Here is a 68,443-nt window from a genome sequence, read left to right as displayed (position 1 = left end):
ATTCTGTGTCTCCCTCTCTCTCTGCCCCTCCCCTGTTCATGCTCTGTCTCTCTCTGTCTCAAAAACAAATAAACGTTAAAAAAAAAAATTTCTACTTTTACAATAAGAAAGTATTCATGTACTTAATATTTCTAAATAAATAACAATAATAAATCATAGGGTGGAGCCAGGAAGCCCGAGGTAGGAAAGGCAGTGTTTCAGGTGAGCCCATGACATATTTTTCCTGCAACAAAGTTTCATCGGCTCTGGCCGCTGAGTCCGGATGGACATCTTGATGGGCCAGTCTCCCAAAGTGTCACAGTATATAATTTCCAAAGCTAAAGGCATGGCCCTCCTTAACATAGAGTGTTGTCAGCGATTACCGAATGCCTTACGGAGGGTACCAGTAAGGTGGGAAGAACTAACTCAAAGAGAACATCAAAAAAGTTAAATTAAGTTCAGTGAAACTAAAAAGCCGAGCACGAGGCTACTAAGCTACAAGCACAGCTGCCAACGACCTACAGGTACTGAAGCCACTGCCTGCAGAGCCGACTTTTCTATCTGGCAGAAATTCTCGATACCTTATCAATCTGCTTGAGCTGGGACTGGCAGTCATCCCTTTGCCCTATTTCCAAATTTTGAAGAATTATTTCTTAACAGAGGAGTGTGTTACTTAACCTCTTCTCAGAATCTTCTCTGCTGATCCCGACCCAGAGTTATTAGTCTGAGCTGGGGGGGAAGCGGACTGACCACACTCGGTGGCAGCATTCTGAGCTCTGAGGACACAACCCTGGGGCCAGGTGCCATCGGCGCCCTCCTCTAGAGGCCTGAGCTGGGCCTCAGGGAGCAGGAATGAGTCGGCTCTCTCCTTCAGGTCAGGGAGTCCTGCGGCAGGGCCCTTCCACCCACGTCTTCAAGGTGAGATCTGAGGGCTGAGGGCTGAGCCGAGATGTGAGGAAAGCTGGAGTTCACCAGGACTGGGGAGGACGAACGCGAGCCAGGAGCGGCCAGGAGGAGCTGAGCGGGGGAGGGGCAGCCTAAAGGGCTCCTGAAGGGCCTGGCATAACCACAGGCAAGCCCGAGTGTATTCAGGAAGGCCAAGGGTGGGACAATACCAAAGACTGGTTTAGCAAGAGCTTCCTAAAGGCAGATGATGTGGGGAGGAGGTCCGGGATACCCCAGAGAATCCAGAGAGGCTCAGTCCTGGGGAGGCGCCCTGGGTGCTGTGGGTGCTGGGCAGGGGGAAACAGAGGAGGCAGCCTCAGCAGGAGTCCAGGCCCTTGCGAGGGAGTAGGGAGGAAGGATGGGAAGGGAACATCAGGCTGAGCGAGCGAGGCCAGAGGCACTGTCCCACCGTCTTCTTCCTGGGGGACCCCTAGAATGAGACTTCTTTTGGCTCCTCTGTCTTCCTCTCTCTCTCTCCCCCCCTCCCCCACTTGAACGCGTGCGCGCTCGCTCTCAAAAATAGTAAACATTAAAAAAAAGAAAAGAAAGAAAGAAAATAATGAGACCTGGCCACAGGGTCCTTTCCACCATCCTTTGAGCCCTGAGCCCCAACCCAGGTCCCGTTTCTGCGCCTTTTTTGGATCCGGGGCCACCATACCCGCCCAGGCACTATCAAAGCACCAAGCTGAGCCACATCGATGGGAAAAGCGGTTCCCAAAAGTCGAGGCGGAGACAGACCCCCGCCCCCAGAGTTCCCTCCTTCCCGCGAGGCTCCTCTTTCCCAGCCCTCCTGGGGGCCACCCCACTCCCCCGAACTGCCCACCCCCAAATGACACTCGCGGATGAGGGGACCTCGCGGATCCGACTCAGCCCGCCCCCAGCCTGTTGGGCGGTGGGGCTCAGTCCATGGTGACTCCCAGGAGCCCCGGGCGTCTGATTACTAGGACGGTCACGTGAGGTGCGGCGCGTACCGAGTCATCCTGTTAAGATCTGGCGTGGCTCCGGGGTCGGAGCTGGGCCAACCTACGGGCCGTCTCTCTGGGCCCAGAGGTCCCAACTCAGGGTGGGGTAGCAGGAGGAGCTCCCAGGCCCGCTTCTCCTCATCCCAGGGTCTCTGTCCTGGCCTTCCAGATTGGGACACACGGGGAGTGCCAGGCAGGGAAGGGGAATGAATCTAGGGCAGAAAGAGGCTCTAGAAGGAGCAACCCTGGGGTCATTAGACCATGCCTCTCATAGCTGGGGTTCCTATGGGTAGGGGTCGTCAGGAATGAGGGAGAAGAGTGTCCCAGGTTTGGAGAGAGAATGGGGGCAGCATCCTGGCAGGAGCACCCGAGGAAAGACCCACGGTCTTGTGCCCCAGAGGTGGATACGGGGGAATGCGTGTCCTTGGAAAGGTTGTCTATATTTCTGTCCTTCCACCCTCTCCAAAACAGCTTTCAAGCTCTGCTACGCCTTAACTGGGCTGGCATCTCCCCTTTCCCATACACGCACTGGGCCGGCGGCATTCCTGGCACCCAGCTCCATCCACCGCCTACCATCGAGCCCTCTCATCCCAGCCCGTGCCCTCCCCGGCCCCTTCCTACATTTCTGCTCTGCGCGCAGCCCCACCCGGGCGCTCTCACTCCTCCGTGCCGCGCCTTCTGTTCCCCTGCAACCCAGACTCGGTCTTCCGGACCCCGCCCCCCACTCCCGTACCCAGCTCCAGAGCAGCCCCTTTTGGAAAGCCTTCTCTGGGAGGGTCAACCAGTTCCATCGCGGCCCCACTTCCCTCCCGGCCTCCCAAGCCCGGAACCAAAGCGTGTGCGAACACAGGGCCTGGCGCTCGCGGGGGGAAAGGGCTTTGAGGCTGGGAGCCGCACGGGGCGGGGACCTGGGCGGGCAGGTCACTGAGCCACTGTGGGAATCCGGTGACAAGTGACGCTGTTGTGTGGGGTGGGGGTGAGGGACAGCGTCGGAAGGAAGGAGGGGTGTGGTGCCCGAGGCTCCGCTCCGCCCCACGCCGGGGCCGGGGTGGGGTCCGGAACTGCGAAGCCGGCAGGTGCTTGCTCGGTTCTCCCCGTTCCGCCTCTCCGCCCCGCCCCCCCCCCAGCCCCCCCCCCCCCCCTCAGCCGCAGGGGCGCGGGCGGAGGCAGCGGGCTGAGCTCACTCGGCGGTGACGCGCGAGCTCCAACTGCGGCCTCGCGTCGCCTCCCGGGAGCCAGAGCCTGCGGGGGACGCTCGCAGCTGCGTCAGCTCCGGCCACCTTCGCGACGCCTCTACCCGGGCGGGAGCAGCGCGAGGCGGAGGCGGAGGCCCGGCCTTCCGGCTGTGCAGGGGGGCGGGAGGCAGCCTCCAGTGCGGGAGCGCGTGGACTGAGCCCCTCGGCTCCGCCGCAGAGGGGCCTAGGGTTCAAAGCGGTTAAGCAGGCAGACTGTCAGCCGTTCCAGATCATTCTCAGCCTCACACCGCCCTGCAAAGGAAGGCTCTCCTAGGCCCTCACCATGCTTTAAGACGGGACCCCATGAAAGTGGGCATCCAGCAGCTCCTTGGTTCCGCCCACTAGTAGGGAGCTCACTACCTATTACTACCACCAAAGTTTTTTGTTTTTAAGTTCATTTATTTTGAGAAAGTGGGGGATGGGTAGAGAGAGAAAGAATCCCCAACAGGCTCCGCACTGATAGCTTGGGGCCAGAGGCCGGGCTCCAAACCACCAACCTTGAGATCATAACCTGAGCTGAAACCAAGACGGACTGAGCCCCAGGCTCACCCAGGCGCCCCTGAAAATTCTTCCCACCCCACCCCCTCCCCCGCCCACTCCCGAAAATTCTTGAAGTTAACACTCCTTTATGCTTGGCTCATTCATTCATTAAACAGATGTTTACGAGCACCTACTATGCGGCAGAGACTGGGCAGTGGTTTAGATAATGACAGTTTTGCCATGACAAAACCAAGTCTCAAGTCTCTTGGTTGATGTTCTAGGATCCTTTGGAACGTATGGATCACTTTTCTCTGGAAGCCCTCCTACCTATGCCCACTGGGTTAAGCCCTTAAACTGGAGAGGGCGGAACCTCTTCTGGTTTGAACTTGACCAAAGAATTTGGAGATGCCTAGTGAAAGCTCAGCTCTGGGCTTTGAAAATCTCCCCAGCTACCAGCTCTGTTGGAGGCCAGTGGGGAGGGAGGCCGGCTCCCTTGGGGCTGGGCTGGTCAAGGTGAAATCTGGTCCCTGCCCCATGGCACAGGCCCTGAAGCAAGCATCACCGGCAGAACACATGCGGTGCCAGAAGCCAGGGCTTCAGAAGCTGCCTGCCCTCTAAGCCCGAGGGTCAAAAGGTCTGGGGTCCCCGCCCGCAAAGGAAGACGTGGGCATATGTCTCAACACAGGTGGCAGTTGGAATCTGCGAGGAGGAACAGCTGAATATTTCACAGTCTTAAGCCAAGAGCAGATGGCCTGTTACTGGGAGACTTCCTGCGTGGATTGGGGGTGGGGGAGGGGGGAAGAGGGGGAAGGAACTTGCATTCCCTTGCCTGGGGAGCAGCCCACCTCCCAGAGGAAAATACCTGTGGCCCCGACTTCATCTGTCCACCCTTGTTCTTCCTTCCGTCTAGAATTCCTTTCTGCTCAAAGCCGGTTCATTCTCATCCTCCAAATCGCTGCTCAAATGTCACCTTCCTTGTCCACCCTATCTAAAATTGGTCCTCTCCTCTGGCTCCCTTTATCCCTCCACCTTACTCTCTTTAGAACATTTATACACTGCTGTTCTCCGGAGTCATCGCCTGACTCCAACACTAGCTCCTAGGAAAGCTTGGCCTAGGCTTCCTCTTGCCTCATTTCCACTAGCTGTGCCTTTCATTGAGAGTGTTTGTTGAATGAATGAAGTTCTGTCCCAGGAGTAAAGAATTGGAAGCCGGAAGTAAAGACCACTAGGTCCTACTGTACAACTAATTTTTTTTTAATCTCTTTATATCTACCTTTTACACAAAGGATTGAAGTCATCTTTTGGGGGGGGGGGATTGGAATCAGCTTTTAAACATAAAGTGAGAGTGAACTAGCTAGCTAGATTTTTTTTTTTTTAATGTTTATTTATTTTTGAGAGAGAGAGAGAGAGAAAGACAGAGACAGAGCATGAGCGGGAGAGGGACAGAGAGAGAAAGGAAGGCACAGAATCTGAAGTAGGCTGTAGGCTCTGAGCTGCCAGCACAGAGTCTGACACGGGCTCAAACTCACGCACCATGAGATCATAACCTGAGCCGAAACAAAGAGTCAGACGCTTAACCGACTGAGCCACCCAGGTGCCCCAATATACTTTTATTTTTAATTGGATATTTTCAACACCATGTATAACATATTCTTGTAAAAAGAAAGAAAGAAAGGAAGGAAGGAAGGAAAGAAGGAAGGAAGGAAGGAAGGAAGGAAGGAAGGAAGGAAGGAAGGAAGGAAAGAAACCCAAACTGGATTCCAGCCCTTAGATTTAATCACCTGTTTACAGGAAATGCGGAGGGGACAGAAGAATAAGTTACACCACACCACAGGGATATGATCAGCAAAATCCAGAGTGTGGAAAATTCCAAGGGCAAACCCAGATTCTTCAGCAAATAACTTACAGGGGGAAAAAGGTGGGGAGCCAAACCTACAGAATTTAAGAGAATCTTAAGAGACATATAACCAAAGCAAATGTGTAGACTCTATAAATCTCGACTGAACAATCCAACTGCAAAAAATTGAGACAAACTGTGTATTTGAAGATTAGTATTAAAGAAGTATTGTTAATTTTTTAGTGTGAAAATGCTAATGTGGCTATTTAAAAAAAATTTTTTAATGTTTATTTTTGAGACAGAGACAGAGAGAGACCGAGCATGAGCGGGGGGGGGGGAGGGGTAGAGAGAGAGGGAGACACAGAATCCAAAGCGGGCTCCAGGCTCCGAGCTGTCAGCACAGAGCCCGATGCGGGGCTCGAACTCACGGACCGCGAGATCACGACCTGAGCCGAAGTCGAACGCTTAACCAACTGAGCCACCTAGGCGACTCTAAACATTTTTTTTTTACAGATGGATTTACATGACGTCTGTGCTTTGCTTTAGAATAATTCAGGGCGTGGAGGTATTTGGGGTGTTGAGAAACAAAAGTGGCCAGGGGTTAATAATTGTTGAAGGGTAACATGGGGATTCACTAAACTATTCTTATTCCTTTCTTTTTTTTCTGTTTGAAATGTTCCCTAATTGGGGCACCTGGCTAGCAGTTGGTAGAGCATGTGACCTGGATTTTGGGGTCATAAGTTCAAGCCCCGTGTTGGGCACAGAGTTCGCTTAAAAAATAAAAAAATAAAAATAATAAAATAAAATAAAAATAATAAAATAAAAAATAAAATCTTGAAATTTTCCATAATATATAGACATAAGGTTAGCCAACTTTCCCCAATTAGTCAACATTTCCCAAGTAAGAACATGACAACAAAATAGGTACCATCTGCTATCACCATCATTTCATAAGAAAAATGACTTTATAACATCGGAAATGCGGGAAGGGCTCAATCACCGAAAAAAGGCCAGTCTTAAAGACAAAATGTATTTTGCTGGAAAAAAATCATGTGGGCGGATGCTGGTCTGTGGGCCCCAGCTTCAAACAATCCTTCCCACACCTCAAAGGGTGAGATCAAAGCTAATGGACAGGCCATTTGAGGCTGCATTTATTTGCTCTGTGACTCGGGCAGGCTATCCCTGGTCTCGTCTAAGCCAATTTTTCTCTCGGAGACTCAGAGTGTTTCACCTGGAGAGGCCCTCAAAGATCCGGTACAATCTCTTATTTTCATGGACGGGAAAACTAAGGCCAAGAGGGGAAAAGTGACTTTCTGGAGACAACGCAATGGGACTTAACGGCAGGACCTAGAGTAGAACCAGGCTTGTGATCCCTAGTGCGGGATTCATTCCACCCAGTGTTCTACCTACTCTGAGTCGACCCATATTGTTTAATCTTCATGTCAGTTGGTACTTGGAAAGATACCTGCGTGGACTTGCCGCCAGACCCCCAGGCTTTACATCTCGACCTTGGGCAAATTTACCTACCTTTCCAGGGCCTCGGTTTCCTGATCTGTAAAATGGGTAGGTGTTGTAATAGTGATATTCACCTTCTAAGGCTGCTGTGAACATTGAGCGAATGCATGTGCAGGGCCTGCCACATAGAAAGTGCTTGGCATAGGGAATTTGCCTGTGTTTTTACCTCCTATGAGGATGATGAGTTCCACAGATTCATTGTGGGAAGCAGGCAGCCCTTTAACTTAGGACCGTGGAATGTCCGAGCTAGAAAGGGCTTCTCAAGATCATCTACAGAAGAATCCTTTACAGAAAGAGAAAATGAGTCCCTGGGGGGCTATGTGAACTGCTGATGGTTCCAGAGGGCAGCTGTTGACAGAAGAAATAGACTCCTGAGGGGCCCCTGGGTCCCGAAGGCTCCAGGCTTGGCTAAACAAGTCTGTGAGGCCTCCAACCCGACCTCATAGAGTTATCCCACACTAAGCTAATGTCAATGCCGGTCAGTTAAAGACACACGGTGGCCGCACAAGTCGTGAATCCTGGATGAATACCCCGTTTCACTAAAAGAAACCAAGGCCCCCAGGGGTGGGCTAGTAACCAAGGCCATAAGGAGAGGTTCAGCAATTCCTTGACTATTCTGGAAGGTGAGGGAGTTGCCCTTACTTTAAGTCCGTGTAAAATGGCTGCTATCCCCTCTGTCTTTGCAAAAGTACTTCAGCTATAAAGAAGTCAGCCGCTAACTCCAAGGAGGGCAGAAAGGAAAGCAGTTGCTATGGCAACATCTTTGGCAGCCTAGTTGCCCCTTCCTCGGGTTCAAAATAACAGCTTCCAGCAGATTCCGGGTGTAGGGGAGTGGGAAAGAGGTCTAACTCCAGCCCAGCAACAGCTCTCGGCCAATCTCCTGCCAGATTCGGTGGCAAGAGGAAGGTGGCAGCCAATGAAGAGGCCTGGAACTTGTGTCATCGTCCTGGAGCCAGGTTGGAATAACCAGAAGCAAGCGCACTTGACCGTTTCCATGGTGACCTCCCTTAGCAACCTGACTGCAACTCCGATTTTATGAGCACTGGAAAATTCCACCCCGCTGAGGCCTGATTTTGTTACCTCCTCTGCCTCCTTCCTGCTCCACTGCAGGGGTGAAGTCACTGCCAATGGTTAACCCCTTCCCGAGACGTGCCTGGCTCCAGTCGTGCCGGGAAGCTGCCGCTGGTAGTGACAGCCACCATTTATAGAGCACAGCATTTGAGCCACGCACTGAACCAAGCTGCTGACGACCTCACAACCCTGAGAAGGGGGTACTGCGCCGATCATTCCTATTTCACTGAGGCAAAAACTTGATTCAGAGAGGTTAAGTAACTTGCCGGTGTCACAGAGCTCAGGCAGAAAGTGGAGGAACAAACGAGGCTCAGACCGAGTGTGTGGGACTCTTGGGGCCGCTCTCTTCATGACTCCTCCATAGAACGCTTGCAGTAGTCCCAGATGGGTGGGGGACAGGAGGGAAATATCCACGGTCTTCAGGGGACCATCACCAAACCAAGGAGGGTGACATTTAGGCTGGGTGGAGGGACAGGGAGGAAACACCTGCTGGTTCCAGCACACCTAAGCTGCCAGGCCAGAGCAGAGGGCTGATGGGTGAGACCAGACAGGCCCCAGGGGTGGTTTTGGCCAGAGCCCGAGGCCCAGTCGTCTCAGCCTCTAGCGCCGGCCATGCTGGCATTCTGGCTGTGGGGGGAGGAAGTCCAGCCTACAAACATTCCTTTCCCTCCACTCCGGCCGAGGCAGTGCTGGCTTGGGCTGGGGGCAGATCTGGGGAACCAGGTCTGGAACAGTGTGGGGTGGGCTGAGCCTCTCAGAGTCCCCAGTGCCAGCCCAAGCCAGAGGCCACACAGGATCAACGGCATGGACGAGCTGCTCTCAGCTGAGGCAGGGCTATAGGACTCTGTTTTCAAGGATGCTAAACGACAAGGACAAACAATAAATATGCCATAGCTGAAGGTAATAACAGATGAGTCACTGGAGGAAGGGTGTGACCACAGGACTGCTGCTGAGGTCACTGGACCACGATGGCTGCAGGACAGACTGATCATTCAGCAGGGAAGTCTTCCTGTAAAAGGAAAGGCACACTGCCTGGCTTCTAAAGTTGGCGGGGGGGGGGGGGGGGGGGGCTCTGACTGGCAGGGAGGATGGGCATATCCTCAGGGCAGAGGTGGTGGATGTCCGTGAACTAGGGAGCTGGCAGTAAACAGGGCCAGAAGTGGGGACACAGGAGGGACACCGCTGATTGAGCTTTATGGCCCAGCTTGAGGGTGGGGCAGTGGGTGATTAACACTGGAAGAATGAGGGAGAGTGACCCTTTGTAACCCCTTTGCGGTGTCTGCCTACACCTTGGGCCTCGGCTGGTCTTTGCCTAAGCAGAACAGTGATGGAAATTTCCACCTAGGTTCTTTTCCCAAAGCTGTTCTCAGCTCCACCTTCTTCCCAGGCTCTGCTGAGTTCTTTTGCTTGTGTAGGCTGTGGCTGAAGACGCCTGGGGCAGCCCTGGGGACTTGGGGACAGCCAAAAAACTTGTCAGAACTTCAGGCGCAGGGCACCATGGTGCTATGGAATGCCAGATCTGTACCCACACTGATGGTCCCGGAGACCCCAGGATTCCTGGTCCTGGGAGGGCAAAGGGGAGGAGTGACAGCTTCCGCCAGCAATCACCACAGTATTCTTGAGCCAGGTCAACTTCACATGGGTGTCTTTCCCCCAGAGGACAGGGCAGCAGGGCTGGAACAAGCCCAGAGGCACCTGAATATTGGGGGTGTACCACTTCTGCTCCCCAGAAATTATCTGGATGTTCTATTTTCTTACGGGGGTAGTATTTTGTATACTTATTTCTAGGAGCTTCTAAATGGAAGAGTGACTTCTAAGGAAAGAGTGGGGCTGGGAAGACACTAGAAGCTCTCTCTCCTCTTCTGCCTTCCCCCCACTTCCCCCTGCTGGGCTCCCCGCTCCACCCCAGCTCTAGTTAGGTTCTTCCTGAACAGCCACAGCTGGAAACGCAGGGGTCCAGACAGGACGGAGCCAAATGATGTATCTATGGCGTCCTCACTCTCTGTCTGCAGCTGGGGGAGGGACTGTCTCTCAGGGAGGCTGGCACAGACCTGCCTCTCCCATGTCCGCGCATGAGTGAGCCTGAGGCTTCTTTGCCCCCTCTCCCCCGTTCAGGCCCCAGCAGTGACACCCCATCCTCCCTGCCAACCAGCTACAGACCTGGAGTCCCTTTGACTGTCAGAGGAACAAGGGGAACATGTTAATGTTAATACACATCGGTATCCAGGAGAACATAGGCTGCGTTGTGACAGAGAGGAACTACGAGGTGGTGATGTGAGATGACTTTGGATATGCTGGTCAGAGAGGCCCTTTTTGAGGGGTGATGTCTAGGCGGGGTGATAAGAATGAGTGTCACCTGAAGAGCTATGTCATCGAGAGGAAAGAGCAGAGATGTGTCATTGAGAGTAAAGAGCATGAGTCTGGAAAGGGCCGGGGGTGCTGAGGAACCAGAGAGGAGGAAAACACTGGGGAGCTCAGAGCCTCAGGCAGACTTCTCTGTCTTCATTCTCTTGTCCCATGGCCGCCACCCACCCCAATCCAGGCCTCTATGACCTCTGGCTTGGGCTGCGACAATGGACTCCAGTGTCCTGCCATCTGCCACCTCTCCCAGCTCAGCCACCTTCCAAAGAGCCGCCATATAATACTTCCTATGGTCACAGGGTTGCTTCAAGTCCAGAAAGGCCCAAACAGCAGAATCCAAATTCCCCCTCCAGGTAACTGAAACCCCCCAGCCCTCGCTCCAGTCTTCCCTTCGTGCCTCTCCTGCTTTCTAGTGAGTTCCCATCGCCTAATGAGCTTTACGGTCCATTCCACCTCAATCCCTGTTACATGGCTCTCCTGTTACATTAGCCCTGGAGAAGGACCTGTAATGCCGCGGGCTTCTGTTTTTACCCGCCCTGTGTTGAGAAATGTACCTCAGGCGAAGTTCCCAGAACTGGGTGACCTCTGCCCCCTTGTTCCACAAAAGTTATCTGCATGGGATGTGGGCCACAGCTGTGTCGAGGACGAATGGCACACCCAGTGTGTGTGTGTGTGTGTGTGTGTGAGTGTGTGTGTGTGCGTATGTATAGAAGATGTGAAATGTTTAATAAGCATCAGGCGGGGTATGCGATGCTAACACAAACATCCGCCAGGGTCCCCAAGTGGGTGACTGAACAGCTCAGGGATACAAGAATGTGGAGACTCACGCTCCTTTGGGCTATTTCCAAAGGTCCACTCAGCAGGCCCCGAGGCTGAGTAAGCAGAGGTCCCGGCACAGGTGAGGCCTGACCCCCACACAGGGGGATGACAATGAGGCCTGAGCCTTCAGCCGGTCCCTTCGCTCTACAGCCTGAGTGTTCAGCCGGAGCTCGGTGGAGAGAGACCTAAGGTGGCCTTCGGGTTTCTTCCCCTGTACTTTCCCCTGTTTTTGACCCCTGTGGGTCAGTGTGTCGGGAAGTTTCTTCCCCTGCACCCCTGCATCAGTCTGTCCGGAAGTTCTCCGGAGACTTACGTAGCTCTGCTCCCTGCCATCGCGCTGCACCCTGATGAGCAGTGACATCTACGTCAAATCCGGATGCCTTTAGTTCCTCCCACGGCACGTCAAGTTGGGTCTAATCGCTTCCTTCTTCCTTCCTACCACCTTTCAAGACTTAAGCAGCACAGCAAACCACTGAAAACCTCACATTATGACGGACCTTATTTCCCACGAGTGACCCCGGACGGGACATTCCAGAACGAGGACCGCTTGGCCCTTCAGAGCCCCTCCCGTGCTCAGTTGTCAGTCAGTCAGTCACACTGCACAGCTGAGCACGTACCACACATGCCCCTGAGCTATTCGGCTTGGGGTTTTAACTTCCAACGGGATGCTTTTCCCGATTTATTCATTTAGTCATTTAGTCATTTATTCATTTAGTCATTACTCAGTAGAGCGTACAGAGCTTCTGTTGTGTGCCGGCCACTAGTGGTACCAAGAGAGCCATCTTAGGCCTCAGTTTCCTCATCCGTCTGGGGGACTGCAGCATCTCCCTCACGGGGAGCTGGGGTGACAGCTGAAAGGGGATTATGCAGGGCAAGGGGGTGGCAGCGCAGCCCTCGCCACCAGTTACAGAAAATAAAGCCGTGTGCCGAATTTACTGTCCTGCAGACACATCAGGGACAACGGAGGGGCCAGGAAGGCAGAGCAAGCAGACTGTTCTCTGCTGGGGAGAGGAGGTCAGTAGTAAGTCTCCAGGAAAGACTAACTGGGACAAGAAGAGAGGCCAGAGGGAGGAGGACAGCGTGGGGGAAAGGTCTAGAAACCCCGGGTGAAGGCTGTGAAGGCCACCCCCCCCTCCCCTGCCCTGCAGAGCTCTTAAGTTGGGGAGATGAAGCTAAAGCCGCTCCCCTAGAGAGCACTTTCTGCCCTGTTGTCACTCTGTCCTCCAACAGGCTTCCACCGCCAGACCTTCCAGAAAGATCCACAAACAGGCTGCAGGGCCCAGCGCCAAGGACATTATGTGGTGAATAAAACTAAAGAAGGGAACTAGCAGCAGGGAGCTCATAGGCTGGGGGTGGGGGAACTGTTCTTACAAGATGCCTTCCCCCTTGTCTCCACCCCCCCCACCCACCCCCACCTCTGAGGAGGATTCTATCTCACACTACATCTTAGACGAGGGTACATTTAGAAGATGGATGCTTCTCTCAGGAGGACAGGAGGAGAATGTTTCCTTTACCCTTCTGCCTAGTGATGTTCGGTGCCTGAGAGGGAGAGGCCCCGGGCTGCCTTTTCTAAACGCATTCGGGGAAGGCCAGTGACACTGCGGCCTGTAGTTTCTGTAACTTGTTTTTGCTGGAATTGCCCTCAGCTCTCTGCAAGGTAACAGTCTGCTTGGGTTTCAGGGGCTGATTTCAGAGTTTCTCCAGGGTACATTTTTAGCTGTCCAAAATCCCCTGGAAAACAACGCTCTCTCTTTGGTGTGATGGAGCCCTGAGCTGCGTGGCCTCTGTGGGATTTTCTTGCTGCGAGGGAGCCCCACGTTTGAACCCGTATTGTTCCAGAGATCAGCTCTGGGAAGGTGGGCGGCAGGAGGGGGCTGGGAACTGCAAATTCCTAGTCCTCAGACAACGAACAAGTTGTCTCTGCGGGACTCCCCTTGCCTTTCTGATCTGCATTTCCAGAACAGTCTTTGGTAATGCAGTATTAGATAAAAATCACAGGATTCGATAAAATCAAACCAAAGAGGTGGCCGCTGGAGTCTCCCCCAGACTGAACTCCGGACCCCAGACCCAGAAATGAAGGGCACCCATAGTTTCTCTCTTGAGTAAGCTCGACTGGCCTTGCTAAAAAGGGGAGGAGGTGGAGTGGATTCTGGCATTCTCTGGAGGTTTCTGGCCTGACGCGAGTCTGGAGCATTAGGTAGGGCCTTGCTGACAAAAGGCCTGGAGGCCTGACCTTAAATTTTTGCTCCCACAGTCCTTTCCATTGCCCCGCCTCCCTGAAGCCACAGCCAGGAGGCCTGATACTTTTCCTGCTCTCTTCCCATCGCTTCGCTGACTGCATTTTATAGAATTAGCATCATCACTTCTTTCATCTAATCTCCTCATTTTACACAGAAGGAAATTGCCAGTGAGAAGTTATTTGGGTTAGTGCCCAAGGTCACGCGGGTGTGTTTGTCAGTGAGGTGACTGCCCCAAACAGACCAAGGGCCACCTATTTTTAGCCAAGGCTTTTTTGAGGGTGGTGGTGGGGAGGGCAAGAAACAACTGGCTAAAATGGATTTACCCTCTTACATTTGACATTTTTTTAAACGTTCATTTATTTTTGAGAGACACAGAGCAAGAGTGGGAGAGGGACAGAGAGAGAGGGAGGCACAGAACTTGAAGCGGGCTCCAGGCTCCGTGTTGTCAGCATAGAGCCCGACACAGGGGGCTCGAGCCCACAAACTGCAAGATCACGACCTGAGCCGGAGTCGGACACTCAACTGAATGAGCCACCCAGGCGCCCTTACCTTCTTATATTTGAGTCGTTAGGCTCAAATGAAGACTAAATTATAGATTCAGGTGATACTGAATATGGAAACACCAGAGGGGAGACCAGTTGCCATCAGACATTCTGAAATTAAAAGGAACGGGGATGCAGGCCAGAGAGGAGATGCCTTGAAAAAAATGTAGTTTTACGTTAAAGGGATCCTCAAGGGGCTGAGAAAAGGGCACATAATCAAACGTATTAATATCTTCACCAAAGAATGTGGTGCTTTGGGGCCATCTTGTTGAAACGAACCTTCCGGGAAAGAAGGGACTCACTATATAAAGAGGAGGAAGGAATCAGAATACTTTGGAGAGGGCAAAAGCTCCCTTTGTCAAACAAAAGCTAGGAGAGATGAAGTCAATAAATGCTTGGGCCTGCACAGTAAAAACGGGGGTGAGAGTCCACAATCTCCTCCAAAATAGCACTCACCCACCAACTGGTACAAAAAAATTCTCTCTGGCCTTGGCAAGTCTCCTCTCTTGGCACAACAGATTCCTGAATGCTGACCTTCATTCCCCAAACCCATGGAGAATTGACCAAGCGATACACAGCCATTTTAACAGTATGGAAGGAAAATGCTATAGTCTATAGGGGAATGGAAATGACTTCTTTTGCAATTCTGACAGTTACTTAAAGCACTTTAAGTCTCTTCTTCATCTCACGAGCTCCAGGGTGGGAGAGAAAGAGCACGGATGACAGATGAGGCCCTCAGCTCTCCCCCAGCCCTGGAGAAAACAGCAGGGGAAGCTGACAGAGGCACAGGGAGAGGGCCCGGAGGGGTGGGTGGGGCGGAGGTAGGAGAGAGGAGGAGGGGAGGCAGCCTGAGGTCAAATTCTGGGATGCAAGAATAGGTTCTGGTACTAATTAGCTGTGTCCGATTTTAGCCAGATCACAAACTCCCCAAGCTCCCAACTCCCCATTTGTAAATCGAGGTGACCCAACTCCTTTTTCCTCCTTCCAGCGCTAAAAATCCCACCAAAAATTTTCCAATCCAGAAAAAACATCAAGTCTGTGTCTGAAGGGAATCCTGTGCATCTCAGTAAAATTCCACTCTTAAAGGGAAAGTGGGGAAGAACGATCATACAAGAACAGTTTTGCCAGGGTCAGTCGGGTGTGTGTGGAGGGGGGAGGGGGGAGGGTCGGTTCCTTTGCACCCTCGCCCTCCCCCTGCCCCCATCCCCCGCTCCCCCGACGCCTGCACAACCCGTCATTTACAGGAGCCAAAGGGGTTTTTAAAAACAGAGAGAAACAAGTTTGCACAATTGCCATGTCATTCCTAAGTTGCCACCCTAACCGAGACCTTGTCATTGAACTCCACCTTCCCCTCTCTGAATTTATGCCATCTTGCAGATTCTACAAGAAAGCCCCTGGAGGTGAGAGAGGATGGGTGTCCCACCCTGTCCCCGAGCTCCTCACTCTCGCTACATCATTTTCTTTTCCAAAAACCCAGCCAGCTGCCAGGTCTCGGAGACCCTCTTCCGCCTCCTGCATCCTAGACTAGTAAGACCCGGCGCCACGCAAACACCCGAAGTGTGTTACAATAAAGAAACAGCATTTGCTAATGACAGGGGGATCCTGTGCGGATTTTCAACTAACGGATGACTTTGATACAATATGGAGGAACGACAAAGGCCAGGAAAGGGGAAGGAAAGGCAGACGTGGGTTGCAAAGGGAGGGAGAGCAGCAGCCACAAAAAGGGAAGAGCGGCTCGAGCGTGGCCAACAGCCGAGGGTCGGCCGGGAAGCCCCCTGTCCAAACCCAGCTTCCCCCCTACCCGGCCCCCTCCACCATTCTCTGGCACCAGAACATGGCCTGGGGGCGGGGCGGGGCGCGCACGCGCACTGGCGCGCTGCGTCAACCACCACCGCTCAGGGAGGCGGCCGGGACCGGCTGGAGCCGGTTAGAGCCAGCGGTGCCCGCCCGCGAGCCGAAGCCTCACAAAGCGAGGCGGCGGCTCACGGCCCGCGTATCCCTGCGCCGGGCGGGTGTGGGGGGTGCGGTCCGGCACCCCTCCCCCAGCCTTTGTCCCCTTTCTGGGGCCGCGGGCAGCCCGGGCTTCGGGACGAGCCAGTGCCCGCTGTCCTCCCCGTGGCCCCGATGGCCTGAGGGTCCTGGGCGCGGAGCGGAGCCTGGCCGGCCGGAGCCGGAGCGGACGTGACCCCCTCACCGGCCGCCTCGCCCCGTGCTTCTCTGCGCAGCCGCCTTAGCCGCGTGGAAACCCCCTCCCCACCCCCACCCCCGCAGCGCCATTGTTTCCACATCCTCCGGCCTCGCCCCGGAGTCACATCCCCTTTGCATCCCCGGGAACCGAGGTGTTTGTTTTTTTTTTCCAGAATCCTTGCAACGCGGTGCTTAGTTAGCTTTCCCTTTAGTTGGGAAACTCCGGGGGGGGGGGGGGGGGTGCTTTGAAAGCAAAACGCGGACTGTGCAGAAAGGAAAGGCTTTGGGTCGGGGGAGAGCCTTTTGTATCCTTTGCACGTCCGGTTTAGAAAATCGGGAGAATGGAGCCAAGCCAGGGACCCTACAGACTCTAAAAAACGCACGGTAAAGCAAACCCATAAGCAAAGCTTCGCGAATATTCCAGAAGACGTTCCCGGACTGGGTGCCCAAGGTCGTTATGTCTTTGGAGGCGAAACTCGTGAGACTCGGTTTTGCCAGCGGATTGGGGTAATTGATAACTTGAGCGAGAAGACTGGAAGCCCCGAAAGGGCTCACGTTTGGACGGAACAAAGTGTAGGCATGATCCAAAAAAAAAAAAAAAAACCAACCAAAAATGGTTGGGGGACGTCTAGCAAGCTTTTACACAAAGACAGGAAGGGTAAGCCTGTGAAGGAAGGAACGCCAGCCCACTGGGATGCGTTAGATCTCGGCAGCCCCCCGGGGCCAGCTCGCCAGCTCTTGTTGCAAAAGACAGCCGCACGGAGAGGCCAGTAGAGGCCCTTTCTGGAAGCGATTTCTACATTTAGTACCATTCTTAAGCAGATAACCCCAGGCCGCTCGGGCTTCTCCAGTAACAGGGCAATCAGAACGCGTGCAGTATAAGCTCAGAACCAACCCGCAGGACCCCAGGGGGTCTGGGGGACAAAGGGACACCTTGCCGCTCCTAAAATGGCTGCGGTGTTTCCCAGGCTGCTGCTGGGTTACGTAATGGAGATGAAGGCCGTCAGTAAACCCAATGTAACCTTTCTGCAAACAGCATTAAATAGTACCTACTGTACTCCGGAGGAAACATGACAGACATTTTAAAAGTTGCGAAAAAAACTCCCAAGTAATGGGTGTGGGGTTTATCTCGGGGGGGGGGGGGGTGCCGTTTGCTCTACTTATGTGTGATTCTGTTTTTGCCTACATTTTCAACTCAAATGTGCTGGCTAGTAAGTTTTAAACTACGCGTGGGTACCTAGTTTGCAATCAAGTTGCGTGAACTGTCGCGAAAAATCTGGAAAGTCTTGTAAAACTCGATTCTATTTTTAACCCTGCCCTGGAACTATTTTTGTTTCCCTCACAAAGGCGGCGGAGGGTTATGGGCAGCGCGGTGTGAGCCGTCATTCGTCTATAAATACGCCTGTCCGGGGCTCTGCGGCAGGCTTTCAGGCAGCGAGCGCAGAGGCGACTGGGGAGGCAGCAGGCACTGCCTGAGGAGATTGCAGATAAGTTTTTCTCTTAAAAGGAGATAGACAGGAATTGATCCAATTCTTTAGGAAACGTAAATAGTGTTAATGCTTATTGAGATATTGCTTAGCATGAAACTCTTAGAGGAATTTAATCTTAAAAAAGATCTGTAAGGGAAAATATGAAGACTTCTAGGTTGAGAAAGAGGCAAGATCTTTCTAGAACAAGACGGAGGTTAAGAGATGAAGCTTCTCCATGCAGTGAAAAAACTTAGGCTTTAAAAATTGAGGCCAGAACTGCCAAGCCCGGGATTCAAGAAATCCTTAAATTGAAGGGCAGCCGTGTAGGTTGACGTTAAAATGTAAGCGACCTAAACAGGGCCTAAATGCTATTTTAAAAAGACGAGTTGTAGACGATTAAAAAAATTTTTTAAGTTTATTCTAAAAAGATTAAGTTGAAGGTGCCTTAAGAGATAGGCCTTCAAATTCATGGCGCAGGGAGGATTGCAGCATTTGAAACCTAGTTCTTAAAATGACAAATACTAATTGGAAGTAGTAGGATAAAAATTGGGAGAGCTTAGGAAATTGAAGTGGAGAACTCAGAAGACAGAAGTACAGGAAGGTGAAGACTTAAAGACAGAAGTACAGGAAGGTGAAGAAAAGACTTAGAGAAGATAGGAAAACTGGAAGAAAAATTACGGCTTTTAGAAGACAGAAAATTAAAAACCCAAAGGGAGGAAGCAGAAGAAAAAGTGCTTTAGACAAACTAGAAAACCAAGGCAACTAAGGTCTCAGATTACAAGTTCAGGAGAAAACCAGAAGTTGGAAACAAGGTGGAAGATACCTTCAGGGAAAGTATTTCAGGTAGAATACGAAAAGCTAGGACAACTATTGAGCGCGAGCTTAGAAGATAGACGTCAGAAAGAAGATAGAAAAGGTTAAAGCTAAAAACAAAAAATTGGATTAAGTACAAGAACAGGAAAACTAAGGAGGAAATTAATGTTTATTAGAATTTCTTATAAACGCCCATGCAGAAGCTAGATTTGAGAAGATGAGGGTGTTAAAACAACTATAGACCGGCGCCAACTTAGAAGAATTATGCAGAAGCTAGAAGGGGAATCAGTTTAAAATTACAGCGTTTCATGGCCTTGGTACTAAAAAGACTTGAAATTATTTAAGAACCAAGGTAGCATATTTTTGGAGAGCTAAAAATTTCAAAGTCTTTAAATACAGTAGCTTAGTGTCTTTTGGAAAATTTAAAGAACTTTCATAACTGAAGTAATTCAAGATCAAGAATAACTTCCAACTTAACATTTCTGCATTGGACTTTGGGCTAAGATGATCTTAAATCCTGAGGACTAGCGTAATTGGCAGCTGACCCAGGTGCTACGCAGAAGTGGATTCAGTGAACCTAGGAAGACAGGAGCGGCAGACAGGATTCCAGGAACCAGTGTTTGGTGAAGCTAGGACTGAGGAGCCAGCCGCAGTTCGTGGTGAAGATAGGAAGGAAGGAAGGAAGGAAGGAGAAGTCCAGGAGCCAGTGCGGTTTGGTGAAGGAAGCTAGGAAGAAAGAAGGAGCCCTAACGATTTGGAGGTGAAGCTAGGAGAGAGGATTCCGGGAAGGAGGAGGAGCCAGTGCGATGTGGTGATGAAGCTAGCGAGCGGCTTGGCGGCTGTGGCTCGGTGACCACGAGGAGGCGGCGAGCAGGCGGTGTGGAGGATAGATAGAGGATCCTAGAGCAGCGAGCATCCCAGTGTGCAAGGCCGCAGGGAGAGCGAGCAAGCGAGCGAGTGGTGTGGTAAAAATCCGTGAGGTCGGCTAATGTGTTTTTTGTAACTGGAGTGTGGTAACCTTTATTTGTTTTTCCAATGGTAACGGGGGAGTTGTGTATTTAAGCGCCAAGGGATTTTTACGGGGTGTAGGCCGATTCCGGGTGTTGTAGGTTTCTCTTTTTCAGGCTTGTTTTCTCATGCATCTTGTCTGAAGCTTTTGAGGGCAGACTTCCAAGGCCCGGAGGAATGGTAGATGGCAAGTTTTTTTTGTTTATAACCAATTTGATTTGAACCAAATGAATTTGATAGAACAACTTTGAGACAAGATTTTGGCAAGTTTTGTAAGAAGTTTTTATTTTTAGCTTGGGGTAATGAAGCATTTCAGTTTTGTGAATAGATGACCTGTTTTTCTTCCCTCACCCTGTATTAAAGTTATGTAAATGTGGAGTTGGGTGTGTAACTCTGGGGGGGGAAGTTTTCTTGTGGGGATGGGTGGGGGGCAAAATATGTTTTGAGTTCTTTTCCCCTTAGGTCTGTCTAGACTCCCAAAGGCAAATGACTCAAGGTAACAGAAAAAAAGAAAATCCAGTATCAGGATAATCAGAACACCACAGGTTTACAGTTTCTAGAAACTAGAGCACGAGCAGCTCTCACTTTTGAGTTCTGTGGCGGAGCTGTCCATTGGAGAAATGGCTGGTAGTTACTCTTTTTTTCCACCCCTTTGTCAGCTTTTTAATACATAACCCTTTAAATTTGTCATATTTACTTATTTTGGGGTGGTCTTAACAGGGAAGAGGGTGGGGGAGAAAATTTTCTTTCTAAGATTTTCCACAGATGCTATAGTACTATTGACAAACTGGGTTAGAGAAGGATTGTACTGCTATGCTGTTGGCACGAACACCTTCAGGGATTGGAGCTGCTTTTTTCCTTGGAAGAGTATTCCCAGTTGAAGCTGGAGTGGTACAGCACAGTGCAGCTTTGGTTCATATTCAGTCCTCTCAGGAGCACTTCAGAAGAGCTTGACTAGGCCAAATGTTGAAGTTAAGTTTTCAAGTAATGTGACCTTTAAAATCACTTTTATTAAAGGGGAGGGCAAATTTTGGCAATTGGTAGTTGGCAGTGGCCTGTTAATGGTTGGGATTTGGGAGGGTTGGGGTTAGGTAATTGTTTAGTTTATGATTTCAGATAATTCATGCCAGAGAACTTAAATACTTAGGATGGAAAAACTAAAGAAATCTCAACTTCCAAGTTGGCAAGTAACTCCCGATCCTCTAGTTTTTGTTTTCCCCCAAGGTTTGAATTGGGCAGCTGGGGAAGTTCATGAAGATCCATTGGATTCACAGTGTAGGGCTTGGGGAAGGAGAGTACAGGACTGGGGGTTGGTCTAGCCCACCGGCTGACTTAGAAACTTTGGGAACTTTGAAAAATGACTTAAAGTTGTTTGGATATGGTAGTGTGTGGTTCTCTTTTGGAATTTTTTTCAGGTGATTTAATATAACTTAATACTACTGTAGGAGCTTCAGAGCAAAGGAAGTGGCTTAATGATCCTGAAGGGATTTCTTCTGATGGTAGCTTTTATATTCTCAAGTAAGATTCTATTTTCAGTTGTGTATAAGCAAGTTTTTTTCTTAGCGTAGGAAAAGTATTTTTCTTTTGTATGACTGCAAACAAGATGCTAAGGTATGCTTCAAAATTGCTGTAAACTGTGTATTTTAATCATAACTGATACAGAGGGTGGGTCTTTGTGGATGAGGGAGGGGAAACCTTTTTTTTTCTGTAGACTTTTTTCAGATAACTTCTTCTGAGTCATAACCAGCCTGGCAATATGATGGCCTAGATGGAGAGGGAACAGCTCCTTGGTGAATGATAAGTAAAGGCAGAAAAGATTCTATTTCATACCTCCATTGGGGAAAAAGCATAACCTTGAGATCCTTACTACTGATGAACGCATGGTCTGCATATGCAAAAAAAAAAAAAAAAAAAAAAAAAAAAATTAACCAAATGAAACTACCAATTTAAAGTTAATGGAATCTACCATTTAAAAGTTCTGGCCTATCAAGCTATACCCACACACAAAAATGAATTGATGAGAAATAATATAATGAATTGATGAGAAATGCAACGAAGATCAAGTGTCCATCTCAAAATGCTGCTTTTACAAAAGCAGAATAAAGAAATGAAATGAAAATAATACTACATTAATCGTGGAATAAAAGAAGCTGAAATAATTCAGAGTGGGATCAAGTGGATTGAGAGGAGGAGGCTGTGCTGTTTGCCAATCTTTCGTTTGCCTCAGACAGGTTTCTCTTCATTATCAGAAGAGTTGCTTCATTTCATCTGGGAGCAGAAAACAGCAGGCAGCTGTTAACAGATAAGTTTAACTTGCACCTGCAGTATTGCATGTTAGGGATAAGTGCTTATTTTAAATAAGAGCTGTGGATGTCTTGAGTATGGAACATGGCCGTTTTTCCTGATCCCTTCCCTAGGGGATTCCAGGACTGTGAGGAATTTTCCCATCTAGCCTTTGTAAAGTTAGACAGGACTTGTACCTGTGGGCTTCCATGATGGGATCGCACACCTCAGGCAAGTAATTCCTAAAAGCCTTGAGGGTGGTGCCTTGATATAATAAGGCGGCGTTTTATAAAACTAAGAAAACTTGTTTAGCATTGAATCGCTTAAATCCTACAAAAGGATAGCATAATGTGTTAACAAGAATCAGATGCTGTTAATCTCGCTGAAATTTAATTGTGTTGTGATGTACGTTGTGCAGAAAACATAAAATCGTTGAAAATAAAACCATTTTAATATAGAGAATGTATGCTTTTAGAAAGCTGTCTCCTCATTTAAATAAAGTATTGTTTGTTTGTAGTTAGTGTTGGGCAATCTTGGGGGGATTCTTCTCTAATCTTTCAGAAACTTTGTCTGCGAAACACACTTTAATGGACAAGATCAGGAATTGAGCGGAAGAACGAATTTAACTTTAAGGCAGGAAAAACATTTTATCCTTCGTAAAGTGATGAGCATTTAATAATTCCAGGCACATGGCAATAGAGGCCCTCTAAATAAGGAATAAATACCTCTTAGACAGGTGGGAGAGTATGATCAGAATAACAGGTAACTACACCAACACTGTTTCTAGAAAGTCAGGGGTCTATAAATTGACAGTGGTAGAGTAATAAAATACCGTCCACATTCCAGAGTTTGCATGTTAACTTTTAAATGCTTATAATCATCTCATCTGGTGTTAGCCAACGTTTATACAACTGGCCTTTCATATAGGTATGGGGGGGGGGCATGTGGGTTTTTAAAGAATTTTCCTTTGCAGAGGCTTCATTTCATCCTTCATGAAGCTGTTCAGGATTTTGACTTGCATATAAGCGCTTGGCTCTGCCTTCTGTTCTCCTAGTGAGTGTGTGAGACCTTGCAGTGTATCCGCATAATACTCAAGTAAATTTTTTTTCCCCTGTTTTGGAGGGAAGGGAGGAGGGGGTGGGGCTTACTTGTTTTAGCTTTTTTTTTACAGACCACACAGAGAATGCAGTTGTCTTGACCTCAGGTCTGTCTGTTCTGTTGGCAAGTAATGCAGTACTGTTCTGATCTGCTGCTATTAGAATGCATTGTGAAACGACTGGAGTATGATTAAAAGTTGTGTTCCCCCCCAATGCTTGGAGTAGTGATTGTTGAAGGAAAATCCAGCTGAGTGATAAAGGCTGAGTGTTGAGGAAATTTCTGCAGCTTTAAGCATTCGTGTTTGTGATTGAAGTCAAGTACCTTTTGCTGTGCTTCTTTAGGTAAAATGCTTTTTGTTCACTTCTGGTAGGGGGCGGTGGGGAGGGCACTGAAGCCTTTAGTCTTTTCCAGATGCAACCTTAAAATCAGTGACAAGAAATAAATTCCAAACAAGCAACAGTCTTCAAGAAATGTAACTGGCAAGTGGAAATGTTTATCAGTTCAGTGGTCTTAGTGCGTTGTCTTTGTGTGGGTTTCTCTCTCCCCTCCCTTGGTCTTAATTCTTATACGCAGGAACATTCAAAACAGCAGACGTATGCGAAGGGCCAGAGAAGCCAGACCAGTAAGGAAAAAAAAAAATAGCTTATTTACTTTAAATAAACATTCCATTTAAAATGTGGGGATTGGGAACCACTAGTTCTTTCAGATGGTATTCTTCAGACATGTAGAAGGAGCTTCCAGTTGAATTCACCAGTGGACAAAATGAGGACAACAGGTGAACAAGCTTTTTTCTATATTTACGTACCAAGTCGGATCCATGATTAAATAATTTAGCGTTAAATAGTTTCAGCTTTATGCTGGAATGAATAGCATGTGAGCAAGCTGTTTGTTGGCCTGGGGGTGGAGGGGTGAGGTGGGCGCTAAGCCTTTTTTTAAGATTTTTCAGGTATCCTTCCCTAAAGGCACCGAAGGCTTAAAGTAGGACAACCATGGAGCCTTCCTGTGGCAAGAGAGACAACAAAGCGCTCTTATACTAAGGTCAATAAAAACGGTGTCGGCCTCATAACCCCATCTTCTGTTAGAAACGAGGACTCGCCTCCACGCCCTTGGCAGACATGCACTGAGGCTCTTTTTGGAGAACGGAGCATCTAAAGGAATGCTTTGAGTACCTTGTATACTCTTGGGCCTGTCTGACCTTTGATTGTGCTGCTTTTACAGCAGCTCTTTAGAAAGCCCAAACGTCCAGTGACGGTTGAAGGGGAGGGAAAGGGGAAAGCGGGCAACCACTTTTCCCTAGCTTTTCCAGAAGCCTGTTAAAAAGCAAGGTCTCCCCACAAGTGACTTCTCTGCCACATCGCCACTCCCTGCCTTTGGCCTAGCGCAGACCCTTCACCCCTCACCTCGATGCCGCCAGTAGCTTGGATCCTTCAGGCCATGATCCATAATCGGTTTCAAGGTAACAGTGGTGCTGAGCTGTTCCTTCCGGTGGGTTGCACTACTAGAAGAGGCCCTTAATTTGCCTGCAAATAGTTAACGTTATTAAAACCACAACTAAAAGCTCAAAGATACTTTAAATCTGTAACCCCATTATCCAGTGATTAAAACACTTAAACCAGTGAATGGAGAATAATGTTTTAAGACTGTCATGTCGGGTGGGAGAATCTACCTTGTAAACTGAAGAAACATCGGCATTTTAGTCTCGAGGACTGCTGGGTGGGATTGCAAAAATTCTCTGCTAAGACTTTTTCAGGTGAACATAACAGACTTGGCCAAGCTAGCATCTTAGCTGAAGCAGATTCTCCAGTGTTCTTCAGTAGGGTTGTAAAGGTTTTTCTTTTCCTGAGAAAACAACTTTTGTTTTCTCAGGTTTTGCTTTTTGGCCTTTTCCTAGCTTAAAAAAAAAAAAAGCAAAAGATGCTGGTGGTTGGCACTCCTGGTTTCCAGGACAGGGTTCAAATCCCTGCGGCGTCTTTGCTTGACTCTGACCTCTGTCTTCAGAACTCTTTCCGTTTTCCTTCTCTCTGGTTCTAGGCTTTTGGGGTTGGGGAAGGTGGGAGAGGACTTTGTTAAATTCGTCAGAAACAGAAATCAGTTGGTGTTTATGTGGGATCCTGATGATAACTAACTTGTCTCTAATTTTCAGGTAGTCCCTGTGCATCTAGTACATGAAGAAACCTCACTATTGAAAGCTGAAAATTTCTTACTAATAAAAATAAAAAGGAAAACTTTTCATATGTGTGATTCTTCCGTCTATGAACCAAACTTCTGTGCGTGAGCAGCTGAGAGAAGATGGGGCGTTTTGTGGGGGTTTGTCCACCTTGTTGCTGGCTCGTGTGAAAGATCAGCATCATCTTCGAGTAGGGGAGTGACTTGGGGGAAGTGGTAGAGAGTCCACCACCTAAAGGACCCAGTAATGTCCCCACAGAAGAAGCAGCAGCTTCGTCCTGCAGCAGTTGGGGAGCTGGGCCAGCTGGGGAGCTGGGCCGGGGTGTAGAGAAACAGCTGGGAGTGAGGAAGGAGAGATCTCCATTGCTTCAGTGAAATAACACTTGCAGGCCTAGGGGCGCTTTGTGCGTTTACCAAGAAGTAGCTCTGTGGCCATCTGTTACTCCTGAGAACACCCTTAATCGGTTGTTGGTGCCCCAGACCAGTTGGGTCACGGAGTCCCCTTGTCTTGTGGAACGGCCTGGATAGGTGGTCTTCAGGTCTTCCCTTTTCAGTTAAAATGAAAATACTGAAATCCCACCCTCCCCAGCCCCCCAATGAAATACCCTCATGGTGTTAACCTGGCTGCTAAGTCCCTTCCGCTCCCAACTGACCTATCCCCTGAAGGGGTGGGAGAGGCTCCTTCCACCCAGCCAAGCCTAGGGGAGTGGGGGACCCTGGTCTACAGAAGACGCTACACCCAGCAGAGGCCTCCCATCCTGGTTCACCTGATGGCCACAGATCGGTCCAGTGGAGGGGCCTCAGTGAACCGAATTTTTTTTTCTACGTTACAACTCTGGAAGATGTTACTCATGTGTTAAAAGTGGAAAAGCGGGCTTTGGGTCGCTTTGCCAACCAATGTGGCAGGGCTGGGATTTGACCCCTGGTCAGTCTCCAGGCTGACTCTGTTGCTGGCATTTCAGTGCGTATGTCACTGTCCGCAGCAGACCAACCTCCAAGCCACCCAGCCCGTGCACCTGGGCACGGGGACTTCCTCTTCCCTTGAAGCCATCTAGTAAGAGGCAGATGGCAGGGAGAAGCCGAACCATGGTTCCCTGGGCTTGATTGCCTATTCTGAATGGACGCCATCTTAGGGTCTTTTGGAGAAAGGTCTTCGTTTTTTCCAGAGTTGGAAGCCTCCCCGGAAAGACTTCATTGCAAAGTAGTAAGAGAGAGAGAGGCCTGTATTCACTAGGGGCTACACGGTTCCTGGTGCCGAGCACGCTTCGGGTCGGCCAGGACTGGAAAGGTAAAGGCCAGACACAGAGTCAGGGACAGGAAGGTACAAAAGTAGGCCTGAAGCCACTACTACCCTCTGAGTACGAAAGGGCAATGGAGAGCAGGCCGACATGAAGTTCCCCCAAAGATTACGTCCAACTTAAGAGGCTAGGTCTTGATATTATAGACAAACCCTAGGCATTTACACAACCCTCCAGCTGGACAACGTGCTCGCCTACCACGTTTTTTTTGTTTTGCATTTCATCACCCTGATCCTCCCGGGTGTCTCTAAAACAAACCTGGATTCAAGCGGTAGCTCCACATTTCCTGGCCTCACCAAGCTTCCCCTCGGGCCTCCCAGGCCCAGCCCAGTTGCTACGGATCCAGGCCGCAGATTTCCGACTTCAGTATAGGGACGACGGCTAGGAGAGTGAGGGGACTTGGGGGGATGGGACAGGGCGTGGGGGAGAGCTGTGCGAGCGTCTCTCCGGGTTGTTGATTCGGAAACCCACAAAGTCCAGGAGATGTGGGTCAAGTCCTGGCTCCTGGCTCTGGCAGGTTGGCAAACATGGGGTGTCACTTGCCCTCTCCGGGCCTTTGTTTTCCCACCAGTTAAATGGGGTTAAATAAAATGGGTTAATGCCCTGCCTGCAGCTGTCGTAAGGACTACACACATTTGATGGAACTGGAAATGAGTGGGCTTTTGCTTCCCTCTAGTGGGTGAACGCGGCATTGCATGCACTGTCCTTGGAATGCTTCATAACCCGAATGAATGTTCAATGAACATTTTCATCGCTAAGTAGTATTCCACTGCGTGGCTATTTGAGTTATTACCACTTTGTTGAAGTTAGGAATAAAGCTTCTATAAACATTTGCGTACAAGTACTTGTGGATATATGCTTTCCTTTTTCTTGGTATGTTGCATAGGTGGATGCACGGTTTTCATGAAATTTCCAAACTGTTTTCCAAAGTGGTTGTACCATTTTGCATTCCCACCAACAGTGTGTGAGAGGTCTTATTATTCTTCATCCTCATAATCATTTGGTACGGTCTCATCTTTAAATTTTAGCCATTTTAGTGAATATATAGTGGTTCCTCATTGCTTTTTTTGTTTGTTTTAGTTCCATTATAGTTCACATACAGTGTTATATTCATTTCAGGTGAACAATATAGTGATTCCACAATTCTATACATTACTCAGTGCTTGTCATGGTAAGCACGCTCTTTTAACCCCTTTCACGTATTTCATCCGTCCCCTACCCCCCTCCCTCTGATAACCATCAGTCTGTTCTCTGTAGTTAAGAATCTGGTTTGTCTCTTTTCTTTGTTTTGTTTCTTAAGTTTCACATACGAATGGAATTTGACTGGCTTATTTCACTTAGCAGTATACTCTTTAGGTCTATCCATGTTGCTGCAAATGGCAGGATTTCATTTTTTCTTTTTTCTTTTTTAAGTTGATTTGAGAGAGAAAAGACAGGGTGTGGGAGGGGCAGAGACAGAGAGGGAGAGAGAGAATCTCAGGCTTTGCACTGTCAGCAAGGAACCTGATGAGGGGCTCAAACTCACCAACCGTGACATCATGACCTGAGCCCAAACCAAGAGTCAGACGCTTAACCTATGGAGCCATCCACATGTCCCAGGATTTCATTTTTTCAATTGTTGTTTTAAATTGGGTTCTCTATGGGGCGCCTGGGTGGCTCAGTCGGTTAAGCGTCCGACTTCAGATCAGGTCATAATCTCACGGTCCGTGAGTTCGAGTCCCGCGTCGGGCTCTGTGCTGACAGCTCAGAGCCTGGAGCCTGCTTCAGATTCTGTGTCTCCCTCTCTGCCCCTCCTCTGCTCACCCTCTGTCTCTGTCTGTCTCTCAAAAATAAATAAAAGTGTGACAAAAAATAAATTGGGTTTTATAATCGCTAATGATGTTAAGCATCTTTTCATTGTGCTTACTCACCATTTATACACATTTTTTTGTTAAGTGTTTATTCATTTTTTTTTTTTTGCCAGTGTAGTTATTGGGATGTTTATCTTTTTATTGTTGAGTTGTAAGACCTTTTACAAGTATGAGATATGAGTCCTTTGTCCATGTATATTTTGAATATCTTTCACCCAGTATGTGCCTGGCCTTTTCATTTTTTTGTAACTGTCTTTGAAGAGTAGAAGTTTTAAACCTGGCTGTTTTTTTAAAATGTTTATTTATTTATTTATTTATTTTGAGAGAGAGAGAGATAGAGGGTTACCAGTGGATGGACAGAGAGAGGGGGACAGAGAATCCCAAGCAGGCTCCACACTGTTAGCACAGACCCCGATGTAGGGCTCGAGCTCGGGTACAGTGAGATCGTGACTGAGCCGAAATCAAAAGTCAGACACTCGACCGAGTGAGCCACCCAGGCACCCCACTACTTTTTTTTTTTTTTTTTAACGTTTATTTATTTTTGAGAGAAAGAGCACGAGCCAGAGCCAGGGAGGGGCAGAGAGAGAGGGGGACAGAGGATCTGCGGTGGGTTCTGTACGCTGACAACAGCGAGACCTGTGACCCGAGCTGAAGTCAAACACTCAACTGCCTGAGCCGCCCAGGCGCCCCGGAAGTTTTAGATCTTGAATGAACCATTGACGTACGGAATAACATAAAGGAATTTAAAAATAACTGTTGAGAGAGAGAAGCCAGTTTTTGAAAAGTACACGCAGTCTGGCTCCATTTCTAAAAAATTCTCAAAAGATAAAAACTAACCTGAAATAACAGCAGATTAGGAGTCACAAAGGGGTGGGCGCCTGGGTGGCCCAGTCGGTCCCGTGTCTGACTTTAGCTCTGGTCATGATCTTACAGTTCATGAGTCTGAGCCCTGCCTCAAGCCCCGCGTAGGGCTCTGCCCTGACAGCTCAGAGCCTGGAGTCTGTTTTGGATTCTCTGTCTCTCTCTCTCTCTCTCTCTGTCCCTCCCCTGCTTGCGCTCAATCTCCCCCCCATCTCAAAAATAAACAAACATTAAAAAAAGAAGGAGTTACAAAGGGACACAAAGAAAGTTTGAAGATGGTGAACGTGCTTGTTGCCTTGACCGTAGCGTTGGTTTCGTAGACGCGCACTGATGTCAAAATTCATCAAATTGTACGCCTCAAACGGTTTGAATATTGTCCATCAATAAAGCTGCACTTCTTGGGGGGGGGGGGGGGCAGGGCCGGCAGCGGAGAAGAGGAAGAAGCTGGAGCGGCCGCTTGGAAGCCGATGGTTAAGGTCCTAGAACACCAGAGAGGCCAGGGCGCTGGCCCGGGGAGCAGATGGTGAAACCTGATTCTGGCCACAACGTCAGTGAGGAAAGACCCGAGGTCTGGGGACCGGGGGCGTTGAGGCAGCGAGATACTTAGGCTGGGACCGAGGGAGAGAATGGCTGTGAGGAAGGCCTTTGGTTTCCGGTTTCGGGGGGGTGGGGTGGGTGCAGGGGACAAGGTGCCTTCCGCGAGACAGCCGGAGGGGGGCAGGCAGGAGCGCTTGAGAGGTTCCCGGGCAGGTGACGACAGTGAGGTGAGCGTTGGATTCGCATCCGAAAGGCCCGTGGGATGGCCGAGCGGACGCGTTCGGGGTGATCAGGGAGGATGCACTTGGGGTGCTCAGAAATAGGCCGTGGTGAGATCCGCCGGCTCCCAGGGACCACCCGGATGGGGGCCCGGAGGGAAAGGAAGAGGTTCGGCGGCCGACTCGGGAGGTGCGCGGGCGGGGAAGGCCTCCCAGGGGCATGATCGGACCTCACCACCTTCTGTCCCTCCGCCAGAAGCTTCGACGTGTGACGCCTCCCCCTCGGAGAGTCTCAAACCCCCATTTCAGCTCTGGGCTGGACACGCCCACGTGGGTGCCCCCCTCCCTGCACGAGGGCCTCCTTGCCTGCTCCCGTGTCTCCCTCTGGCGTCTCCAGCCACGTCCCCGCAGGCCCAACCTGTCCCCTCCCTCTCTCTCTGCCCCTCCCCGGCTCATGCTGTCTCTCTCTCTCTCTCAGAATTAGATAAACATTAAAAAAATAATAAACAAATAAATAAATAAAGTTGCCCTGGTCTCCGAGCCTCCTGGAGCCCTGTGATCTGGTCCCCCGCGCCCTCCCCGCCCCCCGCGCCCTGCCTCCGCACTGGCTGTGTGACCTGATGCCAGGCTGTGGTTCACCCCGCCACCCTGTCACGTCCTGCACTAGCCCTGCTCGTTCACTCCTAACAGAAACACACACACACACACACACACACACTACCGACAGTCAGTAGCTGGCATCTGAAGCCGGGCAGCCTGCACCCACCCATCCACACTCTCTGCACACGCTCGCCAGCGAACTGTGGCCCCAGGCCCGCGACGGAGCAGGCACAGGCCCCGGGCTCAGGGAGCCCGCGCCGTCAGCTCTGACTTGAGCTCAGGTACAAGCTGAGGTGCCCCGGGGGTCAGGAAAAGGGCCTCATGGGCCTGGTGGGTTGTAGGCCTCCCGGAGGAGAAAGCGTCTGAGTTAAGCCTCGATGAAATGCTGGGGCTCACGCATGCGAGGACAGGAGGAAAATCACTCCGAGGCAGGAGGCTGGAGGCTGGCTGGCTGTGGGGTCACACCCTCGACTCCAGACGGTTCTCTGGGCTGACCTGCTCCACACCCCCCTCCGCTGTGGGTCCTTCCAGCTCCCCACCCTCCCCCACCTCCACCTTCTCCTGATTCCTTTGTCTCTCTTTCCGCTGCTTCCCAACGTGTACTATTTCTAATCTTTTGTTATCCCCTTGCATTTGGAAGCAGGGCACTTAACAGCACCACAAACGGGGGGCTCTGTACCCGCACCCCCCCCAACAGAAGAATCCCAGCCACCCCTGCCTCCTGGCCACCTTGTTTTTCCGTCTCCCCACGTGCATGCTAATCGGCTGTCCCTTATGGGTAGGGATTATTATTTCACCTGACCGACTCCTGTGCCAGTGTCTCTGGCTTTCTCGAATCCTGTTCCGCCCTTCTGGGCCCAAGGCCCTTCTTCCTAAGGCCCTTCTGGAAATTCTTCCAGCAAGGGTTTCTGAGGGGTCAATATTCGGCGTCTACATGAGATCTATCTATTTGGCTCTCTCTTTTCATTCCTCTCTACCCCCCAACACAGTCTCTGCATTGCCCATGGCCCCCAGTCAGGCCCGACCAGGCTGCCCTCACCAGACACGCCACAGCCCCTTCTGACTGTACTCTAGATGATTCTTTTATTCCTTCTGGTCCTTTCCCGGAGGGCCTTGCCTGATCTGCCCGCTTCCTGACCCGATCTTGCTCATCTCAAACCCAGGGCTCCTTCCAAGTCTCCCCACAGGAATCACCTATCGGGAAAGATTCTTGTCTACAGGCAAGCGTCATCAGATAAGCCAAAAGCAGAGAAGTGGCCCCGTTGTCGCACACCCGGGTCTGCTCTGGGTACGTACACGTGCGGGTCCTCTGGGCTGGGTGAGACGCCGCACGGTGGACGTGCTTGGCGAAGATTCCACCGTATTTTGGCTTTACTCTTTGGCTTTGAAATATTTTCGTATTTTGGTGGCATGTCTTATTTATTTTTTTTAAGGTTTATTTATTTTGGGAGCGGGGGAGGGACAGAGAGAGAGGGAGACACAGAATCCGAAGCAGGCTCCAGGCTCCGAGCCGTTAGCGTAGAGCCCGACGTGGGGCTCGAACTCACAGACCACAAGATCGTGACCTGAGCGAAAGTGGGACACGTAACCAACTGAGCCACCCAGGCGCCCCAGGAGTGTGTCGTTTTTAATTTCCACACATTTGTTTCCCAAATTTCTTGTTATGATTGATTTCTAATTTCATCCACCTGTGTTCAGAGAACACACTTCGTGTTATTTCTAGGCTTTTAAATTTATGGAGGCTTATTTTTTGCCTTAGCACGTGGTTTATCTTGAACACCACTCCATGTGTATTTGAGAAGAATGTATATTCTGCTTAGATGGGTCTTTTTCGTTTTCAAGGACTCTTGTAATTACATTGGGCCCACCTGGGTAATCTAGGCTACTCAAGGTTAGCTGATTAATGAACTTAATTCTCTCTGCAGCATTAATTTCCCCTTTTTCATGTAATATTCACGGGGTTTGAGGACTAGGATGTGGACATTAGGAGGGGGAGAGGGTGGGGTCATTATGCTGCTTAACACAACAGGCGAGAACCACCAGCAGCTTCTTTTTTGGGTATCCAGTTTGCGAAACAAAGAACAAAAACCCACGTAACCATTTTGGGGAATGGCAATAGTAAGGACACAAAGTAACTTTTGCCTTGAAGTTGTTCTCTTGTTTTTGCAGACATTGGAGTCTCTTCTTTAATTCTCCGTATTCAGACTTAGGACAAAGCACAAGTCAAATCCTTTCTAAAATTAAAATTTGATTACTGTCGCATAAGAGCCATTACTGTTTCACAGCAGCTTTTCTGTTTCATGACCTAGATATAAAATAAGTAGAAAGAACACAAGCGACAGGTTCTTCATATGGGAAAATGTCAAGAATTAAAGCACGAGTCATTGGCAAGAAGCTCCTGTGACCTCACGGCGGGTTGAACGACAAATATTTTCCCCTGAAGTCTTTGGATCCCTGTTAGCTAAGCTTAAAGTTTCTATTTTATTGGAGGGACAGATACCCCTACAGGCAAAAGCCAGAAGAAGGACTTTCCGAAGCACACATACGTGATACCAACATTTATTATGTATATGTGTGTATGTATACGTGTATACATATGTACATGTATAATTTTCTGTTTATAAAAGCACCTCACGCCCATAAAAACTTCAAAGATCACATCACAGAAATATTATGTTGAGCTGTATAAAATTTCCAATATTTCACTATTTTTTGTTCTTTTTTTTTTATGTTTTTATTTATTTTTGAGAGAGAAAGAGAGAGCAGGGGAGGGGCAGAGAGAGGGAGACAGAGGATCCGAAGTGGGCTCTGTGCTGAGAGCGGAGAGCCCCTTGTGGGGCTCAAACTCACCAACCGTGAGATCATGGCCTGAGCCAAAGTTGGACGCTTAACCAGCTGAGCTACCCAGACGGCCCACCTTCACTATTTTTTTGACCTACACGATCAGCGATTTCATACTGCTCAACCTAATAATACAGCAAGGAGAATTCCCTGTAATCTCCGTGCCCTGGAGGGAGCCTCTGGCATTTGGTGTGTATCTTTCCAGGCTGGAGAGTATGTCTGTGCATGTTCACGGTTGGCGAGGTTATTACCACAATGCCATAACATGAATAACATCGCAACCTGCTTTCTAAACACTTTGTAGAGCAAAGCAAATCCTAGGGCCGCTGCTGCTGCTTCCCTTCTCTGGTGCCTCCGTTTCCTTATCTGTGAAAATGGAACTAATGGTTCTGTGCCGGGTGTTTATTGCTTCTGGGCTCCAAATTCATCATGTTTGTCCGCTCCGTGGAAATGGGTCTGGGCCCTTTATTTTCCTTTGCCAGATGGAACAATGCTGAGTTTTGCCACTAGAGGGCGCCAGCAGCCGTTTCTTGAGGAAGAGGCTTTACTTCCTGGTGGTGATGCGGCAGGGCTAACTTCTCCAGCTCCGCTCCTGCCACGGGGACAGCTTTTCCAGCAGCCGGCTCCTTCAGCAGAGGCAGCCAGAACCGCTGCTTCCCCTAGCACCCCACTCCCACCCTGGGAGTAGTGGAGGGCCTCTTCCCCAGCACCCTAAAGGATGGCTTTCCAGTAAGTTCCATGGGGCCTGTGCTGTGCTTCAGCAACTTCACTTATCCAATGAGCCACGGCCCAGCCATTCCCTCTCCAGGGAGGTCTGGATCTCAGACCTGGGGCTGGATGGGAGCCCTTCTGGCTAGGGGAGGAAGTGCTCTGTCTCGGCCCTGGGGATGAGGGCTGCTCCTTACATCTGCTAGTCTGGTCGTGTTTAGAGTTCCTTTTACTTTTTAAAAGAGTTTTAATGTTTATTTATTTTTGACACAGAGAGAGGCAGAGCATGAGCAGGGGAGGGGCAGAGAGAGAGAGAGGGAGACACAGAACGGGAAGCAGGCTCCAGGCTCTGAGCTGTCGCACAGAGCCCGATGCGGGGCTCGAACTCACAGACTGAGAGATCATGACCTGAGCCGAAGTCGGATGCTCAACCGACTGAGCCACCCAGGCGCCCGAGTTCCCTTTACTTCTTACTGGCCGATCCCTTGTTACTCCAATCCCCTGTTACAGTTAATAATTCTTTACATTAAACTTTCCCTGTTCAAATTACTTTGTGGTTTCCCTCAGCCTGATCCCACATATTGTTATGAGGATTGGAAGGAGGGAGAGGGCTGAGCTCAGTGTGTAACACGCAGGGAGGACTCAGAAAACAGCGGTTACGTCATCATCATCGTCGTCCCTGTCATTGTCATTATCGCGTCTCCACGTCAATACCTACAGAGTGGCCTCTGCCTTATTGGCCATGGCCGTGGTTCCGCAGTACGGATGGAGTGTGGAATCCCTCAACTCCTGATGGACATTGGGATTATTCCACTCTTCCGTTATTACGAACAGCCCTATGATCCACAGAAGAGCTGTCCGCCCCTGAACACTCAGCCTACATATGCTTTGCACTGAAGCAATTACGTATAGTGACTCCAATTCTCACAACGCGCCTATTCTATTCGCTTTCAAAACTTGAGTGGCTGAAAACAACACAACGTTTATTACCTTACAGTTCTGGATGTCAGGAGTCCGAAATGAAGGTGTTGGCAGGGCCGTGTCCCTTCTGAGGGCTGCCGGGGAGACTCTGTCTCTCCCAGCTTCTAGAAGCTGCCTGCATTCTGTGGCTCGTGGCTACCCACTCCCCGCCCCTTGGCTCCACCCTCTTGTCCCCACCCCCACCCAGGCACATCTCCTACTACTCACTGTGATCCTCCTGCCTCCCACTTAGAAGGACCCCTGTGATAACATCAGGCCCACGCGGATGATCCAGGACAACCGCCCCATCTCAAGATCCTTGACTTGATCACAACAGTGAAGTCCCTTTTCCCGCATAAGGTAACATAGTCACAGGGTCCAGGGATTAAGAGGTGGACACCTGTGAGCGGGCTTCATTCAGCCTACCTCACCCATGGAGTAAATACTATTACTCTACCCATTTTACAGATGAAAAAACTGAGGCACAAGGAGAGTAGGTAACTTGCCCAAGGTCACACCGCTCAGAAGCAGGAGAGCTGGGTACAGGCAGTCTGGCTCCATAATCCAGTTGAGGTTTTCTCAACTACACAACTTTGCATAAATCATTGCCTACTAGAAGGAGGGTTTGTGTCGCATACATTTCTAGAAGCAGAATTACTGGGGCACAGCGTAACAGGTGTTGCCACGTTGTCCCTCACCACAGCCGTGTCACTTATTTCCCCCCAGCGGCTCCTAAAAGCCAGAAGTTCTCCTCAACCCGACTCTAGAAGCTTTGAGGGCAGACTACCGCTTGAATACACAAAACCAAAGGATTTTTACAACTTCGTATCAATTGAGTAACTGAAAAATGTTTCTCTTTAATGAGAGGAGAGGAATATTACTCTCCCAATAATAAGCAAAAAAATTACAGTGGGAACAAAGAACCCTCAGCTTCGTGGAGAAAATGAAAATAATTGGTTACCTTAACGTATCGCAGGACCAAAAATACTGTCCTAACACTGACTGTGATTCCAGCTTTATTCCCCTCTGCTCCGCCTTGTCAGAGGCATCGTGTTTGAGGGTTTAATTCGCCTGCTTTGGTGGAGTTTTTGTTTTTCCTCTCCAGTGTCATCTTCCGAAGGTCTCTGGTTAATAAATCACTTCCATCCTTGAGCCTTTCCAATTTCTCCCTTCTTATGTTGTATTCAAGCCACCAGTCTTGTCGACAACTTCCTTTCCCAGGCCTTCCATTCCCCTTGGTGGCGTGCTGTTTATCTGGGGCCAAGTACGTCTCCTAACCACAGTGGCGAACGCTTAGTTACTTTTCTAGTCTCCATTCTCTGGACGAGGAAAAGGCACGGAGTGGTTTGTTCAAGACCCCTTAAAATGGGATTTAACCCACGACATCCACCTCGAGGTTCTGCTTGCTTGACCTCTTACTGTAGCTCCTCTGGAGCAGCTGGCCTTCTGGTGGTCTGCAGAACCCATGCCTACCTGCCCCAGGACGTCTACAGGTCGCCAGATGCTTGCAGGGCTGCTCGGACTTGTCCTGGCTGGCGAGGGAGGCAGCCAGCAGCCCAGAGCGCAGGCTGCCATTTCCTACTGCATCGGCTTTCGGAGTTTCAGGGTGCTCATCTGCACGTGAGAACACCAGTCCCCCCTCACAGGGCAGTGATGGGCAACTGGCGTTACCCCCATTTTATAGGTGATGACACGGAGGCTCACGACGTGAGGGCAGGGCGGGCACAAGGTGAGAACTTGGGAAAGGGACACCGTCTCCTTCCTACGATGCCAGCGTCCCTGTGCTGAGTTCCACTGAAGAAGCAGGCTTCGTTAACAGAGGATTTGTAGGGACCTTCCCTTTTCTGATTCTTCATTTGTAACTAAGCTTTCTGGTGTAGCCCTGCCCAGCCTGTTCCAGACTTGGCCCCTACCTCCCTGCTGTCTTTCTGTGCACTAGGGACCCAGATCTCCCCCAGCCCAGGGGTCTTCCCTTTCTGCACCTGTTACATCTCCAGGCGAGGCCCCTTGCATTGCACAGACCAATCATTTGCCAAGAGAATGTGCCACTGACTACATGTCACCACGTGAACCCTGTGTTCTTAAAGGCCCTTCACCCATGCCTCCAAAGTGTCACCACTCCATGGTTTCACACCCCAAACACACAGCTCAGGCTCTGGCTCACCTCTCCAGTACGATAAAGTTCTAGGCTCTCCACTCTGGCATTTGAGACCTCTGCTGGCTCCCCTCCAGTGATAGTAAGCCCCCTACCTCCTAATACTGCAAACTCCATATTTACAATGTTGTCTTGTCTTCCTGTAGAAGGTACACAGGAAGATCTCTAGTTGTTATTTCTGTTCTGCTCTGAGCACCCAACACCCTGTCCAACCCTCCTTCTGCGTGACTGTCCCTCCAGGTACTTGGAGAAGAAAAGGGAGACAATGAGACTCTTCTGAGTGGCACTGGGGAGCTGGGAAAAGGCATTGGCTTTGTAGACCAGAGAGCCAGGTCTGATGGCAGCAGCCCCTCCTGGCCCTCTGGCCTCTTCTGGACTTGCTGGGCTGTTCCTTCTCCACTCTTCTCTCCTCCTGGGGTTACAGCTTCTTCCCTCCCTGCTACAGGGTTCCTGGGCCTCCCCTGGACCTTTGCTTCACTCCACACCCCCGTCCCCCCATCGATTCTCAGGAGCTCTGTCTCCTTGTGCTTTTCCCCTGGTCACTAGGCCATTCCACAAACACCGATGCCTCACTGTATACTGGAGCCCCCCACTGGCTGGTGGGAGAGAGCATCTGGCTTGGGGATCTCTCTCCTCCTCCATGCCTTTTCTCCATCCCTTGTTCCTTCCCAAGTTCTCATCCCCATAATAACGCTGCGAGGTGGACTCTACTACCACCCACATTTTAGATATAAGGACACAGAGGCTCAGATTTGCGTGATCTGCCAGGGCCGCGCACCTAGTAACCGGCGGCGCCTGGCCACCGAGCGTTTGGCCCGGCTGCTCTAGGGCTGGTCTCCGCGCAGCTTAGACCCCGCCCGCCCCGCCCCGCCCCACGCCCCGCCCCGCCCCACGCCCCGCCCCCATCACGCCCCATTTAAATGCTCCGCCCACCGCTCAGGCCCCGCCCTCGCCCCGCCCCGCCCGGCTCGGCCGCCAGAGGACCCGGAGCTGAGGCGCCCCGGCCTGCGGCGGCGGCGGGGACGATGTGGTTCTTTGCCCGGGACCCGGTCCGGGACTTCCCGTTCGAGCTCAGCCCGGACCCCCCCGAGGGCGGCCCGCCTGGGCCCTGGGTCCTGCACCGCGGCCGCAAGAAGGTGAGCGCGGCCCCGCTCCGCAGGCCGCGGCGGACCTCGGCCTCGCCTAGTCAGCGCCGCCGGCCCCGCCGCGTCGCGCCCCGCCTGACGTGGCTGCGGAGCCTCCGGGGCAACCGGCCGGGGGAGGGAGACGGGCAGTGCCGACGTGGCGGGCGGAAGGACCGAGGGACGACCGGCGGACGGAACCGGGGTCACGTGGGCCCGGCTCAGTCCCTAAAGGCTGACCTGGGGAGATACCCGGAGGCGGCCCTTTTCTCCCGCCACTTGTCAGCTCGGGGGCCCATCTCGGAACTGGAGTGGTCGCCTGGGCCCGGCCCACATCCCTGAGGTCCCTCTGTCCTACCCCAGGCCACAGGCAGCCCGGTGTCCATCTTCGTGTACGACGTGAAGCCCGGTGCCGAAGAGCAGACCCAGGTGGCCAAAGCTGCCTTCAAGCGCCTCAAAACTCTCCGGCACCCCAACATTCTGGCCTACATCGATGGGCTGGAGGTACCTGCTGCCCAGGCTGTCCCATCCGTGCCCCTCACTTTCTCCCAGGCTCCCAGCCCTGTCTTCTGCCTTCCTGCCCCTCAGCTTCCACCCCTCCTGCCTCTGCACCCCTAGATCTGATTTCCCCTTCTCCACCTCTCTCCCCGTGCCTCTCATCTCCCCTTCCTCTCCGGCCATGTCCCCTTCTTCAGACAGACAAGTGCCTCCATGTAGTGACAGAGGCAGTGACCCCACTGGGAATATACCTCAAGGAGCGAGCGGAGGCCGGTGGCCTGAAGGATCTGGAGCTCTCCTGGGGGCTACACCAGATTGTGGTGAGGTGGGGGCAGTGGTGATGAGGGCAGGGTGGGGGACTCCAGTTGCTGGAGTGCGATGGCTCCTTCTGCCCCCAGAAAGCCCTCAGCTTCCTGGTCAATGACTGCAGCCTCATTCACAACAACGTCTGCATGGCCGCTGTGTTCGTGGACCGGGCTGGCGAGTGGAAGCTGGGGGGCCTGGACTACATGTACTCTGCCCAGGGCAATGGCGGGGGACCCCCCCAGAAGGGGGTCCCTGAACTTGAGCAGTATGACCCCCCGGAGCTGGCTGATGGCAGTGGCAGAGCAGTCAGAGAGAAATGGTGGGTGACTGGGGGCGGCATGCCCCAACCTGCCCTATTCTGGAAGCTCCAGCAGCCTCGGGACCCCTCAACCAGCTGGCGCTTCCCTGTCCCCTGCCCCCCAGCTGGGGAGGGACCTAGGGTCCTCAGGGAGGTAGGGCAGGAGAAACAAAGACGTATGACCTGGGGTGGATGTCCTTGCTTTTCTGAGCCTGAGTCTCTTTATCTGTCAAATGGGACTAATGAGCCCTGCTTCTCAGGGCTGATGGGATGATCAGCTTAGCATCTGGTGCCCAAGGCGGGTTGGAGGTCTGTGCTGGCAGGTGGCAGGGCCTTGAGCGGCTCTGGTCACACTGCCTCAGGTCAGCCGACATGTGGCGCTTGGGCTGCCTCATCTGGGAAGTCTTCAACGGGCCCCTACCTCGGGCGGCCGCCCTGCGCAACCCTGGAAAGGTGAGTGTCCGACCCAATCCCAGCCCCTGTCTGCCAGCCAGCCAGCCCTGCCCTGACACTGACCCTTCTCCTGCAGATCCCCAAATCGCTGGTGCCCCATTACTGCGAGCTAGTTGGAGCCAACCCCAAAGTGCGTCCCAACCCAGCCCGCTTCCTGCAGAACTGCCGGGCGCCCGGTGGCTTCATGAACAACCGCTTTGTGGAGACCAACCTCTTCTTGGAGGAGATTCAGGTGAGCCCCCCACCCCGCCCTGGGCTTTGGTCCTGTGTCCTTCATCCCAGTCCTCCCTCCCCACTTTGTGGGCTCCCTTGGAATTAGGCCCTGGGGGACAAGCATGGACTAGGGAGCCAGGCTCTCTGGGTCTGAACCCGGCTCCAGCTCTCATTTACTGTGACTTGTCAGACGCTCTTTCTACACTAGTACCTGCTTCAGAGGAACTCGGTGAGGATTCAGTGAGTGGGAAGCGCATCATATAATGTCTGCCACATAGTAGGCACTTAGCGACTGCCCCTGGCGCTCCAGTAACTCCCCCTGTACATACTGGCCTTGGCCCTGATGGGTGCCATGCCTGGTGCTGCGCTGTGCTATGGGCAGCGGGGCCAGGAGGAAGAGTCAGACCCAGATCCCTGCCCTCAAGGACCTAGCAGGGAGTAAATGGACCAGGTCCCAACCCTTAGGGACTCTCACTGGGAGAGAGGGACAGAAAATCATAAACGAGGAAATGTGTGCTCCCAGGATAGGGACAAGTACCAGGAAGGAAAATAGTGGGTCAGGGTGCTCAGGGAGAGGTTCTCTCAGGGGTGACATTTGAACTGAGACCTGACGAGTGGGAAGGTGGGAGCCATGGCGATGGGAATTGGGGAAGAGTGTTCCAGGCAGAGGGAACAGCGAATGGAAAGATGTGAGGGAGGACTCCTTGGCTTAATCTCCTTGAACTTGAGTTTCCATATCTGTGTAATGGGGATAACGATAGTTTCTGCTGGCCTGTAGGTTGTTGTAGGGAATGCGGGGGGGGGGAGGCTCAGCCCTGGATACCTGCTCTGACCCAGCTGAGTGTGGGGCACACGGAAAGGTGACTGAGAATCTGGAGGGGGAGAGGAGTGAGACACTTACCTGACCTTGATGGAGCTGGTCGGGCAGGGAGGGCCTTCAGAGCAGGAGAACCTGAGCTTCATCCTGAGGGAAAAGCGCCGGAGGTGCTGGGCCCTGTGCCTCCTGGGCAGGTGGGGGCAGCAGGGACTTTGTCACCTGGAGTCCTCACGTCTCTGATTCTGCCAGGCCACCCTTCTTATAATGTGCTCCATAGGAAATGGGCTGTTTCTGGCCAAGCCCAAGGAGAATGTGGGAGGGCAGGGCCTCGGGGCCCCTCTTCCTGTCATTGGGCTGGCCAGTGGAGAGCGCCCAGCTATGCGACCTTGAATGCGGTTCGGTCTTCTCTGGGCGTTGGCGCCCCATGAACCTGACTGTCAGAGCACCAGGTCTGCCTCCCACGCTCGACTGAGGTACTCAAGTGCTAACCAGGTCCTCCTCATTCCCAGCCAGAGGTCAGCTCTTCTGGGCCAGGCATCTGCTTGGGGAATGAGGGCACAGTAGAAAACACAGGAACTTTGGAAGCATATAGAACTAGGGTATAATCCCTAGCCAGTCACTCTCGGCTGGTGACCTCGAGCCTCAACCTCCTTGCATATACATGAGGGAATGACAGCATCTCTTCACAGGGTGCAGCACAGGGTAGGTGACAGCCCACGGAGTCAAACTCTTCCCTGTCTGCTGCTTAGCTGTGTGACTTTTGACAGATTCCTTGACCTCTCTGTGCCTTAGCTTCCTTGTTGGATTAAATGTGGATTATGTTGGCACCTATCCGATAAAGATGTGGGGGGATCATTTAACCTGTGTAAAGGTTTTAGCGTGTAACTCTGCCTGGCATAGTCTGTCCTCAGGAGACGTGAGTTACGGGGATTGTGGCCTCAGAGGCAGATTAGGGGGACCATTGAGCTGACGGCCTGGCCTGCCTGGCTCAGTGGGAGGACCAGGTCTCGGGGTTAACTATACCTGATCCCTGCCTTCCGCACAGCGTGCCACGAATACCACCCTGGCCAGGGTCACGTGGATGGACTAAGCCCCCTCCCCTCTCTGAGCCTTAGTTTTCTCATTGGTGTGCTGGGGTTAATGGTACTCACACCTTGGGTTGTTGTTTGTGAGGAGTAGAGGTGATGCTGACAAAGGTCTGATGGCCCAAGTGGCTGCTTTCCCAGCAACGGGTCAGGGGTAGTGACAAGAATGACAGTCACTGACTAACTAGGCGCCCACGGTGCGCCAGGCACTGTGCTGGCAGCTTTCACGTGCATTTTCCGGTTGAATCTGCAGAACAACTCAGTATAGTTATTATCCCGCTTCACAGCTGGAGGAACTGGCCCAAGGTCACGTGGTTGCTAAATGAGGGAGTTGGGATTTGAACCCAGGCAGTGGGGCTCCAGAGCCCGTATAGTTCAATTGTCTTTCAGGCTGGGGGCGACCCTCTGTCCCGGCCCATAGCTGAGGCTGATCTAGGCTGATCTCCTCCCCGTATCCTGTCCTTGATCCCCCAGATCAAAGAGCCGGCTGAGAAGCAAAAGTTCTTCCAAGAGCTGAGCAAGAGCCTGGACTCTTTCCCCGAGGATTTCTGCCGGCACAAGGTGCTGCCCCAGCTGCTGACCGCCTTCGAGTTTGGCAATGCAGGAGCCGTTGTCCTCACACCCCTGTTCAAGGTGAGCAAGGCCCGTGGGGCCCAGGGACTGGCCGGGTGGGTCTGAATGGCAAAGGAGAAGGCTCTGGGGGAGGGGCGGTCTGGTCAGGGCAGATCCACACACATGACAGGACCACTTGATCAGCTGTCAGGGAGGCTGGGTGGACTCCTTGTCCTTGAGGAGGCGAAACCCTGGGCCTCTAAAATTCTTTTTCCAAAGACCCTTTGCTTGAGAGCCCACAGACCTTCTTGCATTTCCCCAACACAGTGCCCTTGGTCTGACACGTGCACCGTGTTTCCAAGGCCCGGGAGATCACCTGCTCAACACCCCACTTTCCCTCTTCCCTCCTGACCACTTGGCACTCAGTTCTCTTGACTTCTAGGGGCTGGATCCTCCCCCCACTTCCTTAGACCCCAGGCCACCCTTGCCTGGGCACCTGCTCTTCCCCGCTGTGCCCACCCTGGGAGAACACTTTCTCCTGAAGGGGCTTGGCATGGGGCAAGAGGGAAGACAGCAAGCAAATCCTTATGGCTGGGAGCCTCCAGAAATCATAGGCAGAATTCTGTGTGCATGAGTGTGCATGTGGTACATTGGTGCCTGATTATAGGGAGGGGCACAGAGCTTTCATTAGTCTCCCAAGAGGGGCCTGGACTCGAAAAGTTAAAGGCAGGGCTGCCTGAGATGGAGTATGGGCAGAGGGACTGCTGAAGAAGTGCCTGACGCCCTCCACCATCACCCCATTCCCACCCTGGGAGATCAGCAGGGAGTCCAAGGAAGGTAAATGAGCCCAGTAAAGTCACCCTGCTTCTGTGCATGTAGCCGAGCCCCCTCTTCCTGCTCTTTCCCAAAGGTGGGCAAGTTCCTCAACGCTGAGGAGTATCAGCAGAAGATCATCCCTGTTGTGGTCAAGATGTTCTCATCCACTGACCGGGCCATGCGTATCCGCCTCCTACAGCAGGTAAGGGCTGTGGTCAGACCCTATACCCCTCCACCTCACCCAGACCCCACCTTGGCTGCTGGGGAGACCTTTGTCTCACTTCCAGCCCCAGGCTGGTGACCCGAGCCCCTGCCCTGGCACCCCAGAAACCTTTCCCCAAACACACACAGATGAGGGACTGGTAAGGCTAGGCTCTCAGGAAGTTGAGACCATCACAAGGTTCACTGGCACCTTTGGGAAGGCACAGCCTGCCCAGACTGCAGGGCCCCAACTGTCCGCCTCCCCCAGTCTCTTGACTTGATCACTTTAGCTGTTCATAGAGTGGGGATAGTGTCTCTCCTGCCAATCCCTGGGCAGCTGGAAGCATCAGACAGGATCCGTGGGATCAAGGGTGGCGCCTCTTATGAGCCAGCAAGTACCTAGAGGCTCCCAGGTATCATTCCCGCCCCAGCTGCCAAACATGTGAGCCTACCTCACGCCACTTTCTGGCTGGGGTTTATAGCCCCTTTTATAGAAGAGACAGTAGAGGCTCTGAGAAGGGATGTGATGCAGGACCGGAGGCCAGGCCCTCCAGCTGCCAGTCCTTGGTTCTTCCCAGCACCCTCCTGGCCTCTCTTCATCACTCTGCGTGGTCCGAAGGCCAGAGATAGGCCAGATGCGAGGTAGGGGGCTCAGGAGATGCACCTGGCTAGCCGGTGCCTGCCAGGTGGAAAAACAAAGCCACGAGATGAGCTGGTGGCTGTGATCAGGGTTGGAGGTGCTGACCGTGTTCTCCCCCTCACTGGGCCACAGATGGAACAGTTTATCCAATACCTCGATGAGCCAACAGTCAACACCCAGATCTTTCCCCACGTTGTGCACGGTTTCCTGGACACCAACCCTGCCATCCGGGAGCAGACAGTCAAGGTGGGCGTGCCCTGGTTTTTGAAGGCTCAGAGAGGGCTCACTTGAGAGCACGGCCTTGGTTTTGGCCTATGGGTCTGAGCAGGTTAAGGGAGGAGCAGGCACGACCCTGCATGTAGGCCCGGGCTCTGGGAGCGGCTCAGCAGCTGGTGAGGGAAGCAGGTTGGGATCGGCTTATAGTCCTCCGTTCAGCAGACACTGGCTGAGCACCTCTCGTGCCTGGCCCTGTGCCCCATGCTGGGATGCACTGTGCCTCATGGAGCATCTTTTTGAGATGACAGGGAGTGGGCTTGGCAGACAGTACACAGAATTAGGAAAGGTACATTATGTTAGAAAGTGACAGTGTGAAGAGAAGGGTTTGCAGTTTTAAAAACAGCGATCAGGGAAGAATTGCTAAGGAGGTATCATTTAGGGAAAGGAGGCTTGGGATCAAGGTAGGTGGAGATCTGGAGGAAACGGGTTCCCTGCAGAAGGAACATGTGCAGAGGTCCTGAGGCCAGTGTAGAAGTAGCAGTAAGAGGTTTAGCATGGCTGAAGGAGCGTGGTTGTGAGAGGTGGAGTCTGAGAGGTAATGGTGGCTCAGACCTGAGAGGTGGCAGTGGGGGGACAGAAGGGGCCACATTCCGAAGGTGGGGCCGACAGTATGTGCTGATGGGTGGATGCGGAGTCAAGTGTGGCTCCGAGGTTTCTGGCCCGGGCACCTGGAAGGTTAAGTTGCCATTTACTGAGAAACTGGGAGCCTCAGGTTTGCGGGAGGAGGTTGGTCTAGTTAGGCAGGTACAGATGTCTGTTCGGCCGCTGGTTATTTATGTGTGAAATTCAGGGAAGAAGTCTGGGCCGGAGCTGCTCCTCTGGGCTTTGTCAGCTAACAAGGGCATTCAGAGCCACGAAAGGGGTAAGGTCACCTAGGGTGAGGTGAAAAGAGAAGAGGCCTGGTGAGCACCTGTGGGGGTCTGAACCGTAAGATCTCGGCCACAGGAGACCGAGAAGGAGCAGCTGATGAGGTCAGAGGAGAGTGAGGAGAGGGCGGGGTCCTGGAGGACCAGAGATGGCAGTTTCAAGGAGCAAGGAGAACTCAGGAGTGTCAGAGCTACTGAGGGGTCACAGCTGGTTTGGACGGAGAATCGGCCGCTGGATTTAGCAACACAAAGGTCCCCGGTCACCTCCTGGAGCCAGTTGGTAGAGAGTGGGTGGGGGGCGGTGTTTCTGTAGAAGCGTGAGTAGAGTGCGTGCAAGAGAGGACGGAGGGAGAAGGACGGGAGACGGGGGTGTGCACCAACTTCGGAGGTTTTGCCGTAAAGGGGACAGAGAAGCGTCCCCTTCCGCGGCATTCTGGGTAGGGGCCAGGACCAGGTTGGGGGGTAGGTTGGGGAGGTTCCCTCAGCACCCAGTGCCACTACTGGCCCACACACCCTCCCCGGAAGCCACTTCTGCATGTGGTCTTTTGGCCGGCCGTGGCCCACGGTTTGCACACTCCTGCACCCACAGTCCATGCTGCTCCTGGCCCCAAAGCTGAACGAGGCCAACCTGAACGTGGAGTTGATGAAGCACTTCGCGCGGCTGCAGGCCAAGGATGAGCAGGGCCCCATCCGCTGCAATACCACCGTCTGCCTGGGCAAAATCGGCTCCTACCTCAGTGCCAGTGTGAGTGCCCTATGTGGATCCTGGGGGTTCTCTCACTGTCCCCGGGGCCACGGTGTCCTCCAGGGCCAGGCCTCCTTGTGCAGGGGCCGCCATCCTCCCAGAGGCCTAGGCCCTGGGTGCTCCCAGCCCAGAGGTGTGAGGGTAGATTGAGGCATGTATCAGGTCGCCCAGCCAGTAGGTGGTGGATCTGGGAACTGAACGCGGGCTTGCTTGGCCCCCTTGGCCTGTGTGCACTCCCTCAGCCAGGGTCTGTAAACGCAGATGTCTGCAGCGCCCAGACAGTTAACAGGAATGAATGAATGGTAACGGCGGCCCAGGCCTCGGCCCCAGGGCAGCGGCTCCAGCCCCTGTCGTCCTGAGGCAGCGTGAACAGGGTGATCTGGGAGGAGAAGCCCAGATGGAGTTTTCAGGAAAAATTCGCCTCGTTTGTTAGTGATTAGCTCACATTTTTCAGATTCTGGGGGAGCCCGTGGATGGCCTCTGCTCCGGGAAGTAGATCTGGGAGTTCTGGGTCCCAGTACTGATCCTGAACTCAGGAGCCCTCTCTCCTGCCCCACCCCAGACCCGACACAGGGTCCTCACCTCTGCCTTCAGCCGGGCCACCAAAGACCCATTTGCACCTTCGCGGGTGGCGGGTGTCCTGGGCTTTGCTGCCACCCACAACCTCTACTCCATGAATGACTGTGCCCACAAGATCCTGCCTGTGCTCTGTGGCCTCACCGTGGATCCTGAGAAATCCGTGCGAGACCAGGTGAGGCACAGCTGGGCCCGGGCCCTGGAGCGGAGGCTCCGGGGGGGCATTTGGGCCCTAGCTGGCCCCGCGGACTCATGGGAACCCAGGAGTCCCCAGCTTTGCCCCTTCCTACCCCATAGGCCTTCAAGGCCATTCGAAGCTTCCTGTCCAAACTGGAGTCTGTGTCAGAGGACCCAACCCAGCTAGCGGAAGTGGGTGAGTGGCCCCCAGTTGTGTGCCCTCTTCTTCCATCACATCCTTGACTGTTACCTGTCAGAGCCCCCTTCCATGTCACTGGAGTCTCTGAAAGCTAGAACGACCTCGGAGAGCAGACCCGACACCACTGCTCCCCACCCCTCCCATCTTAGAGATGGGGGAGCACAGGCCTGGAGAAGGGGGGCCGCTACAGGTTGCTCTGTGTCCGTTACTGCGCTCCTGTCACCTTCCCCATGAGAGCCTGAGGTGACTATACTTGTCTCTTTTGACACTGCCCAGAGAAGGATGTCCATGCCGCCTCCAGCCCTGGAATGGGAGGAGCCGCAGCCAGCTGGGCAGGCTGGGCTGTCACAGGGGTCTCCTCGCTCACGTCCAAGCTGATCCGTGCACACCCAGCAGCTGCCCCGGCTGAGACCAACGTCCCCCAGAGACCCCCGCCCGAGGGTGAGTGTGCCCCAGAGTGGCCACATCAGTGACTGAGGGCTTGGGGGTGCTGGCACCTAGGAGCTATTACTGTCTGGCTTCTCCGGGGGTGGCAGTGGGGACGTAGGGGACAGGCGGGGTCTAGTCCCTTCACGAGCTGCTCCCTGCACCTTCCCCCTGACCCCAGAAACCTCTGCCCTGTTTTGAGACCTTCCCGGGGCCCAGTATCTGGGACCTCAGTGAGCCTCTGCTCCTCAGGACTTCCTGCCCCGGCCCCCGCCGTCGTCCCTGCCACATCCACAACCTCAGGCCACTGGGAGACGCAAGAGGAGGGCACGGACACAGCGGAGGACAGCAGTGTTGCCGACAGATGGGATGATGAAGACTGGGGCAGCCTGGAGGTGAGTGGGGCCGAGGGGGCCTCCCCAGGCGACTCCCAGGTAACTTCAGGTCAAAGGTTAAGGCTGCCTTCAAGGAGCTCAGGTGGGCTTGGCTGGTCACGCCTGTCCTCATCTGCACAGCATCCCTGCTGAGTAGGTGTCACGGGTGGCCCTTGTGGGTAAGAGTTGGCAGCTGTCCCCCACTAAGCCCCAGGGGCCCCTGGGAGCAGGGATGGAAGTGGTGGCGGTGGGCCACCCAAATGGGGTGGGCAGCCCATTTGTCTTCCTCACTCTCTTCTCCCTGTCCTCCAGTAGCTCCAGGGGTCAGTAAGGAGAGGCCACCCCCAGGCCTGTGGGGGATGGGCTGAGGATGGAGTGGGGCTACCCTGATGGGAATGGGGGCAGACCTCGGGGCCCGATTTCCCCATCTGCTGACAACAGTCTCGGGTCTGAGGCTGTGGGGAACGGTGTGGAACATCTAGATCTCATTCCCCAGCCTCAGAGGAGTGATGGCATGTCCACTCTATAGATGGGAAGCAAGGCTTGAGGAGCAAGTGAGGTGGAATGCCAAAGAAGAAAGGGTGGAGCCCGCGGCTGGGAAGGGGCAGGCAGGCTTCCTTGCCCTTTGGGTGGGGGCTGGAGCGCCTATGGTCGCGCTCTCCTTCCCACACTGCAGCAGGAGGCCGAATCGGTGTTGGCCCAGCAGGAGGACTGGAGTACTGGGGGCCGAGCTAGCCGTGCCGGGCAGGTAAGCAGGGTGGGACAGTGGTGTTCCTGTGGGGGAGGGGGAGGCCAGCCATCGGGCACCCCCCCCGCATTGGGCACTACCTCCCCATCTTCTGCAGACCAGCAACCTGGACCCAAAATCCGAGTCAGACTGGAGCAGCTGGGAAGCCGAGGGCTCGTGGGAGCAGGGCTGGCAGGAGCCAAGTCCCCCGGAGCCACCGCCTGAGGGCACACGGCTGGCCAGCGAGTATAACTGGGGTGGCTCGGAGCCCAGTGACAAAGGTGATCCCTTTGCTGCTGTGTCGTCACGCCGGGAGACCAGCGCTCAGGTACTTGGCACCTTTTCCCATGAGGGTTCCAGACCCGGGTGGACCTCAGCCGGGAGTCCACCTCCACTCCAACCACACTTCCCTTTCAGCCGAGACCCGATTCATGGGGCGATGACAACTGGGAGGGTCTGGAGACCGAGAGCCGTGAGTGCTTCCCCTTCTGGTCCGGGCAGACAGACTGGGGGCAGGGGCAGGCTGGGAACCTGAGGCCCCAGTGGGCCTGAAGCCCTCCGCCCACCTCCTCCTCCTCCTCCTCCTCCTGCTCCCAGGGCAAGGGAAGGCCGAGCTGGCCCGGAAGAAGCGCGAGGAGCGTCGGCGGGAGATGGAAGCCAAACGCGCTGAAAAGAAGGCAGCCAAGGGCCCCATGAAGCTGGGAACTCGGAAGCTGGACTGAACTTGCCATATGGGCACTCGCAGCCGCGGAGAGCAGGCCCCGCGGATGTATTTATTGTACAAACCATGCCAGCCCGGCCAGCCCGGCCAGGCACATCTCACGTGTACATAATCAGAGCCACAATAAATTCTATTTCACACCCCTGTGCTGGGCTCAGTGTAGCCCCTCCCAGGAGGCTTGGGTATGGCGCTGCCCTGCGAAGTCCACGCCCACCACAGACGGGAACATCAATTCGCTTGGACAAGCCGAGAGTGCAGAGGCATGATTTGATTTATCAGTTTCCAGGAAACGCCCTCTGGGAGGAAGGACCTCAGTGCCTGAGAGTCCCACACTCCGCCTGCGAACTGGGCGGCGCCTGTAAGGGCGCCCTCAGAACTCGGGGCGCAGGAAGGGGTCTAAGACCCCCGGAGAGTTCCTGGGTCCGAGCCCCGAGTTGGAACACAGGTGAGAGACTGAGTTCACCCCGAGGGTCAGGCGGGAACCCCTCGCTGATGGCTGAGGGCCTCGTTAGCGGCGGCGCTGGGGCACACAGGCCCCGTGTGGGCGGCTGCGTGCGAAGCCAGCTTTGCAGACGCAGCGGAAGGAGCCGCTTGTGTTCACGCAGCGCTCACTCTTGCACAGCAGCCCACGCTGGTTCAGTTCTCGGCACTCATCGATGTCTGCAGGTGGGGGCGACAGGTGCGAGCTTCGCCAGGGCGCCAGAGCAGCAGCCCCCTTAGCGTGTGGCCCCGTGCCTCCCCCGGGCTGCCAGCCTTGGCCCCGGCCCCTCCACCAACTTCTGGTCTTGGGCTGGGGGCCGGTCCCACCCCCGCGGCCCCGCTCACCGACACAACGCGCACGAGAGGCGTCGAGCTGGAAGCCGCCCGGACACTCGCACACGGCGCCGCCGGGCCTCGGCACGCAGCGGCCACTCACGCAGCGGCACTCGTCCGAGTCCTCCTCCGAGCTGTCCTCTTCTGTGCCGGTGGGGAAAATGCAGACATCAACCTTCACCTCTGCCAGCAGATGGTTGGGGACCCCCCGCCCCCGCACCCTCTCTGTGCCCTCCCGTTATACTCACCTCGAGGGGGCTTTCCTAGCAGCAGGGGGCTCGCGTCCCAGAAGGAATTGCTCTCACTCTGTGACGTTGGGCACTGGGACCCTGGGAGGAGCGGGGGCGGTCAGCCACGCGAAAGCAGCACCCTGGCTCCTGCCCCAGCACTCCGCAAACCCCTCTGGGGAGGCTCACCAGCGCTGCGTGGCGGGCAAGGGCGGCACTGGGCTCCCCAACCGCGGCCCTGACGACAGCAGCAGTCGTCGAAGGTGAGGGCTGGCCCGGCCAGGGGTCCCGCGCACATGCCATCTTCTCCGCGCTGGGCCCAGCACACGTCCCGTCGCTCCGGGGCACGCTCTGCCAGGGGAGACCTGGCTTCAGCTGGGGGCCCGAAACGGGGACACTAGGTCCCCGCTCCAACCAAGCCTCGCGGGGAGCCGCGACCCCGGGGCTCCACCCGGCAGCCCAGGCCCTGGAATTGGCCCAAGACAACTCTTGCCCTCACCGGCTGGGCTCTCGGGGAGCTGGCAATCGCGGCCGGAGGGCCCGGGCACCCAGGGCGGGCGGCACTCGCAGCGGTAGGAGCCCGGCAGGTTGACGCAGCGGCCAGGGCGGCACGCTGCCGGGTCCTGACACTCGTCTACGTCTAGGGGGTAGCGAGGGCATGGATGGGAGTGGCGGTCACAGCTTGGCCCAGTCCCCGCTCCCCTCCTGTTTCCCCAGCCGGCAGGCCCGGGCCTCACCCATCTCCTCCGGGCTCAGACACTGCCGCTGCGCCGGGCTGTACTCGGCGGGGGGCGTGCAGGCACAGCGGTAGCCGCCGCGCGTGTTCTCACACACTCCGTTCCGGCAGTTGGACTCGTCCAAGCACTCGTCCACGTCTGCGGGGAGGAAAAGCACGAGTGGAGGGAACCAGCCCGAAGTCGGGTGGTTGTGCGTGTCTCCCGGCTGCTGGCCCACGGCCACTGGGACCATCTGCGCTCACCCACGCACTCCAGTAGGTTCCCGTCGTAGTAGAAGCCTTGCTTGCAATAGCACTCGTAGCCGGGCTGCGTATTCACGCACTTGCCCTCCTTGCAGATCTCTGCCCCGAACAGTATGCACTCGTCGATGTCTGCGGAGTGACAAGCCGTGGGCGCCCGGCGGCCTCTACCTCCCGGGCCGCTCAGGCCCGCAGCCAGGGAAGTGTGGGCGGGGCTTACCGCGGGGGCGGAGCAAACTCAGTGGGAGAGGCTTTTCCGGAGGCTGACGAGGGCGTGGTAGGGGCGGGGCAGACGATGACGGTGTGGGCGGGGCCTACCCCAGTTAGCACTACCGACCTCGGGGGGCGGGGCGGGGCGTGTCCGGTGGGCGGAGCCGTGTCGGGGCTTACCACGGTGGGCCGGGATGCCGTAGTTGACAATGTTGTTGTCTTGGGTGTAGCCCTTCCCGTCTGGGCAGAGACTGTGGAACTCAGCTGCGGGGAGAGAGCGGCCGTGGGGAAGAAAGGAGGCGGGGTTGAGCGCGTGCGTGCTTCTGTCGGAGCTCTCCGCCTCATTTCCCACCTATCCAGGGAGGGGCCATTTCTCCCCGTCCGTTTCCAAATGAAGAAACTGAGACTCTGGGAAGGGGAAAGGCCTGCCCGGCTCCTGACCTGAGCTGTACACTGGGCAGGGATAGATCTCGCAGTGGTCTCCCCAGCCAGCCCCCAGCGAGCAGCAGCACTCCTGCTGGGTGACATTGGTGGCCAGTACACTGTCGCAGAACACGGTGTCATCGAAGTTAAGGTAGCACTCCTTCTTGTGGTGGGGCTGCTCCACCTCTGAGGGGAGGGGAGGGCAGCTCAGGGTCCTGCAGACGGTCTTGCTGTCCACGCTGCCCACCGACCTCATGCCCGGGCTGCCCCACACTCCCTCGCTCCCCTCAGCCGCCCCGTCAGAGCCAAGCTCCATCCTCAATGTGAGGTTCAGGGCTCTCCTGTGCGGTCCAGGTCCACTGGACTCTCGGGCAAAAGGGATTTCTTCCCGTTCCCCAGATTCCAGAGGGTGGGACCAGGAAAAGTCTCTGAACCCCAGCTGCAGCTCAGGGGAGTTGTCTAATCTGAGGAGGAGCCTGGAGGACACTCACCCTCACAGCCGTGCTGGTCCTGGGTGGGCGTGAAGCCCTCGTCACAGACGCAAACATAGGAGCCCTGCAGGTTCTCGCAGGCCCCGTGGGGAAGGCACAGGCCGGGGTCCTGGCTGCATTCATCTATGTCTGTGGGGAGTGAGGGAAGCAGGAAGAGTAGCTCCAAGGAAACCAGTCGCTTCTTGCGGGGGGGGGGGGGGGGGATATGCCTCCGGGGACTCACACAAGTTCAGAACCCGAACTTCCACTTTGATCTCAAAGTGCACACAATAGGGAGTGCGCTCTTGCCTGTCTGTGCATGTGGGTAGATGTGTGCACATTCACTGTATTCTTCCCAAAACCTGCAGTGGCTGTTACCGGCAACAGAATGGAGCCCTCACTCTCAGCTTGGCATTCAAGGCCTTTGAGTTTGGTCTCCTGGTATCTTTCAATTTCATCATCCTGTATTCTAAGTTCCAATTCAACTGTCACATCTCCGTTGCAATTAATCACCCCTCCAGACCTCTTTTGGCTCCCAGCACTCTGAACAGTAAGAATCAATTTACATGTCAGCCTCCCCCAGTGGGAATCCTGGATCACTGCTCTATTCCTAGTACATAGTATAGAAGCTGGCAAATAGTAGGTTCTCTGGAAACTCCTGTCCACTAATGCATGGAAAGGTCACCATGCAACTACGTCATTATTACTGTTGCTATTGTGGGTGGATGGAAGGGTGAGTGAGCGGGTGGATGGACAGATGGATGGAAAGACAGGTCAACAGGGTGTCTAGGAGATTACTGTCATTCCCTGCCACTCCTCCTGAGGAACTCTCAGCCAATACCCCCATACCTTGGCACTTCCTGCCGCCAACCAGCCGGTGCCCCTGAGGACAAAGACATCGGTAGGAGCCATTGGTGTTGATGCAGTCACCCCCAATGCAGGCGGCAGGGAAGTCACACTCATCAATATCTGTAGGGGATCAAAGAGGTGGAGACTCTCACGAGCTGACCCTACTCAGCCTGAGGCTGCCGAGGCTCCCTCTCCACACTCAATCTGTGGGTCAGGTCTACACTCCACGCCCAATCTTGGATAGGGATGCGGGCTGGACATGGGAGTGCCTGACCTGTTTACAGGTAGCTCCGAACTTGGAGCCTGGGCTTAGAAGTTCCAGGATAGGGAGGAACAAGTTAATCCCCAGCTCTAGGCCCCACTCACCCTCGCATCGGCTCCGGTCTCTTGATAGATGGTAGCCGGAGAGGCACTGACACTGGAAGGAGCCTGGCGTGTTGGTGCAGATGCCATTGTCACACACATCCCCGGCCTCACACTCATCCACATCTGCAGGGCACAAGGCGGGGTCAGAGGGCCAGCATGGGGATGGTCTCGGGCGTCTGCCACCCTTTTCCCGCTCGTGCCTATGGCGTGGAGCACCAGAGTGGAGGCCAGGGGAGCTGAAGGGAAGCACGGGACCCTAACCCGCCCTCCATGTGGCACACCATGCCCTAGTGACCAGGCCAGGTGCTGCCAGGGACCCTGGGCCACGTCCGATTCCAAAGAGCTCAAGCCTCACCAACCTTCATCCATCCTCTCCAAAAAGGGCACCCTCCCCATCCCCTCTTCCCATACTGCCCCAGCTGCTCTCCCCTTCCCCTACCTGCATTGGCTCCCTTTCTTCCCATGTGAATAAGCTCCTCTATTCTCTGTCCTTCTCACACAATAGTTTCTTCTCCTTGTGCAGTGAAGGAGCTTGGCTTTCCCCTGAGAGCATGCTTCTCTGCAGTCATTTCTGCCAGAAGCTGGCTCTTGGCCACACCTCCAACCCCCTTCCAAACCAAGCTCCGCCTCTGGGGTGTACCTGACCCCTTGCCAGCCTTCACCTTCTCTACTGCTGTCAGCACTCACCTTCCTAGTCTCTCTCCCTCTATCTTGCTCCCCATCCTAGAAGTGTTCAGCATCCATGTGGCCAGCTGGCCCCGGCCTCTGACCTTACACCCTTGAGCAGTTTCTGTGACCTTCACCTCAGTGGCAGCCACTCACTCTCAGGACACGAGCTGGGATCTCCCCCACCTTGGACATCTCAGATGCTGCTTCCTTCCCACTGCCTCTGCTATTCTCAAGTCCCCTACCTCGCCTTCTTTCGCAGGGGCCCACGAACATCTCTCCTTCCTCCTCACCGGTCTGGCAGGCTATGCCTGCCTCTGGGTCTCCAGATCCTGGGTGCTGAGAGGGGTGCAGGCAGCTGCCAGACTGTGTACCCTGGGCCACAGCCACTCTCTCTGGCCTCTGGACCCGCCCCATCCTCAGTGTGGCCGAGGCTACCCTCCCCCACCTCCCAAGCCTGGACTTTTGGAAAGCCCCTAGACAGCTCCCATGCCCTTGGGCAGTCCCAAACCTCTACTGATCATTACAAGTCCCCTACTGGACTCAGGCTCTTCACTGTACATGAGAGAATTGAGAAGAATCTCTTTTAACCTCCTGCAAATCATTATAGCCGTTCCCCTCTGGCTCCCATTAGGGCAAGAGATGTCCCTTTCCCTGTCCATGGCCCCTCCCCCAGCTGCCCTTGTCATCCCCTCGCCCATTTTCATGGCATCTCCTCAGCCTACAACCCTACACCCCATTCTGGCCGCCCCAGGTCTCGCTCTTCCTCACTTGCTAGCTGCCACCTCCTAACCCCCTCGTGCCACAGAAACCACCCTAACAAGGTCACCGGGAGCTTTCTCATCTTACCACTTAGTTCTTATTTTACAAGAACCTCTCTGTTGCATTTGCTTTATCCTCCTCTGCCCTGGGAGCCTCTCCTCCCCCAGTTTCTCAGCTGGTGCTCCTTGGGCCTCCTTCCAGCCCTCATCCCCATCTCCCCCTCCTAGAACCCTGCCTTCCGCTGATGTGGTATTGCCCACAAGGCTCTGTGAGGCTCCCCTCACTGGACCCACCCCCCTTGGCTGAGCAGACACACCCTAAGGCTCCACGGCCCCCCGACATCCACAGTTCTAGGAGTGTGTGTGTTGGGGGTGGTGTTTGGCCCAAGGCTTCCACCCTGTATGGCCCACCTTCTGCTGTCATCTCCAGCCCAGAGGCCCGCAGAAACCACCCACTCAACTTGCCCAGCATGAAACTTGGGTGTCTCCCTTCTCAAATATGCACCACGTCTAGAGACCCTATCCCAGTGAACAGCACCACCCGCAGAGTCACCCAAACCAGACACCTGGAGGGTTCCTTGTTCCCCTCCCCCACCCCCACCTGGGCATACAGTTAACAAGCCCCCCGGGGAATCTGCTTTAATATTTCTCTAATATCACATCATCTCATGACCATCCTGAGGCAACTTCTCTCATCACATCCACCACTATCTGTGTCCTGAGCCATCAGAAGACCTCCAGCTACTCTCCACACCCAGCATCAGGAAACTTTCTAAAGCAAATGGTGAATCTTGTCCCCCTTCCCCTTAAAATGCTTCAGGTGCCTTATAGCGCCCTCAGGACGAAGCTTAACCTCCTGGGCAGGGCTTAGAGGGGCCTTCCAGGGGCTGAGGCCCAGGGCCTCGGGTCCTGCCCCTCACCAGCCAGCCTCAGCCCCCACTCTCTGCTTCTACCTTAGTTCCCTGCACATGCAGTGCTGTTTTTCACCTCTGCGTCCGCTGGTGCTGACTTCCTTCGCTTGGCTAATTTCGGTTGGTTCTTTAAGACAATTCAGGTCTCCCCTCCTCCCAGCCCTGCACCCAAATTCCATCCAGGCCCACGGCCTCGCACTCTCCAGACTTCTTGGTGCATGAGAAACATTAGTGCAAGGGCGCCTGGGTGGCTGTCGGTTAGGTTAAGTGACCGACTGACTTTTGGTTTCCGCTCAGGTCATGATCTTCCGGTCGTAGGATGGACTCCACACTGAGTGTGCAGTCTGCTTAAGATCCTCTCTCTCTTTCTCCCTCCGCCCCTCTCCCCTCTCTCTAAAAAAAAGGAAAAGAAACAGTGCAGAGGGACTACTAACGCCCCTCCCCGTTCTTTTATAGGTTTTTCTTTTCTTTAAATTTAAGGAACCTGCTTTGCAAAAGCAGCTAGAGCCTTGCCTGCTAAGACCCTCCCTACACAGAAATCCTGGTGGTCTTCCCATGGGCTAGGTTCGCTGAGAAAATGAGTGACTAGATCCGTGAACTGGAGGGTGCATTATCTATCTCCTGCCCACTGTGGGACCGACTCGGTCCCCAGTTTGCGCGCGGCGTGGGTGCGGGGGGCGTTGACTGGCAGGGCTGGGGCTCACCCAGGCAACTGCGGCCATCCGGCGCAGGCGCGTAGCCCTGGGCGCACGTGCAGCGGAAGGAGCCTGGGAGGTTCTCGCACCAGCCCGGTGAGCAGGGGCTGCCCTCGGCGCACTCGTTCACGTCTGCGGCAGAGAAGACTCACCTCGGTCGCCACCCCACTGGGCCTGGCACTGTGTCGGGGTGGGGGTCTCCCCCGCCCAGTATGGGGGGCGCCGCCTGCGAGGCGGCTCTCACGAACATAAGCCCTGCCCCTGCCCTAACCGGACCCCGAAACTGCCCGGTCGCGGGGGACCCCTCCCGGATGGGCCCCGCCCATTTGCCTTCGAACCCGCCCGTCCGGCATCTAGGCCCCGCCCTCACCGCGGCAGGCCCCGCCCCCCTGGCTGCGGTAGCCGGGCTGACAGGCAATGCACTTGAAGCTCCCGGGTTTGTTCTCGCATTTGCCATCCGGACAGGAGCTAGGGTCTCGGCACTCGTCGATGTCTGCGTGGGTGAGGCGAGAAGGAGGCAGACCCATTTGGGGACATCGTGACCGACCAGGCCCTCAGTATCCTTGGCAGGACCTCCCTCCGTCACGGATCAACGGGGCCCCCTGGGACCTCAGGGTTCCCGCACCCCAACCTCTGAGGGGCCCAGAGCTGGAGTCCAGGCCCCCTGCCCCCACGCCAGGCCGAGGGACAGCGGAGGACCCCCTGTCGGCCCGGATGGGGTCTTCCCCCACCTTCGCACACGGGCGGTCGTGAGGCTTTGAGCCGGTAGCCGGGGTAACAGTTGCACTTGTAGTGACCGGGGAAGTTGAGGCAGAAGCCGCCGTCGCCGCACAGGTGGGGCTTGGCGCACTCGTTCAGGTCTGCGCGGGAGGAAGAGGGCGCGAGGGGGGCGGCAGAGGCGGTTACGCGGCGGTCGGGACGAGGGCCCCCCATCCCCCCAGCCTCCGCGCCGCCCCGGCCGGGCCGCGCTCACCCACGCACGAGCGCCCCCCGGCGCCCACGTGCAGGCGGTAGCCGCGGTTGCAGTGGCAGTTGTAGGAGCCGCCCGTGTTCATGCAGATGCCCCTCCCGGCGCCGCACGGCTCCGCCTCGCACTCGTTCACGTCTGGGGAGGACGCGCGGGCGGCGAGACGTCAGAGGGATATGGGGACCCGAGGCCGCCCCCGGGCCGCCCGCCCGGCCGCCCGCGCTCACCCACGCAGTAGCGGTGCTGCGGGTGCGACCGGTAGCCCGGATTGCAATGGCAGGAGTAGTCCGAGGGGCCCGGGACGCACTCGCCGTGGCCACAGATGTTCTGGTTCAGTCGGCACTCGTCTGTCTCTGGCGGGGGGGGGGGGGGGGGGGGGGGGGAGCATGGGGCTGAGCAGGGAGCACTCACTTTCTGCCACGTTCCCCGGGCGGACCTCCATACCCCATTCTTAATAACCCAGATACCTGAGAGCCTGGTCACACCATGACCTCAGGCCCCTGTACACTCATACGCCAATCCTAGGATTTCCTATACCTCTATCCCAGATCACCCCAGCATCACGACCCCAGATAGCAACCCCGGGTCGCTGACATCCCTCTCCTCAACTCCAGGATCCCTGATATTTCTATTTCTACTCACTATATTCTGTCTCCCCGTCACCCCAAACCCGATCACATCCCCTCAGGGCCTCAGTCATCCCAATGCCCCTACCCAAGGGGCTCTAAGACCCTCCCCTCCAGTCACCTCAATATTTAAAATCCCGCAGCATTTGTTACTCCCATATCCTCTAGCCCAGTGACCCCAACACCCTTGCCTTAGGGACCCGGGTCCCCCATTCCAGAATGGTTGATTTCCTCCCCTTCCCAAGGCAGGCAGGAGCTCCTTCCTGGGACTCTGGCTTGCCCCTTTGTGGATATGTAGGCAGTCAGATCCGGAAACCCCCTTCACTTTCTTTGTCAACAGTCTCACTGAACTCCCTCACTCCCCCTCTCCCTTCCCCCCCACCTGCAGCCCAGGCCTTGACCCTGAACCCTGCCCCACCCAAACACACCTGGTGAACTGCTCTTTTTGCCTAGAGTATCTCTCCCTACACCTAATACCCTCTCCTCTGAGAAGCCTCCCCAGATGCCTCTTCCCCCACATTCCCACAACCCCCAGGGCTGTCACTGCATTGTCCTAGCCTGTACAGGCCTCCTGGGCAGCCACCTTCTCCCTGAGCCATCACTCCCCCCTCCCCCAGCCCATCTAGCCTCCTAGATTTCAATGGGGCCGGTGGCTCCTTGTAGCTTTGGAGTCCACACAGACTTGGGCTTGAACCTGGCTCAGATGTGTGATCTGCGGGCAAGATACTGAACCTGAGCGTCTGTTTTCTCATCTGGAAGATGAAGCTACCAGTGTTCACTTTCAGAGTATGAGAAAGTTAAGTGATGTTTAGTACGTAAAACTCTCCGGTCGGTGCCTGGCACAAGGCAATTGCTCAGCCGTAGCTAGCAATTATCATGATGCCCCAAACCCTACAGACACTTCCCACAGCCTTTGGGATCAAACCCAAGCCTCTGAACAAGGCTCCACGCGTCGGCCCTCCCTTGGTTCAGAAACACAGGGCTGTGTGGTTTTCCCTCCTCCACCAGTGTTTCCATGTCTCCGTGCCTTTGCCTAAACTTCACTTGGAGTGTCCCGTTTTCCCAACCTGCACACCCATTTCTTCCCCACTTCTTCTCCTTAATTTCCAACACTCTTTAAAGCCCTGCTAGCCTTCTCTCATTGCCACCCTACATATTGTCATAATCCCCAGACTTCTTCTCTGATTTACTTTTTCATGGCATTTATGAGACATCCTGGATTTTTAGTTACTGACCTGTTTTCTGTTTACTGTGCAAGAACAGGGAATTTTTGTCTTTTGCTTACTACTGTATCCCCAGCACCTAAACCGTGTCTGGCACATAACAGGTACTCAGTAAGTATTTGTTGAATGAATGAATAAGTACCGTCGGACTGGGCTGACCACCACAATACCCGGATCCTTCAAGGTTGCACACCAAGGCTTCCCCAGAGCCCAGCCCAGGGCCAGGCACACAGGAAGCCTGGGTGGAGGGTTAGTGCTCAGGAATGATGGGGGGAGGGGGCGGTAAGGGAGGACTGAAATTAAGCCAGGGACCTGGCCTCTCCAGGACATAGCCTACGTGGGCAGGTCTTACCTGTGACCTGGGTAGGAGCAATCTCCACTGCACTGCGGGAAGGGGGCAGGTCTGGCAGGAACCAACGCACGGTGGGAGGCGAGGGCCTGGAGATCAACTCTGTAGGTGACAGTGTTCGCCGTCAGGGGGTGTGGAGGATGGGAGAGCCGCCCCTCTCCAGGCAGGCCAGTGGCTGGGACTTCACACCCATCTTCACTGTCCCCGGATGGCCAAGCTGTCAACCACCCCCCAGTGACAGTCCTTGAGGACTGGTTCCTCCAGCACCGCCCAGCTCACCAGGGTAGGGCCTGGCAGGAGATGTGGTGGCGGTCAGGTGGCTCTGCTGTGCCGACTGTTCCTCCATCACTGGCTGTGAGTGACAGCAGCATGAGCCCTCTGTCTCCTTGGCTTCCCCGCTCCTCCCACCTGGGCTCTCATACTCACTGAGTCCGTGCTCACCCCTAAAAGGGAAGAAGATGGGGCCATTAGCGCAGGGCTGGGAAAAGAGAGTTAAGACTGGGATTGGCAGTTGGTATTTGTGGTTAGGGTCTCTAAGAGTTCAGCAGTCATGTCTCTGGGTCAGGTGTCAAGAGTTAGATCCTGGAGTCAGGGGGCGTTTGCATCACGGGTCAGGGGAACGGGTATGGGGAGCGATGGTTGGTCAAGGTCCTTGGGTTATCGAGCAAGACTCAGGAGGTTACAGCTAGGGCCAAATCCTTGGGTCAGGAGACAGAAGGTCAGATCTAGGGACAGCATTCGGACTGGATCAGTGCCCTGGTTTGGAAATCAAAGGGGTTCCAGGGTCAGAGGAATAGATCCGGAGGGCAATGGATGGTCAGATCCTGTCCATCAGGGGGTTAAATCCTGGGGTGACAACCTTGGTTCGGGACGAGAGGGTCGATTCTGGGGGTCAGTGATGAGGTCAAGGATGAGGAGCTAGGGGTTAGACTCTGAGGTCACATCTGTGGATGGGGAGCCAGGGGATCGAGTCTTAAGGCATTCATCATCTGTCAGGGAACAGAAAGGCTCAGGCCAGACCTCGTTCTTCCTCCGCGTCCTCAGGTGGCGGTGCCCGGCTGGGGCTCTCAGGATGCTGCTGGGGCTTGGGTGGCCCGTCAGGGTGCAGGAAAAGGGAAAAATCACTTTCGCCTTGAATGGTGAGGGTCTGGTGGGAAGTGAGGATGTGGTACCCCTTCCCAGCTGGACAGATCTCCTTGAAGGCAGCTGCGGCCAGAGGGAGGGGCAGAGAAGTGAGTGTTTCCTGGACGGGCACAGAGACGGCCCCTTCGCCCCGCATGCCCCGGGCTCACCAGTGCCATCAGCCGGGCAGCGCTGGCACCTCGCGCCCCAGGCCTTGCCCACGCTGCAGCAGCAGAGCTGGCGGGTGAGGCGCGTGGTCAGCGGGTGCTGGCACTGGTGCTCGGGGCTCACCAGGCGGAAGCACAGGCTCTTCTCCTCTGGCTTGTCCGCTGCGGGGGCCAGTGGCAGGCATGGTCACCTGGGCCTGATCGCCGCCCATGTCCCTCTTCCAAGCTGCTCCAGGCCTTGCCTCTCTGGCCCAGACAACCCTTGATCCTCCTGTGGCCTCTGACCTCAGGTGACCCCGAACTCACGTGATCCCCGAACCCGTGTTTCTCTGACCTCATGTGACCCCTGAAATCTCTGTGACCGCTGGCCCCACTGACCCCTGATTCTAGTTGCTGTATGTAGGGCTTTATCCCTCCTACCCACCAAGACCATGATCTCCTACAACCCTCACTCTATATAGTCCCTGACCCCATGTGACCTCTGACCAGATCTCAAGTGACTCCTGACCCCACTTATCCCTGATCCTATCGGCTCGGGGCCTCGATCCTCCTGCAATCAACCCTTGACCACACGGTGACCTCTGTGACCTCTCTGATCCTTGCCGCTTGCTGCTTGGAGGTCCATGCCTGTGACTTCCCAGGGACCTGAACCCCCCCATTCTCACCAATGCACTGCGTTCGGGAGGGGCCCAAGCTATGGCCAGGTGGGCAGACGCAGCGATAGGAGCCGGGGTTGTTGAGGCAGTCACCATGGCGACACATGCCGGGCATCGCGCACTCGTTGATGTCTGTGGTAAGCAGGAATGTGATCCCTCTAGTCTGGGGCCATAGGGTGACAGCAAGCTACTCCGAACACCTCAGGGTCCTGCCCCAGCCCCGCCTGCTCCCTCGGTCACCTGGGGGCCTCCCCCAGTGACAACTGGCTTGCCCCTCCAGCCCACAGAATCTCCTGGCTGGCCGTACCCTGGCAATGGGTGCTGTTGAGTCTCTTGTAGCCCTGAGGGCAGTCAGCGCCCACCTCCCCACGTACAGGTCCTGGTTTCTGCACCCCTGTGTCTGCAGAGAGAGGAGACGGTGGCAGGGGAGGACACTGGGGGTCCTGCAGGGGAGGGGGGAAAGGAGGGCCATGGGGAGGAGCAGAGTGGGATGGGTGAGAGGAATCTGGAGGGCAGGGAGAGGCTCGGGCGGCACCGGCTGGGTCCTCTCCTGCAGGGGAGGAAGAGGTATGCCGAGGTCCACCCTGCAGTGACGGGGATCCCGGAGCCCAGGCACTCACACTGTAGCTGGGGGCACTTATGACACTTGCTCTGGCCCCACGCGGTGCCGATGCTCCCACAGCAGTCCTCCTGCTTGGTGAGGCCGGGGAGGGGGTTGCTGCCGCACTAGGGGAAGTTGGAACTGGGGTCACAGGGCGCCCAGCCCCACCCAGCCTCCCTCCCCAGGCCCTTTTCCTCCCTTCTCGGCCCGTGGGCCCCCGTTTTGTGCAATCCCCGTTTAGTTGGGTTGGGACAGGACAACCCTGGGAGACCGAAGGTCCGGTCCAGCTGGACTGTGGATTCACTCACAGGCTGCTTGGGCAGTGTGTCCTGGAAGCAGCGGCCCAAGGGCTTCTGGGTGGGTGGCCGGGGGTGCTGGGGCTTGGGGTGCGGCAGCAGGTGCTGCGAGGGGGCTGGGCCCTCGGCGTTCGGCCCCTCGATGCGGTGAACTTGGACCGAGGCATCGGGAGGATGGTGCACGCGCACGTTCACCACGGGGGGCGGGGCCTGCACTGGGGGGGCGGGGCACGGTGGCTTCAGGGCTGCCCCGCACCACCGGTTGCGGGTGCGGTCGCTCATTCCGGTCCCGCCACCCTAGTGTCCGCCCACTTCGGCCACCCCGGGTCTGCCCGTGGTCCGGTACCTTCCGCTGAGATCTGTCCTGGCCCGAGGGGCACCAGGAAGGCTGCATGCTGGGCAGGGGGCCCCTCCCCGGGCCCGGGCGGATCAGCGATCACCTGGACCGCGTAGATGGCATGCTTGCTGGCTACAGACTCGCTTTCTGGAGCCAGGGGCGGAAGCGCGCCTGTGGACAGGGCCCCGGCCCGGCCAAGCCCGGGGCCTGCGCCGCCGGTGACCCCGCCAGCTCCTCCAGCGGGCACCTGGCAGAAGCGACCGGTGAAGTCCGGGGGACACAGGCACTGGTTTCGGGAGGAACACTGGCCGCCGTTCATGCAGGGCAGAGGGCACACCACTGGGGAGGGGAGGTGGATCAGGAACCGGGCCCACCGGCCCTCCCAGCCCCCAGGTCTGCTCCCTCACCCACAGCCTGCCTCTTTCCCCTCCTCCCTACTTCCTTGCCACCCACTGGCCCTGTCCTTGAGAAGCTGGCTTTCGGAACACATAGAAACTGCCCTATAGGTCTTCCGACATCCTACTACCCACGTTGGCTTCTGGAGTCTTAAGTCCTGTACTTAAATCCTAGCTAGGAGGCCACGTGCCAGCTGTGTGGCCCTGAGCCCCGTGCCTCAGTGTCCTCGTCTGTAGGGATGTTTGTTGTGTCTCTGAAATGAGGTCACGCCTGTACAAACACTCAGTGCCCTGCACGCTGAGTGTTTAATAAGTAGTTGCAAATGATGAGGACGATCGTGGTGATGGAGCAGATTTTCTCTCCTCTGGATTTCCCTCCAAGCGTTCCTGGGAATGTGATCTCTATGTGGCACTTCCTCCTTTTCTAAATTCTCCCCATTCAGACCTCAGCCCTCTCCAGGTTCGCCCTCTCCCTCCCTCCCTTTGCCTTGCCATGCCAGGGCCCACATCTCTAGCTGCTACCTCTCTGGGACCTCTCCTGGGCACCTCCACCCAGGGGACACTGTCTGAAATCAGCATCCTGCCCCCACCCCTCCCTCTGGACTACCGCTGGGGAATCCCTGCCAGCCAAGGTCGTTCTACTGAGCCTCAGAGGCCGCATCTCTCCTGCTCCACTCCACCCAGTTCCGGCCTCTCTACAGTCTCATGAACCCATGTCCCTCCCCGCCATGCCCTCTGCCCCTCTGGTGCCTTGTGTCTTGCCACCCATCCTCCTCCCCGGCTTCCTGCCTCTTTCTCTCTCCTGCCTGTCCACAGCCCAGCACCCCCAGAGAAACGAGCCTCAGGCAAAGCCCTGGCGTATCACATCCCTGCTCACTCCTCGCTTCCTTGCACAAACATTTAAGGCTCTCCATGGCCCAGAATGAACCTTCTTTACGTCCATCCCCCTCTGCTCTTTCCACGTGGACCCCATGCCTCAGGACTCCTCTCCCTCCTCCTACAAATGGGTCACATCTCCCGCCTCCATGGCTTTATTTATGCCACCCTCCCTCAGGGCCCTGTCCCTCCACCTCTACATAGTCAAATATTATCCTTCCGGCCTCAGTTTCTCCTCCTGGGAGCTTTTCCATGTATCCCCGCCACACCTCTGTTCTCTCTCCTGAGTTATCACCCTCTGTCCTGCTCTGCCTGGCACTTAACTTGGTTATATTTATGTCTGTCTCTCACAACACGAAGAGTGTTTTGGAGGGTACGGCTGGGTCTGCCTCAGCTCTGGGTCCCAGAGGAGGTTCAGGGGGAATGACTGAAGGACTGAGTGGCAGGCTGGGACCTATGTCTTTCTGTCACACACACACTCACATCTCACATCCAGCCTTGGGGCCCTGAGCTCACACACCAGACCGAGCCCCTCTCCTGCCTGCCCCATGGCTGCCCTCACTTCCCAGGATGGAAAGCTGGGGGTGATGCTCTTCTGGACACCTGCAGGGCCTCAGAGGGCCAACCCACATCCATGGCCGTCAGGGCCTGGCTAAGAGCATCCCGGCCCAGCCCATCCTTCCAGGACTCTCAGGGCAGAAGGGGTGTGTCCTGGGCTGGGGGAGGCAGGATCCTCTCCTTCCTGCCTCCCAGTGAGTCACCCATAGCGGTGAGGGTGACCTCTCAATGACACCCGCCCACTGTGGCCTGGGCTCTGAGCCTGGGGGATGTGGGCAGCACAGATGGAGACAGCAGCCTGGGCAGGATGGCCAGGGGGTCTGGGAGGCTGGGCCCATATACACTCACATGCACGGTCATCTCCTCTGTCTGTCTCTCTCTCTCTGTCACACACACACACACACACACACACACACACACACATTCATTTTGGCACCAACACAAGCTCACAGAAACACTCCCATAGTGACTGGAGACATACACCCAGGACAACACAAAGGAACATGTAATTAATCACAGAGTGTCACTGCAAAGCCCATGCATGCACACGCACACACGCACATCTCATGAGACTCTGAGCCACATCAGTGGAGTTCCTTGGGTCTGTGAGTCGGTATGTTGAGTATAGGAATGTGTAAGAGGGGCCGTTTCGCTGGTGCCATCCTGGGCCCGGCCTAATTACCCTGTCCAGGAGGGTAATTACTGCTGGGACACCTCCCCCAGCCTGGCCCACAGGGCCTTGCGGGGAGGAGAGCTGAGCCTCAGGCCTTGCCCTTTGAAGAGAGATGCTGAGGAAGGGGTAGGCTCCGAGTGGAACTGGGGAGTCATGAGGGATTGTTGGGGAGGGGAGACTCTGAGGCAGAGCTCCTGAGATCTTATGGGGGAGGCATAGATGGGGTGCCAGGGAAAAGATGGACTGAGGACCCCAAACAGCCCCCACCTCCAGGCCTGCACTCCGCCTGTTAGGCCTCAGCACCCCTCCCCTCCAAGACCTTGCCAACATCTAACTTCTTCACCCCCAGCCCTGACCTTGGCTCCTCCCCCCAGAGCATGCAGGTGTCTACCCCTGGCAGGCCCTACTTTAGACGTTTTGAAAAGATTTCTCCTGTTTCTTCCAGCAACTCTGTTTCTTAGGGGAGAATTTGTCCCTTCTCTGAGACCTCCTTGGCCCCAGCTCACATCCCTCAAAAGCCCCTGTGTAATGACCCTGACTCCCTCTCAGAACCCAGCACCTTCCGAGCGGCCTGTATCATGCAGAACCCCAGCATGACTGCACACCTTAGGCCTCAACCCTGCCCCAAAGCTGTGAAGTCCCGGTCCACGCGGCCCTCCAGCTGTGGCCGCAGGACTCCAGCCTCCCAAGCCCCTCGTGTCCCCCCGGCCCCAGGCCCCCAGAGCTCTGCACTCCGCACCCTGCGCCCCCAGTGTCACAGACCCTACCCCACCAGGTATCCCGCATTTGTCCTGCTGTCTGCCTTCCCGCGTCCCCCACCCGGGCCCCCGGGCCCTCACCCACGCGGAAGCCGGAGCCCGTGAGCGTATCGGTGCTGTGGCCGTTCTCTCCGATGAGCGTCATGTTGGAGCCCTGCTGACAACTGTCCCGACACTGGCCCTTGAGGCAGGTCCGCTTGCAGATCACCGGCGCAAAGACCACCTTGAAGCGCTCCCGGGCCAGCGCCCCGCCCCCGCCGGCGCCCCGCTCGCCCGCCGGCCCCCCCTCGGCCCCGCCGCCCGGGCCCAGCAGCAGCAGCAGCAGCAGCAGCAGCGCCAGCAGCCCCGCCGCCCCCGCCCCGCGCATCTCAGGGGCCAGGCCGCCAGCAGCCCCGCGGGGCCCGGGCATCCGGGGCCGCAGGACCCGGGGGGCGCGCCCGGGCCGGGGCTATGGTCGCGGCGCCCCCCGGGGGGGGGGGTGAGGGGGGTGGGGTAGCAAGCCGGGAGCCCCGGGAGAGGGGGGGAGAGAGGGCAGCGAGGGAGAGGAACGGAGGAAGCGCGCGGGGAGGGGACGGCAGGCGCGGCCGGGGGCCCGGTGCGAGGCCAAGAGATGGAGGCTGGACCGCGGGGAGCCCGGAAACTTCCAGAGCCCCGGGAAGGAGCCCAGCCACGAGCCGGGGCCGGGGGCCTGCGAAGGCCCCGAAGTGAGGCGGCCGCGCGGAGGCCGAGCGGGTTGAGGCGGAGAGGAGGAGCGAGGGGAGAGGAAGGCCGGGCGGCCGGCCCGCTCCGCGCCTCCCCCGGCCGGGCTGGGCTCCCGCGGCCGCCGGGAAGCAGGGAGCGCGCGGGGCGGACGCAGGGAGAAGTGAGCAGTTGTTTTCCCTGGCTGCGGCGCGGCGGCGGCGGCGAAGGGGGCTGGGACGCTGGCCCCGGGCCAGGGAGACAGTTTTTTTTTTTTTTTTTCAGTTTCAAGCGTCGCCGCTGCCGCCCGGAGGAGCGAGGGCGTGCGGGCGGGCGGAGGCCGGGGTGGGTGGGGGGCGGTCCCCACCCCAGATGCCCGCCCCGCCGGAACCCGCCGCCGCCGCCGCCGCCGCCGCGCTGGGCGCCTGCCAGAGGGCCCTCACCTGGGCCGCCGGCCGGGCCGCCGGATTCCTCCGGGCGGGGCGGCGAGGCCGCGTCAGAGCGGGAAACCGAGGCTGGGGGAGGAATTCGGGGCCCGGCCGGGTCACGCGGCCGCCGGGGCGGCCAGGTGGGGCTGGAACCCAGGCCTCTCAGCCCTTTCCCAGCCTCCCTTGCGCACGTGGGGGGCTCACCACCCCAGAGTCACTTCTCATTAGTGCCGCTCCACTCGCCTCCGAGGAGGGGGCTCCAGGAGAGGGCACCCTTGGGCCAGGGGCTCCGAGAGCCGGAAGAGGGGCCGAAAGAACGAAGCTGGAGGCCCGGCTTCCCTGCCAACAACCCCCCCCCCCCCCCCAATGGCTTCCTGGTGCCCACCCTGCCCCCACCCCCTTCGCCTTGTCTGGCCGAGCTGGCGGGGCTGGCTCTGGGCCTCAGACACTCTGGAATCGCCAAGGTCTGAGCTCAGGGCCTGGCCCCCTTCCCAGGCTAACAGCCGGGAGGAGGGGGGTGCTGCTTGAGGGCCCAGGGGGCTGGGGAGGGGCACAGCAGGGCCCCAGGGCAGGGGTTGGCAGGGGCTGGGGAGGGGCCTTGGGTTGGGTAAAGCTTCAGAGGAGCCAGGCCTGTCCGCTGGTCTGGAAAGGAAGCCCTGGAGGCCTGCTGTGTCCTGGGGCCCCAACTGTGCCCCCAGGGCCCGGCCAGGAGACCCCAGGATTCAGTGTCTGACTCACAGAACTCAGCAGGGGGTGGGTGTGACCAGGGTATCCTGAGCAGCTCACTGCCAGGTCAGAGCAGCACCCAACCCTCTCCTGTTGGGCCCTGGGGGTGGCAGTCTGACCGGGGGAGGGGGTTCAGGGACTTGCCTTTAGGAACACCTGTCCAAGGAACTCATGGTTTTTACTGTGAGGGTGGATTTATTTGGATAGCTTTGGAGGGACTGAGGGAAACCCTTAAGTGGAGCCCCTGCCTGAAGTGCCCAGTGGGCTCTGACCTGTTCAGACAGCCTGGTGTTGCAGGGACGGGATGAGGCCGTGTCCTCAAGGGATCCCTACTGCTGGAGTCCCAAAGTGGATACGAGAGACAGCCCCACCCTCCCTCGGGGCTCAGATCACACACTGAGGCAGGGAATAATAGTGAGCGCTTACCACCTGCCAGGTTCAGGGCTGAGCGGGTCCGTAGTCATTTTTTCCTCCTACTCATTTGAACCTGACCCTCCTCTGTTGAGAACAGGCTG

General features: G+C 55.1%; 2 protein-coding genes across 5 annotated transcripts; one reads left to right on the top strand and one right to left on the bottom strand.

The window, feature by feature from the left end:
- The first annotated feature begins 37,991 nt into the window (after positions 1-37,991).
- SCYL1 (SCY1 like pseudokinase 1) lies at positions 37,992-49,265 on the top strand. 2 transcript variants are annotated; one of them, XM_019414971.2, is made up of 18 exons: positions 37,992-38,174; positions 38,523-38,663; positions 38,855-38,977; positions 39,056-39,282; positions 39,624-39,714; positions 39,791-39,946; positions 42,304-42,462; positions 43,292-43,399; positions 44,171-44,284; positions 45,770-45,925; positions 46,488-46,676; positions 46,799-46,874; positions 47,154-47,318; positions 47,556-47,698; positions 48,357-48,425; positions 48,523-48,732; positions 48,822-48,876; positions 49,002-49,265. In XM_019414971.2, the coding sequence occupies exons 1-18, from the start codon at positions 38,064-38,066 to the stop codon at positions 49,124-49,126; spliced, it is 2,418 nt and encodes an 805-aa protein (XP_019270516.2). In that variant the 5' UTR covers positions 37,992-38,063; the 3' UTR covers positions 49,127-49,265. The 2 variants fall into 2 exon arrangements, with proteins under 2 accessions (XP_019270516.2, XP_019270515.2); XM_019414970.2 differs by having other exon boundaries at positions 48,354-48,425.
- On the bottom strand, positions 49,137-66,520 carry LTBP3 (latent transforming growth factor beta binding protein 3). 3 transcript variants are annotated; one of them, XM_019414966.2, is made up of 28 exons: positions 66,178-66,520; positions 62,846-63,175; positions 62,512-62,714; positions 62,223-62,328; positions 61,910-62,002; positions 61,612-61,734; positions 60,950-61,108; positions 60,678-60,863; positions 60,084-60,100; positions 59,937-60,009; positions 59,661-59,759; positions 57,687-57,812; positions 57,466-57,597; positions 57,224-57,352; positions 56,863-56,985; positions 56,502-56,624; positions 53,460-53,582; positions 53,094-53,213; positions 52,266-52,394; positions 51,793-51,960; positions 51,532-51,615; positions 51,145-51,273; positions 50,903-51,040; positions 50,665-50,805; positions 50,355-50,516; positions 50,187-50,267; positions 49,951-50,082; positions 49,137-49,785 (listed from the first exon to the last, which is right to left on the bottom strand). In XM_019414966.2, the coding sequence occupies exons 1-28, from the start codon at positions 66,503-66,505 to the stop codon at positions 49,634-49,636; spliced, it is 3,909 nt and encodes a 1,302-aa protein (XP_019270511.2). In that variant the 5' UTR covers positions 66,506-66,520; the 3' UTR covers positions 49,137-49,633. The 3 variants fall into 3 exon arrangements, with proteins under 3 accessions (XP_019270511.2, XP_019270512.2, XP_019270514.2); XM_019414967.2 differs by having other exon boundaries at positions 49,951-50,079; XM_019414969.2 differs by lacking the exon at positions 50,665-50,805.
- Positions 66,521-68,443: the final 1,923 nt, after the last annotated feature.

Source organism: Panthera pardus, unplaced genomic scaffold (assembly GCF_024362965.1).
Source record: "Panthera pardus isolate Hobbes unplaced genomic scaffold, ASM2436296v1 HiC_scaffold_12, whole genome shotgun sequence".
Taxonomy (NCBI): domain Eukaryota; kingdom Metazoa; phylum Chordata; class Mammalia; order Carnivora; family Felidae; genus Panthera; species Panthera pardus.
This window is presented reverse-complemented; position numbering and strand designations above follow the sequence as displayed.

What these genes read in the sequence shown, in the direction of transcription:
- LTBP3 (XM_019414966.2), bottom strand. Translation starts at nt 66,505, where the DNA reads ATGCCCGGGCCCCGCGGGGCTGCTGGCGGCCTGGCCCCTGAGATGCGC. An exon ending in CTCCCGAACGCAGTGCATTG is followed by an intron (nt 61,109 to 61,611) that starts GTGAGAATGGGG and finishes TGGCCCCCGCAG; the next exon opens with CGGACAAGCCAGAGGAGAAG. An exon ending in TGGCGGCAGGAAGTGCCAAG is followed by an intron (nt 52,395 to 53,093) that starts GTATGGGGGTAT and finishes CACTCCCCACAG; the next exon opens with ACATAGATGAATGCAGCCAG.
- SCYL1 (XM_019414970.2), top strand. Translation starts at nt 38,064, where the DNA reads ATGTGGTTCTTTGCCCGGGACCCGGTCCGGGACTTCCCGTTCGAGCTC. An exon ending in TCTTCTTGGAGGAGATTCAG is followed by an intron (nt 39,947 to 42,303) that starts GTGAGCCCCCCA and finishes TTGATCCCCCAG; the next exon opens with ATCAAAGAGCCGGCTGAGAA. An exon ending in TCCTCACACCCCTGTTCAAG is followed by an intron (nt 42,463 to 43,291) that starts GTGAGCAAGGCC and finishes TCTTTCCCAAAG; the next exon opens with GTGGGCAAGTTCCTCAACGC.